General features: G+C 46.3%; 1 protein-coding gene across 1 annotated transcript; it reads right to left on the bottom strand.

The window, feature by feature from the left end:
• Positions 1-12,034: 12,034 nt before the first annotated feature.
• PSMD8 (proteasome 26S subunit, non-ATPase 8) lies at positions 12,035-24,505 on the bottom strand. Its single transcript, XM_040323290.1, has 7 exons — positions 24,322-24,505; positions 20,831-20,903; positions 20,267-20,369; positions 17,105-17,270; positions 16,899-16,999; positions 14,410-14,521; positions 12,035-12,466 (listed from the first exon to the last, which is right to left on the bottom strand). Exons 1-7 carry the CDS (start codon positions 24,448-24,450, stop codon positions 12,329-12,331), a joined length of 822 nt encoding a protein of 273 aa, XP_040179224.1. The 5' UTR covers positions 24,451-24,505; the 3' UTR covers positions 12,035-12,328.
• Positions 24,506-72,089: the final 47,584 nt, after the last annotated feature.

Here is a 72,089-nt window from a genome sequence, read left to right as displayed (position 1 = left end):
TATGAATAGTAACAGGTCATCTGCAAATAACGCACATTTATGATCTTTTTGCGTACAGTTAACCCCCCTGATATTCGAGTTACTTCGAATAGCTATTGCCAAAGATTCTATCACGATCGCGAATATCAGGGGAGACAAGGGACATCCCTGCCTTGTACCCCTTTTTATTTTAATAGATTCCGAAAATATACCTTGTAATCGTATTTTAGCCTCAGGAGAAGAATAAAGTGCAGATAAAATTCCCATAATTCTGGAACCAAATCCCCATCTCCTCAGTACTGCAAACATATATGGCCAAGAAACTGAGTCAAAGGCCTTCTGAAGGTCTAATGAAAGAAGCATACCCTCTTGCTTATGTTGCCCAGTCCATCTAGATTGCATTATAGAAATTAGATCGACAGCCCTCCTTATCTGGTCTGGACCTTGCCTCCCGGGAATAAAACCGACTTGATCCTTATGAATATATTGACCTATGAAAGATGACAATCTATTGGCCATTATTTTAGTCAAAATTTTAAGGTCATTGTTTATAAGGGATATTGGTCTATAATTCTCAACTTGACTGTGGTCCTTGTCAGGTTTCGGGATTACCGAAATATATGCCATATTGAGTTGTTTACCTATAGGGTTACCATCCGTTAAGTAATTATAAAACTGTGCGAGATAGGGCGACAGGACAACTGAAAATGTTTTGTAGTAAGGAGAAGAAAAACCATCCGGACCGGGAGCCTTATCCGTTTTCAAATTATTGATCACTGTCTGAACTTCCTCGGCCGATATGGGAGCCTCCAATACCTCTCTATGTTTAACAAGCATTTTGTTCACACCAGCAGCTGATGTATGTAAAGTAGGGATGAGCCGAACACCCCCCGCATCAGAACCCTCGAACGGACCGAACGTTAGAACCCCATTGAAGTCTATGGGACTTAAACGTTCGAAATCAAAAGTGCTAATTTTAAAGGCTAATATGCAAGTTATTGTCCTAAAACCGGTTTGGGGACCTGGGTCTTGCCCCGGGGGACATGTATCAATGCAAAAAAAAAGATTTAAAAACTGCCATTTTTTCGGGAGCAGTGATTTTAACCACTTAAAGCGGGGGTTCACCCATCAATTTAACAGTTTGAAAAAGCAGTTACATTCCTGGCATGCCGGGATTGCTAACTGTCACATTGGTTGTGCTCTCAACCAAACTGTCAAACCATCCAATGGCTGGTGTCATAACTGATCACATGTGCAGCATCATGGCAGTTGAAAATTAAACAGAGGCCAAGACACGCCTTAGCAGCCGTCAATCAACTCCTCTTTGCTTAGAAACGCCCATTCCCCGCAGGATTCCCCGCTCGGAGCCGGAAAACAAGGGCTCATATAACGATAAATACAAGTAAAACAAAACAAAAAACAGCATACTGCAGATGTTAGCAGTATGCTACAGCTAATGTCAAAGAGTGGATTTTTGGGTGAACCTCCGCTTTAAGAACTGCCACGACTATATACTTTGGCTGAATGGCACGGCTGGGCACATGGACGTATATATACGTCCCCTTTAAGAGCCCACTCGTCTTCTCTGTGGCAATGTCAGTGATCGTCTGTTCCCCGATATAGGGAACGACGATCACTGACATCACACGTCCAGCCCCGCCCTCCTACAATTAGAAACACACATGAGGTCACACTTAACCCCTACAGTGCCCCCTAGTGGTTAACCCCTTCACTGCCATTGTCATTTTCACAGTAATCAGTGCATTTTTATAGCACTTTTCGCTGTGAAAATGACAATGGTCCCAAAAATGTGTCAAAAGTATCCGATGTTTTCCGCAATAAGGTCACAGTCACAAAAAAAAAAAAAAACAGTGATCGCCACCATTACTAGTAAAAAAAAAATTATTAACCAGTTGCCGACCAGCCACGGGTTATACGTCGGCAGGTTGGTTCCCCTGCGCGAAATCACGTAGGTATACGTCACGCGCGTTCTTGACGATCAGATTAGTTTTAGAACTGATCAATCTCCAGGCCCAGGCCAATGAAATCTGGCCTGGACCTGGTGATCACTTCTAACCAATGACATCTTTCCCCTGTCTGTGTAACTGTAAACATTGACAGGGGAAGTGATGTTCTCTCCCTCGTGTCGGTCTTTTCGTTCCAGACCGAGAGGAGAGAACATCTAAAAGCGAGTTGCACAACACTACACTAACACCAGGTCACGTAGGCACACAATTCACCCCCCATCACCCCCTGAATTAACCCCTTCACTGCCTGTCACTGTGTCACCCAGTACAGCAATCAGATTTTATTTGATCGCTGTACTAGTGTCATTAGTGACTAAATTAAGTGTTAGGGTAATTAGTCTTAGGCCCTGATAGGTCTAGGGACCCCTCCTAACCCCCCCCCCCAAGAAAAGTTTAACCCCTGGGTTACCCCCTGTCACCAGTGATCACAGTATAAGTGTGACGCAGCTTAGCTAGTTTATTTTTTATAGCGCCACGGCACCCGCCATATTTTTCCCAATAAAGGTTTAACCCCCTGATCGCCCGGCGGGTGATCAAAGTTTGGTTTTAGAGCCAGATAGGGTCTGCGTCACCCCAGGCAGCGTCAGATTAGTGCCAGTAGCACTAACACCCACACACGCACCATACGCCTCCCTTAGTGGTATAGTATCTGAACGGATCGATACCTGATCTGATCAGATCTATACTAGCGTCCCCTGCAGTTTAGGGTTCCCAAAAACGCATTATTAGCGGGATCAGCCCAGATACCTGCTAGTACCTGCCTTTAGCCCCTCCGCCCAGCCCAACCCACCCAAGTGCAGTATCGATCGATCACTGTCACAAAACACAAAAACACAGAGTTCGCAGAATCAGGCCTGATCTCTGCGATCACTAACAGTTGACAGTCAGGTGCTTTAGAGCCCAAAATGGCAAATCGAAGGTACACTAGTGAAGAGGCCTACACGTTTCTGAGCCTGACAGATAGTGAAGAGGAGGTCACGCATCTGTCAGATTCTGGCTCAGAATACGATCCTGTAGAGTAGACGACAGCGGCTCCCTGACAGATAGCTCTGACGACGGAGTTGTGGTCCCTGCTAGGGTCAGGCGTACCAGACCCCGATCTTCTACTGTCGTTGAGGTGCAAGAACCGTAGGGCTCTTGTTTGGAGCAGAGAAGTACTAGCACCGCTATTCCTTCTGGTGAACTGGCAAGCACCAGCGGCCTAGTACATCCTGGTCGTACATCCAGCACTGCAGTATCACGTGGTGACATGGCGAGTCACATAAATGCAGTTCAAGCTGGCGAGGTGGCAAGCACAAGAAGTGTCCCGCTGCCACCAAGAAGAAGACAAAGACAGGCCTGTCGTGCCCATAGAGCCCTTCCTGCTGCATTCGCCAATCCTGATTGGGTACCCACCACTTCTGCAGCACCCGTACTTCCCCCATTCACTGGCCAACCCGGAATTCAGGTGGAAGCAGTTGATTTTACGTCACTTGATTTTTATTCGCTGTTTTTCACCGAAGATCTCTATTTATTTATTTATTTATTAAAATTCTTAAAAGTACAAAAAAGTACAAAACCCAGTCAGTTACCCATAGGCCTCGATGCGCCGATCTCTATAGATCTATTGTGGACCAAAGAAATTTGTATGCTGGTCAATACATTGCCGCTAATCCCAGCTGACCCTTGCCAGAGATTGGAAACCAATTACGGTTTCCAAATTTAAAACCTTCCTGGGCCTATCCCTCCTCATGGGCATTACTAAAAAGAGTGAGTTGCGGTCATATTGGTCCACTGACCCAATTCACCATATGCCCGTGTTCTCTGCCTCCATGACCAGGACACGATATGAGCAGATCTTGCGGTTCATGCATTTCAGTGACAATGAACTCTGTCGTCCTCGGGGAGACCCTGGATACGATCGGCTCTACAAAATTCGGCCCCTCGTAAACCACTTTAACCAACGTTTTGCAGCCTTGTTTACTCCCGATCAAGTTGTCTGCGTTGATGAGTCCATGATTACGTTTTCTGGCCGCTTGTCTATCAAGCAGTACCTTCCCAGCAAGCGTGCCAGATACAGGGTCAAGATATATAAGCTCTGTGACAAGGCAACAGGCTATACATCTAGTTTTATGGTTTACGAGGGACAGTCACGTAGAGCCGGACAACTGCCCAGATTACATAGGGAGCGCTGGTAAGATAGTGTGGGAATTGGTGTCACCCTTATTCGGAAAGGGGTACCACTTGTACGTGGACAATTTTTACACAAGTGTACCACTTTTTAGTTACCTTTTTGATTGTGGAATTGGCGCATATAGCACCATGCGACCTAATCGCTGGGGGTTCCCCCCAACGGCTTGTAGAATCCCGTCTTAGTCAGGGGGAGGGAGCCTGCTTGCAGTGTAATAATTTGTTAGCAGTGAAGTGGAGGGATTCACGGAATGTTTTCGTTCTGTCCTCGCTTCACGCATACACGGCAGTCCAAATTCCTACGGCAACTGGTTTTGTGGAGAAACCCCTCTGTATCCACGAGTACAACCTTAACATGGGAGGGGTGGACCTTAATGATCAGTTGTTGGCGCCGTACCTAATTGCCCGTAAGGCCAGACACTGGTACAAAAAAGTGTCTGTATATTTGTTTCAATTGGCTTTGCTGAACGCTCATGTGCTATACAGAGCTTCAGGACGGACTGGATCCTTCCTTAAATTCCAGGATACGCGGTGACGTGGCCGTGCGGCGATGTGCGCGACCCTGGAAGGTCAATGCTTCCACGCATGCGTCGAATCACTTTGACGCATGCGAGGGCTTTCGGCCGAGCGGACATGTCCTGTGAGTCGTACAGACGACCGAACATGTCCGACGGACAGGCTTCCAGCGGACATGTTTCTTAGCATGCTAAGAAACATTTGTCCGCTGGAAACCTGTCCGATCTGCCGGAAAATTGTCCGGTCGGCCGTACACACGACCGAACATGTCAAGGGGATGTGTCCTCAACGCTTTGCCAGTATTCAATCACCTGAAGGTACCAGTTTATAACCTTTTTGCCCAACCCTATTAGATTGTAAGCTCTTCTGAGCAGAGCCCTCTTATATTCTATTATAACTGTATTGTCTCCCTTTTATATTGTAAAGCACTGCGTAAACTGTTGGCGCTATATAATAACCCAGGGTCTATAAATATCAAGTCTGTGTCCTGCATAATGACTTTAGTTACACTTTAGACAGAATTTGTTGCCTTGTCTAACCAATGCTCCATTTTCCAACTTGAGCTTAAAGCGGAGATTCACCCTAAAAACATTTTTCTAACATTACATTGTGCCCACTTCCAACATTGATAGTATGCTTATTTTGTTATCTTTTCTTGCTGTACATACCATACAGCCAAATGTTTAGCAGTGTAGGGCTGACGGATTCTCTTTAACCACTTAAGACCCGGACCAAAATGCAGGTAAAGGACCTGACCAGTTTTTGCGAATCGGCACTGCGTCGATTTAACCGACAATTGCGACGTGACTCCCAAATAAAATTGGCGTCCTTTTTTTCCACACATAGAGCTTTCTTTTGGTGGTTTTTATTTTTTGCGCTATAAACAAATATAGAGCGACAATTTTGAAAAAAAATGCAATATTTTTTCCTTTTTGCTATAATAAATATCCCCCAAAAAAAAAAAAATATATATATATATATATATATATATATATAAAAAAACATTTTTTTCCCCCCTCAGTTTAGGCCGATACGTATTCTGCTACCTATTTTTAAGCGTTTATCGATTGGTTTGCGCAAAATGTATAGCGTTTACAAAATAGGGTATAGTTTTATTGCATTTTTATTAATCATTTTTTTTACTACTAATGGTGGCGATCAGCGATTTTTTCATGACCGCAACATTATGGTGGACACATCGGACAATTTTGACACATTTTTGGGACAACTGTCATTTTCACAGCAAAAAATGCTATAAAAATGCATTGTTTACTGTGAAAATGACAATTGCAGTTTGGGAGTTAACCACTAGGGGGTGCTGAAGGGGTTAAGTGTGAACTCATATGTGTTGCTAACTGTAGGGGGCGGGGCTGGACGTGTGATGTTATTGATCGTGCTTCCCTATATCAGGGAACACACAATCAATGACAGTGCCACAGTGTAGAACGGGGAAGCTGCGTTTACACACAGCTCTCCTCGTTCTTCAGCTCCGGAGAACCGATCGCGGGACTCCAGCAGCATCGGGTCCCACGGTCACGGAGCTTCGGACCGGGTTGCGGGCGCCCCACGGCTGGGCACTTAAAGAGGACGTACAGGTACGTGCTTGTGCCCAGCCGTGCCATTCTGCAGACGTATATGTGCAAGAGGCAGTCCTTAAGTGGTTAAAACTGGGGAGTACAGAGACCTTGAGCCCTGGTTCACACTGGGTACGATTTGGAACGATTTGAGATGCGATTTGACATGTCAAATCGCATCTCAAATCGGCGGCAATTGTCGGCAATGGCACTGTCCTAATCAGTGCTGCGCCGCATCTGCGATTTCAAAAAGTAGTTCCTGTACTACTTTTTGCAATTTCGGGCCGCGATTTACATTAAATTGCGGCCGAAATCGCAGCCGCAAAATCGTGGTAAAATCGCGCATTTTACCGCGATTTTGAATTCACAGCAGTGTGAACCTAGGCTCAGTGACACTTATGTAAATAAGTAAGTAAAAGACTGCGCTGATTTACAAAGACCATCAGAGAACAGGAAACAGCAAATGGGTCTGAATGTGACATGTAAAGAGCAAACTAATTTGCAACCTGTGGGGTGAATCTAATTTTGCACATGTGGAACATTATTTGCATATTTCATAGACCATGCATGTGAAGATTTGCCAGGAAATACAAATAGTGTAAAATCACGTCACATTGCAGAAATCATCACTTGTACAATTAAAACATACATAAAGTTTTGACTGTTCAAAGAGGTTCTCAAACCAGTTGGTAAAGGCAAACCCCAAAATGTATTTGATTACCTCTAGGAAAAATATTTCAGTGGAGAGAAAGTTCCTATGTCATGATGTATGGAATTCTGACATTTCTGTAGATCACAATGGGTTTTAATATTTTTCCCAAATTTGTATAGAATCACACCAAGGCCAGCTCAGAATAGAGAAGGGAAGAAGGAAAAGAAAAAAAAAAAAAAAAAAAAAAAGGGCTGCAATTGTAAGCCCTATCCCGAAAATAAGGCCCTAGTTTAACCACTAAAGCCCCGGACCATTTTGCTGGCCAAAGACCAGGCTACTTTTTGCATCGCTTTAACTGACAATTGCGCGTTCATGCGACGTGGCTCCCAAACAAAATTTGCACCTTTGTTTTCCCCCCCACAAATGGAGATTTCTTTTGGTGGTATTTGATCACCTCTGCAGTTTTTATGCTATAAACAAAAGAGCACCAAATTCAATATTTTTTACTATAATAAATCTCCCCCAAAAAATATAATTTTTTTTTCTTTCCTCGGTTTAGGCCAAAACATTCTACATAATTTTGGTTAAAAAAATAAAAAATAAATAAAAAAATCGCAATAACTGTTTGATTGGTTTGGTGTCTACAAAAATAGGGGATAGGTTTTATGGCATTTTTATTAAAAATAATGCCATACTAGTAATGGCGAACGATCAGCGATTTTTATCGTGACTGCAACATTATGGCGGACATATTGGACACTTAACACCATTGTCATTTTTACAGCGATCAGTGCTAAAAAAAATGCACCGATTACTGTATAAATGACACTGGCAGTGAAGGGGTTAGCCTGTAGGGGGCGCTGAAGGGGTTAAGTGTGCCCTAGTGAGTGATTCTTACTGTGTGGGGGCGTGGCTTGGCACGTGACATCACTGATTGTTCCGTGTCCTAGGAAACTGATGATCAGTGACACTCGCTGAAGGGGGTTAAGTGTGACTTAGAATCACTCCCTAACGGTAAGGAGGCGTGGCTTGCTGTGACATGTCACTGATCGCTGCTCCCGATGACAGGGAATAGACGATCAGTGATATGTCAGGGGAAGGACGGGGAGAAGTGTTTACACTGACATCTCTACATTCTTCAGCTCTGTGACCCGATCGCGGGACACCGGCGGACATAGAGGCAGCGGGTCCCACGGAGCTTGCGAGCGCGACCACATGGCTCACAAATTAAAGGGGACGTGTTTATATATGCCCATTTGCGCAGCCGTGCCATTCTGTCGACGTATATCCTCATGCGGCGGTCGGGAAACGGTTAAAATGTTTTATAAAATCCTATAATATAATGTGCGTTTCTGCAATATAATTGTGGGGAAGAGAGCTCCGGCGGGTCACAGAAGAGCAGGGCAGCGCTATAATGAAGGTATTTGCCACAATTATATTACAGAAACACACATTGCACATTATATACTACAGTAGTCGATTATAGGATTTTACAAGCATTTTATCTCAGTTCACACTGGGGGATTACAGTCAGGCAGGGAAAGAAGACCGCACATTACATGGCAAGACCTACCCCAAAAATAAGCCCCACTATGTATTTTGTTGCCAAAATTAATATAAGACCCAGGCTTAATTTTCGGGGAAACACGGTAAGTTCTGAGAATTCAGCCTCATCCTTGCTAGACCATTTGAGATACTGACCCAGGAAAAGCATGTGGCCTTTGAAACCCAGACTACTGATAAGCATATTCAACTCAAGATCTGTAAAGACTAAACTACTGTAGGGGCAACAACCCATAATGTGCACTTTTGAAGGGACCTGGTCACAAAGCTTAACCACTTCCATACAGGGCATTTTCACCCCCTTCCTGCCCAGACCAATTGTTAGTTCAGCGCTGTCGCACTTTGAACGACAATTGCGCGGTCGTGCGACGTGGCTCCCAAACAAAATTGGTGTCCTTTTTTCCCACAAATAGAGCTTTCTTTTGGTGGTATTTGAGCACCTCTGCGGTTTTTATTTTTTGCGCTATAAACAAAAGAAGAGCGACAATTTTGGAAAAAAATATTTTTTTTTTACTTTTTGATTTAATAAATATCATTTAAAAAAAAAAAATCTCAGTTTAGACCGATACGTATTCATATTTTTGGAAAACGCAATAAGCGTATTTGATCGGTTTGCGCAAAAGTTCTAGCTCCTATAAACTAGGAAATCGAATTATGGCATTTTTATTTTTTACTAGTAATGGCGGCGATCTGCGGTTTTTATTTTTTTTTATTGTGACTGACATTGCGGCAGACATATCGGACACTTTTGACACATTTTTGGGGCCATTCACATTTACACAGCGATTAGTGCTATAAAATGCACTGATTACTGTATAAACGTCACTGGCAGAGAAGGGGTTAACACTAGGGGGCGCTGAAGGGGTTAAAAACGTTCCCTATAGTGTGTTCTAACTGTAGGGGGAGGGGACTCACAAGGGGAGGAGATCGATGTGTGTTCCTCTGTACTGGGAACACACATCAGTCTCCTCACCGCTGACAGGACATGGATCTGTGTGTTTACACACACACAGATCCATGGTCCTGCCGTGATTGCGGGTAATCGCGGGTGCCCGGCGGACATCGCGGCTGCCGGGCACGCGCACCGGGTCCCGAGCAATGCACGCCCCCTAACGGCCGGAAAAGCCAGGACGTCATATGATGTCCAGTCTGAAGGACGAGAGGTCCCCACCGATGTCATTTTACTATGGCTCGGTGGGGAAGTGGTTAAAGGAGTTGTAAAGGAAAAAAAATAAAAAAAATTTGCCTAAAATTAATGTCTGCAAGATAGACAGACTAGTGTAATGATTCTGTTAAAAAACGAGTAAATACCTATTAAATTCCTTCATCTATATCACCTCCGGCCTTCTAGTTTCTGTTCTCTCATTCACTTCCTGGTTTGCATCGCTCGTTCATGTAAGATCTACATTTCCCAGTATGAATTGCGGCTCGCCCATTCACACCTCCTTGAAGTCCAACACATAGAGAGCACCGCAGTAAAGCCTCCCTTCACAGTGGTGAGCAACAATCAGACAAGCAGGAAGTGAACAGAACAGAGAAGAAATAGAGCAACTTCTGAGCAAAAACGAACAATGAGGAAGTGAAAAGAGGAATGTCTGCAGGTAAAGGATGCTTATTATGGAAAAAAAAAAAAAAAAAAAAAATTCCTTTACAACCCCTTCAAGAAACAAGAATGCAGGTAAAAAAAAAAAAAAAACATGGAAAATCATTTTTTTTTTTTTAAAACACACACATTCAGCATTTTTCCTTTCAATAAAAATGATTATGTACTTGCCATGTGCCTTCGAACTTGCTAAGGAATTTAAACACTTCACTCCTGGCTCCTCCCACCCACCGAGTGCATGCTTGCTCCTGAACTCAGCTGTGTGTCCATAAGACATACAGAGCAAGGTCAGCCGCACTCCCTACTCACCGGCTCCGATTGACAGCAGATGGCCCTTACTGCTGTGTCTGAGCCAATGAGGAAAGAGAACCTTGGCTCTCGTGCACATTGCTGGATCCAGATTGGGCATAGTTATGCAATTGGGGGGGGGGGGGGGGGGGATCTGCATACAGAAGTTTTTTTAACCTTACTGCATTCTAACCTTCTGCGCTGGCCAAACTCCTATGTCTCATTCTTCCCTACATAAAATGTTCATGTAGCTGTCAGGGGAGAAGTGAAGGGGAATAATATAGGCCAGGGGTAGGCAACCTTGGCACTCTAGCTGCTGTGGATGTATAAGTCCCATGAGACATTGCAACATTGACTGGCAGAGATATAATAGGATTTGTAGTTTCACCACAGCTGGATTCCAAGGTTGCTTACCCCAGGTAAAGAATGTCACATGAGTGACAGCTTGGAGGCCAACGAGATTACATGGTGGTGCTCTGCAGAAGCCCAATGGCTTCTGGATGTCTACATAAGGGACGTAAAAAAATATGCAAAAAAAAAGTGGTCTGGCACCACTGTCTCTTGAAAAGCTATATTAAAGCGGATGTGCCACTAAAACAATATATTAAAAGCCAGCAGCTACAAATACTGCAGCTGCTGACTTTTAATATAAGGACACTTACCTGTCCTGGAGTCCAGCGCCGATCGCAGCAGATGACGAGCCGATCGCTCGTCACCCTGCTGCTCCCCCCTCCATCCACGGTGAGGGAACCAGGAAGTGAAGCGCTCCGGCTTCACTGCCCGGTTCCCTACGGCGCATGCGCGAGTCGCGCTGCGCCCGCCGATTGGCTCCCGCTGTGTGCTGGGAGCCGAGTGTTCCCAGCATACAACGGGGGACGGACGGGAAGCAAGGGAAAAACCCGTCTTTTTCCCGCATCGTAGAGCCGGAAGTGGGTGCAGATACCTGTCTGTAGACAGGTATCTGCACCCCCCTCCCCCCTGAAAGGTGTCAAATGTGACACCGGAGGGGGGGAGGGTGCCGATCAGCGGGACTCCACTTTAGAGTGGAGATCCGCTTTAAAGTGGAGGTTCACCCAAAAAATTAATTTTTAACATTACATTCAGCCGAGTTGTCCTAATGACAATCGGCTGTTTTTTTCCCCCCCGTACATACCGTATTTTCACCGCCGCTTCCGGGTATGTCTTCTGCGGGACTGGGAGTTCCTAATTGACAGGCTTCCGGCCGTCGCATACAGCGCGTCATGAGTTGCCGAAAGAAGCCGAACGTCGGTGCGCAGGCGCCGTATAGAGACGCACCGACGTTCGACTTCTTTCGGCAACTCATGACGCGCTGTATGCGACGGTCGGAAGCCTGTCAGATAGGAACTCCCAGTCCCGCAGAAGACATACCTGGAAGCGGCGGTGAAAATACGGTATGTACGGGGGAAAAAAAAAAGCCGATTGTCATTAGGACAACTCGGCTGAATGTAATGTTAAACATTTTTGGGTGAACCCCCGCTTTAACAAAAAACACTCATCTATAACCTACCAGCTCCCCTTTACACCAGTGTTATTTCTAATGACCACTAGATGGAGTAATGCATAAAACCTAAAATCCAGCACAGTCACCTACCTTTTTAACTACTTTAGCAACCTGCAAATTGAAAACAAATACTACAAAAGGTTTGTATTTTGGCTCCTTTACTGAGCAAAGTAACAAATACATTGTTATCACTTTAGAAACAGAATAATTCCTCCTGTGTGCACCAGGTTCCTCACAAATGAAGATTTGTTTTAAGTCACGGTGAAAAGGTAAGTTCTCCATCAGTCAGGCCTGTTGAAGGGGGTTTCCGCATTATTTTAGAAAAGATCTCCTGGCCCAACCTAAATTGTCTATAAAATACGAATAAAACCGGTGAGTGAGCAGAGAAGACCAGAAAAAGAGAACACAAGTGGGAAGTTGGCCGACTTCCTGTCTTTATACGATCATCTCCAGCTGGCGAGCGTATTCGATCACTTGCTTGGCTAGTTCTGTGGAAGGGATTGTGGCCTCCTCCGGATTCTGCTGTTGACTGCTGAAACTGTAGTAGTTGTTTGGGCCCAAAACCCAGCCGCGCTGTAGACCACAAGAAAAAAATAAAAATAAAATTACCATTGAGCTAAAACTGTTTTTGTTTAATATATCAAGCATTAGCCCTACACTAGCTGTATTCAAAGGAAACGGGATTGTAAAAACAAATTTCAGTCCACATCTATGGCTTTCTTATCTATGTAGTTACTGCAGAGAGATCTGTAAATTAGCCACTAGAGGGAGATCTGCATTTTACTGCAATAATTCAGCTTTCCCTATTAAAATAGCAAATGTATAGTATTTAAAGCAAAATGACATCAGTCTATGTCAATCAACGTGTGTTAAAAGCTTGGGGGGGGGGGGAATAAATAGAAATTAAAGCGGAGCTCCATCCTAAAGTGGAACTTCCGCTCATTGGAACCCTCCCCCAGGTATTTGCACCGACTTCCGGGAGTCCACTCTGCAGGGACCTGCGGGTAGTGCGTCACTTCCCCCGTCGTGTTCTGGGAAACACACGGCTCCCAGAACACAGCGGGGACCAGTGAGCACGGCGCAGAGCGACTCGCGCATGCGCCGTTGGGAACCGGGCAGTGAAGCCGCAGTACTTCACTTCCCGATTCCCTCAACGAGGATGGCAGGGGGCGCAGCAGAGTGACGAGTGATCGCTCATCTTCTGCTGCCGATGTTGCTGAACTCCAGGACAGGTAAGTGTCCCAATATTAAAAGTCAGCAGCTGCAGTATTTGTAGCCGCTGGCTTTTAATATTTTTTTGTACGGTGGAGATCCGCTTTAAATAAAATTCAGCCCCTGGCCTCTTGTATACAAAAAGGTCCAGTTTCTATGCCTCTGATACAGACCTCTACACTGCACTAGCAGTACTGTGCCACTATGCTTTTGAGTTGAATGACACACAGCATGATTGCACCCACTTAAAGCGGAGGTCCGCCTAAATTTTTTTTTTAATTAAAAGCCAGCAGCTACAAATACTGCAGCTGCTGACTTTTAATATTAGGACACTTACCTGTCCAGGGTGCCCACCGCCATCCTCAGTAAGGGAATCGGGAAATGCGGCTTCACTTCCTGGTTCCCTATTGTGCATGCGCGAGTCACGCTGCGTGTCCCGACTGGTCCCTGTCTTCTGGGACCTGTGTGTCTCCCCGAAGACAGCGGGGGAGGACAGTGTAGGCACCGGAAGTGGCATACGTCGCCTTGATCGCCGAGGCGACCTATGACCGGAAGTGGGAGCAAATACCTGTATTACACAGGTATCTGCTCCCTTCTCCCCCTGAAAAGGTGCCAAATGTGACACCGGGGGGTGCGTGGAGGATTCCAAAAAGTGGACGTTCCATTTTTGGGTGGAACTCCTTTAATATGAAGCCCAGGGTATAATATAAAGGCTCTCACTCTGGCAAAAAAATAAATAAACCACAGGACACACTTCCTATGTGGTCGATATTGTATCACAACGATCCTTTCAGTAGCCCATCTGCCCTGCTTCCAGTAGGTAATCTACATTAAAGGCCATATGTAAACTTGTGACACTTGTACATACTGTTTATCTGTCTAGCAATTTTGAGCTCTTAGAGCAGGGGATCTCCAAACATTCTAAACAAAAGGCCAGTTTACTGCCCAGACTTTAGGGAGGCCAGATTATGGCAATTGGATGTAAAAAAAAAAAAAAAAAAAAAAAAAAAGGGTCCTTGTATCAGTGGGAGGAATGGGGCCCAATCATTGGTGTCGCAGGGCGAAATTGGATCCGATTGTTGAGGTCAGTAGGAGGAAACGTGTCCCAAGGGCTGGATAAAGGCAAGCAAAGGGCCGCATATAGCCCCCGGGCCACAGTTTCGAGATCATTGCCCAAGATAATATTTTATGCATCATGCATGATCTCAATACTGCAAAATTCCCTGGCTCTAAGCAATTACATCTAGATATTTTCATCACCTAGAATTGAAATGATCCAGGAGGTCAAGTAATGTTATAAATACCTTCTTTGCATAATCTGTCATTTTCTTAGGAGTGTTGAAAAATAATATTCTGGTGGCTTCATTAAACAGGATCTTCTCATAGGCCTTCTCAATGCAGCCTGCAATCTCATCCCTGAAATATTAAAACACAGTCATCACATTACCGTACAAATGTGGGAGGAGGAGGATGAAATACTGACTTAATTTGATATATAAAAAAATAAATAAAAAAAAAAAGTGGTGGAAAAGCACAGGGGAGAATAATATCAAGGGGTGGGGGTATAAGAAGAAGATTAGAGAACTGGTCACTTTACCCCAAAATGAGCAATGAATCTTTTGTAGAGTCGATTTTAGAAGAAAACTTAAAGTAGAACTAAAAAAGGCAAAAAGAGGTTATAACCCCTGTGGGGTTTCTTTTGCCACCTGTGCCCCATTGGGGAAATTTCCCTTCACTTCCTATGCCATAGCCCAGCCCTCAAAAATTCCACTCGCCTGCTCGCATTTTGCAGGCTGGCAAATTGGGGCTGCCTGGGAGTGGGGCGAGCACCGGCGACAGCCGTTCTCCCAGCGATTGGAGGGGAGAGAGTACAGCCGATGCCTGTCTGATCAGAGCACGGGTAACATAACAGCTTTCATTTTAATAGCTGTGCGTTCCCCGCCACAAGCTGTCATACAGCCCCTTTTTGTTCCAAGCACTTTGATAGACAGATCACCTGTCCAATCGGTGATCTGTCCTTCAAAGTTCCCCAGACAAGGGGGGGGGGGGGGGGCTGTATATGACAGCACTAGGCGGGGAACACACAGTAATTAAATTGATTATGTTCCCCGCACTCTGATCAATCAGGCGGTGGCTCTCCTCTCTTCCCCTGCACTGGCGGACACAGATAAGTTGTAAATATTTATTTTTATAACTTAATTCTGCATAAAACATTTAAGTGTCATTTCATGAGATAATTAATGAGGGCGTGTTTAGGGGCGGGGCAACTGGTGGCGAGTAACCCTTGAGGGCTGGCTAGTAGCTCAGGACTTGAAATTGTGAGCCCTGCTTTAGCCAAAACAGGAACTCCCTTCAAAAATGAGGGACTCTCCCGGCTGGAATATTTCCCTGCTAATACTGTTATGGTGACAAATGAACATTTGGGATTTTCTCTTTCAATGGATAATAAAAATAAAACGGAACAAATAGAGGGTGAATCTGTTACCTCCAAGGTGCAGCATTACTTTTACTTCTATGCATTAAGGTGAAAAAACATCTGCGGATTAGCGGCCCCCAGCGCCCCCCCATATTTACTTACCTGACCCCTCGAAAGTCCCGCACTGTGAATGCGCTTGCTTCTCGGCCGGCTTCTCGGCTCATTCATTGGCTGGCGCTGCTGTCAATCACATCCAATGTCGCAGCGCGCCAGGAGCGGGGCCAAGTGATACAGTGAGCAGCTATGGTTGCCGGCTGTATCACAGGAGCACGCCCGCAAGAACTCATCACCATGCGAGCTCACATGAAGGAGGTGAGTTCTTGCGAGAGGGAGCCGAGACAGCTGCCGAAGAGGACCCCAGAAGACCAGGTTCGGGGCCACTCTGTGCAAAACGAGCTGCACAGTGAAGGCAAGTAGAACATGTTTGTTATACTTGCCACCAGTTGTCCCGCCCCCTAACCCCACCCTCATACATCTCATGAAGAGACACTTAAAATGTTTTATGCAGAAGTTATAAAAATAAATATTAACAACAACTTTATCCGTGCCCAAAAATGCAGCCTGCCCATGTCTACCAATGCAGCATGTGTCCCCAGTGCAGCAAAATACCTCCCACTTTGCAGCCAGAGTCCCCCCCCTCCCCACACACTATTGCAGTAGCCAGAGTCATCGTCCCCCCCCCCACTATTGCAGCAGCCGTCAGAGCCCCCCCCCACACTATTTCAGCAGCCAGAGCCCCCCCCCCCCCCCACACACACTATTGCAGCAGCAGCCACCAGAGTCTCCCCCCCCACACACACTATTGCAGCAGCCAGAGTCCCCCACACCAATATTGTAGCCAACATTTGCTGGGTAGGAGAGGAGCCGACGCGTTGTTCAAACCACAGAGAGCATGACAGCTTTCAATTCAATAGCTGTGTTCCCCGCAGCGCGCGTCATATACAGCCCCTCCCCCCCTTGTCCGGGAAACTTTGATAGACAGATCACCCATCCAATCCTGGGATGGGTGATAGCTATTGAATTGAAAGCTGTCATGTTCCCCACGGTTTGAACAACACGGTGGCTCCTCTCCTACCCAGCAAAGGTTGTCTGCAATAGTGTGGGGGAGACCAGGTGGCGGCGGCAGAGCCGACTCTCCTCTCCTTGCTCGCTCCCCCTGCTCCCAGGCGGCCCACACTCGCCAGCCCTCAAAATGCGAGCAGGCGAGTAAATTTTGAGGGCTGCTTTACATACCCTTTAAAGTTGCAGTAATTCTTTCAAATAAAGCAGACTGTATGTAGAAAAACTAGTACAGCGCAATCCAGATCGTCAACTAACCTTATGGTGTCCAGCAGGATGTCAATGAAGAATGTGTAGCTCTCTGCAGGAATGTTTCCCTTGGCCAGAAACACTTTGTTATAACTTCCCTCCATCAAGTACTGAAGAACAGGAAGAGACAGGTTAGAAGACGTGCGATGCTGCTGGGTACAAGGTACAGTCTCACAGTATTCGTTTATTAGGAGAGAGGGTAATGACAGGGATACCTGCTCTAGAGACACTGGGTGCTTTATGTACACATTGGCCTGGATATCTTTGGCAGGTAACCGTTCCAGCTCTGTGTGAAACTCGGCCACTCTGTTCTGCGATAATAGGAAGAGGAGGTTCAATCCGAGCAGCTGGTGTTTATATGCAGATTCTGGAAGCTCGTCTCTACAACAGCAAAAATAGAACAACATTAAAAAGATAAAAACATACTACTCTGGTCAGTATATAGCAACGGATAATTTAATTTAACAAGTAATGCGATTTATCGTATCAGGAGTCTGTTAAGAGAACGAAAGACAAAGCACTGGCAGTGAATTTTTCGTGGACATGAAGATTAAAGCCTTGAAGCACTACTAGTTTTTTTGGGCTGAACATGGCGGGGGGGGGGGGGGGGTCACTGTCAGAACACTCCAGTTAGCGCTCTCAGCTATTGGCTGAGAGCACTGATCGGGGAGCGGTCTGCAGATTTTTTTGGGTCATGACCCTTCGACAGAAACTGGTCAAAAGGACCGGCTGCTGTACACGTGCCAAATGTCGGTCGGCTTATAATAAACCGTCTGATTCTGCACGTGTGTACTAGGCTTTAGGGTTCATGTATACAGGCACAGAGGTCTTTCCACTAGGGCTGGAACAACTAATCGATTACGAAAATTGTAATCGATTAATCGGCCAGGAACATAATGGGGTTATAAAAAAAAATACAATAAAAAAAAAATTAGCCCCATTATAGTACAGAAAAGCTAATCGCTACTGTAAATATTACAGTCACTGTCCCACAGTAAAAAATAAAATTAACCCCTTACAGTAGCGATTATTTGCTCTTTTTGTACTTATTTTTGTTTTTTTAACCCCATTATGTTAAACATCTCAGGCCTGTTTTTTGGTGCTTTTTTCAGAATCACACTACAGTTCATTTACATGTTTTCCTATGGGACACGTTCACATCCATGATTTTTTTTTTCAGCTGCTGTATTTGGAAAGGGCAAGGACTTTTTAAACGCAAAACGGTGCCATTTTTTATTTTTTTTGTTCAATATACTTCCATGGAGAAGCTGCAGAAAAGCATGTAATGTGTTTTTGCGTCAATTTGTGTTTTGTAATCTGCCCAACAACAAATTGGCCCAAAAAATAATTAAAAATTCAATTTTTTTTTTAAGGCTATTATCCGATTAATCGAAAAAACTAATCGGCCAACTAATCGATTATTAAAAGAATCGGTAGTTGCAGCCCTAGTTTCCACTGCCAGCAGATTACTGCACTCAGAAGTTAAGCCAGCCATAAACAGTTCAAATCTTGGCTGGTTCAGCAGGAATCGGCCAAGATTCAAACCATGTATGGACAGGCTGAATGTACCCAAGTTGATCGATGGTAGCCGCTAGCAACAATCCTTGTCTTCTCTCTGCGGAGACGGCTTCCCCACAGGAAGAACACAATTGCCCTGCGAGGGGAATTACCATCAACACAGTCTGTTGTGAGAAAAATTTGCTCCGTCTATGGCCAGGCTTACGGATGCTTGCATACAGCCAGCATCCCAGATAAATCAGTGACAGGTGCCATGTCACACATACGTGTAGTCACAGGATATGACCTGTATGTCCAGGGACACTCATTCATTCCTGTGCAGATATATCTGCTCGGATGTGCAGTTACATCTGTGGCATCTCTTATGCTGTTGATTTAAACTGTCTGCTGGCCGCAGCTGTACACAATCATCTGCAACTCCCTGGTGCAGAAATACGCTGAATTCTATGCGCCCATTTGCCTGAGCTCTAAAATTTGACTTTGCTTTGGGTATGGGTTTATGCACAGACTTTTTTTTTATTTATTTATTTTTTTAAGTAAACCTGTCAAAGACTACCTATGCAGGCAGTCGTTTCTGACCTTCTGTAGAAAATGCTAATGCAGCCGTGGTAGCCAAGGCTGTCTGGTGTTGCCAAACTGACTGCATCTGAAAGGATACAGTCACTGTTTGGCCACCAATTTTACCACCAGCTTGTCAAACCAGCTTGAAGGGCCACTTATGGCTAAAATTTCAGATAATTCAGCCAGAATCATCTGGAATTTGAGCCATCTATGCCAGCCTTTTTGAGGCAATATCTTGAAGAATCAACACGGGTGAGGACATTGGGATGGATCCCTGGACAGGAAAGTGTCCTTATATTAACTGCTTGCCGACCAGCCGCTGTCATACCGCGGCAGGTTGGCACAGCTGCGCAAATTGTGGTCGGTGTACGTCAGACGCCTTAAGAGCAAAAGGAGGCATGCGGCGCAACGCCGGAGCCAATCCGCGTGGCCGGCGGTGGTGATGTCTGCTGGCCACCTGCGATCAATCCACAGAGAGCCAGAACAGGGATCTGTCAATGTAAACAAATAGATCCTCATTTTGACAGGGGAGAGCGGAGAGATCAGGAACAGCCATCTCTATTCCCAGTCAGTCCACTCCCCCCCCCCTCACAGTTAGAAACATCTCCCTAGCAAACTCTTAACCCCCTTGATCACGCCCTATCGTAAACCCCTTCCCCGCCAGTGTCATTTATACAGTAACGAGTGGTTATTTTTAGCACTGATCGCTGTATAAGTTTCACCAGTTCCATATAAAGTGTCAAAAGTGTCCGTTCTGTCCGACGCCGTGTCGCAGTCCCGAAAAAAAAAAAAAAAAGTTACATGCCATAAAATGTAACCCCTATTTTGAAGACGCTATTACTTTTGCGCAAACCAATCAATATACACTTGTGATTTTTTTTTTCTCAAAAAAATATGTAGACGAATACATATTGGCCTAAACTGTTGAATAAATGTTTTTTAAATTTTGTTTTTTGGGGTAGGGGATATTACAGCTAAAAGTTGAAAAAAATATTTTTTTTTCTTCTTCAAAACACTTTTTTGTTTATAGTGCAAAAAATAAACTGCAGTAGATGATCAAATACCAGCAAAAGAAAACCATTCGTGGGGGGGGGGAAAGGACGTCAATTTTGTTGGGTACAGCGTTGCACGACCGCGCGATCAGTTAGAGCGACGCAGTGCCGCAACGCAAAAAAAAAAAATGGCCTGGTCATTAAGTGGGCAAATCCTTCTGGTCCTCAAGTGGTTAAGGTGCCTGCTGTACAGAGTCAGACTTGATTTTTGTGTTTTTTATGCAGCACGTGGCAACCTATTCTTACTTGTAATCAAAGTAGTAACACTTCAGCTGTGCCATGTATCTTTCAAATGATGGGATGTCCTTCTTTAGAATACTCCACTGTGCGCCAATCTCCAAAACATCCCCTGTAAACAAAATGGTAGAACCAAGCATAAAAATGGCATGAATAATCTCAACTGATTATGGCAATAATTTGCGAAAATAAGATCTCCGAAGAGAGCAACAACTCCAATTGTCAAACATCAGATTGGCAGGGTTCGGCCCCTTTCACACGTGTGGACCGTTCAGATCCGCCTGTCAGTTTATTTCAGGCGGACCTGAACGGGCGCTCATGTACCTCTGGAGCATCGGATGTCAGCAGTGACATGTCCTCCGACACCCGATCAGCCCCGGGGGGTTATAAAAATAAATAAATTATATAATATGCTTTGAGAAGGAAAAAAAAACACCATCAATTGTGGATTATGTTATTTGCATCAGATATAAGAAAACAATTGCTTTAATTCTGCTTTAAAGAAGCAGCCACAGCTTAATTAGAAAACCTATCCCCTGCCAGAATGCTGAAAAGAAGGATGAGTGTACTTACTAGCCAAGACAAGCTGCTGTTTGGTCAACTTGGCGTCTGTAGTCGGTAAGAAATTTTGCTCCAGGAGAGCCAGCTGTAACAAGAGGAAATTAAACACATTAGAGGTCTGTATACCGAAGTATAGAACTGGATACATTCAGTTTTCTGGTGATGCGCTTATTTCTTAAAGCGGAGTTCCACCAATTTATTTTTTTAAAGTCAGCAGCTGCAGTATTTGTAGCTGCTGGCTTTAAAAAAAAATTTTTTTAAAGCAAGGACACTTACCTGTCCAGGGCGCCTGCAATGTTGGCACCTGAAGCTAATCTGTCCCTCGCCTTGCGGCTTCACTTCCTGGTTCCCTAATGCGCATGTGCGACTCGCGCTGCGCGATCGCATTTGTCTCTGCCAGAAGACAGCAGGGGGGACAGAGGAGGCCCAGGTCATGGCGTAGATGGCTGCAGGTGGCTCGGCTATCTATGCCTAAACATGGGAGCAAAATACCTGTATTAGGCATCTACTACCCCCTGAAAAGGTGCCAAATGTGACACCGGAGGGGGGGGGGGGGGGGGGGGGGGGAACGCCACATTTTTGGGTGGAACGCCACTTTAAAGTGGTTCTAAAGGCAACAAGGCTGCCCTGCAGCAGTAAATCAGTTATGGGGAGGTGGGGAAGTGATTAATATGCCTTTACTGCACGTCAAACAACTTGCATTAATGCTTTAGGCACGTTTGTTAAGCGTCAGTATTTTGAACAAGGTCTTAGAGCAGGGATCCTCAAACTACGGCCCTCCAGCTGTTATAGAACTACACATCCCATGGAGGCATTGCAACTGACATTCACAGACATGACTAGGCATGATGGGAATTGTATTTCCTGAACAACTGGAGGGCCGTAGTTTAAAGACCCCTGCCTTAGAGGGTTATAACCCATCAGCTTTTTATTTTTTTTACCATCTGTGTCTCACTGGAGATATTTCCCCTCACTTCCTGTCCCATAGCCAAAACAGGAAATGAAAGCAATGAATCCCTGGTTGCCACCAGAACTAGTGTCTCCGTTGGAAGATTCCCCCTCTATTTCTGTTCTGGTGATTTTCTTGTACTCTGTGATAACAGCCAACAAGAAAAATTGAGAGAGTGAATCTCTCTAACAGAGGGAAAGATCTATACAGTATAGGGAGGCAACACTTTAACCCACTTCCCGCCCGCCGTATGCAGAATGACGGCGGGGAAGTGGTTCTGTTATAGTGACTGGGCGTCATATGACGTCCAGCAGGATAACATGCCGGGGGGGGGGGGTTCTGTGCTGATAATCAGCACAGCCCCTTCAAATGTACCAATCACCTGAAAACCAGTGCCCAGCAATGTACAAACAAACAATTCTGCCAGTGCCCACCACAGCACCAATCACTGCCAAGCCCACAGCACCAATCACTGCCAAGCAGTAACATCTGTCAGTACTTATCAGTGAAGGGGAAAACATTTTGTGACAGAAACCAAAATATACAGCCTCTGGAGCCTATGAGAGGAGACCCAACCACTGGAAGGGTGGCCTCCACCAATAGGAGTCGTCTACATCATGCAGGCAGTGATGTGGACACCCAAAGGAGGGCCCCCAGGAAGTAAACAGAAGAGAGAATTGTCACATGACTGGCTTCAGATATGTAAAATTGGCATTTAAAGTATTTTAAACAGCGGTTACTTGGTGGGGTGGGGGAGGGGGGCGGACTTTGCTCATATCCTGGTGTTGGGCTTTAACCTGTTGCCATCCAAGTAACACACACTCACCGGCCACTTTATTAGGTACACCTTGCTAGTACCGGGTTGGACCCCCTTTTGCCTTCATTCTTCATGGCATAGATTCACCAAGGTGTTGGAAACATTCCTCAGAGATTTTGGTCCATAGTGACGTCATAGCATCACACAGTTTCTGCAGATTTGTCGGCTGCACATCCATGATGTGAATCTCCCATTCCGCCACATCCCAAAGGTGTTCTATTGGATGAGATCTGGTGACTGTGGAGGTCATTGGAGTGCAGGGACCTCATTGTCCAGTGGTGAGATGATTGGTGCTTTGTGACATGGGGCATTATCCTGGAAGGAGCCATCAGAAGATGGGGACACTGGAGTCATAAAGGGATGGACATGGTCAGCAACTTTACTCAGGTGGGCCGTGGGGTTTAAATGATGCTCAATTGGTACTAAGGGGTCCAAAGTGTGCCAAGAAAATGCCCCCCCCCCCCCCCCACACACCATCAGCCTGAAGCGCTGATACGAGGCGGGATGGATCCATGTTTTCGTGTTGCTTTTTCGCCATATTCTGACCCATCTGAATGTCGCAGCTGAAATCGAGACTCGCACCAGGCAAAGTTTTTCCAATCTTCTATTGTCCAATTTTGGTTTTCCTGTGCCAATTGTAGCCTCAGTTTCCTGTTCTTAGCTGACAGGAGTGGCACCCGGTGTGGTCTTCTGTTGCTGTAGCCCATCTGCTTCAAGATTCAATGTGTTGTGCGTTCAGAGATGGTATTCTGCATACTTTGCTTGTAACGAGTGCTTATTTGAGTCACTGTTGCCTTTCTATCATCTCAAACCAGTCTGTCCATTCTCAGACATCAATGAGGCATTTTCATCCACACAACTGCCGCTCGCTGGATATTTTCTCTTTTTCTGACCATTCTCTGTAAATCCCAGAGATGGTTGTGTGTGAAAATCTTAGTTTTTGAAATACTCAGACCAGCCCGTCTGGCACCAACAACCATGTCACGTTCAAAGTCACTTAAATCCTCTTTTCTCCACCATTCTGATGCTCAGGTTGAACTTCAACAAGTCGTCTTCACCGTGTCTAGATGCCTAAACAAAATGGAGCTGCTGCCATGTGATTGGCCGATTAGCAATTTGTGTTACCAAGCAATTGAACAGGTGTACCTAATAAAGTGGCTGGTGAGTGTATATAATGGTAAACAGGATGAGCTCCGAGACCCACACACTATACAGAAACATGGACGGGGAGCGGAGGGGGTCTGTACTGAAGGCGGTTGGTGACCAGGCTGTCAAGGTGTCGGTAGGCCCGATCATGTGACCATTATGACAGCCTGTGGTCATGTGATCGGGCCCCAGGTGTAAGAGCTCAGGTAAAGGGACAGGGGTCTGAGCAGGAAGAAACCCCGATCAGGTGAGCAGCACCATCCAATCCCCTTTACAGGAATGACAGCAATCCTGAGCCTCCCGTTTGATGTTCCATATTATTAGGAAGGATGGGGGGGGGGGGGGCAGGGGTGCTGAGGTCACAGTACAACCCAGCTGATAAGTGTCCCTTCAGGTCTATAAGCCCCTTAGGGTGAGGTTTTAGTTTAATAGACATACAATGCCTTGTTTACATGTGTAATAGGCCCCTCCCCCATCATACTACACAAGTGTTCGGTGGGATCTGAGTATGTGTGATCGCCACACAACTACTGAGCTGCTCACCCCCCACCCATCCTGAGCTGTGCCCCCCTTACCCTCCTCTATGCTCACCTTCAGCTTGCCCAGCACATCTCCGCACTTGCCCAGGTTGGGGCTCTTCTTATTCCACTCCGTCTTCAGCTGTTCATACATGGCGGCCACTTGCCTGATCCCTGCTCCGTCCGCCCCGTTCACCGCCATCACTACAATGAATCGGCAACTGCAAGACAAGGCATGCCGCAACCGTGCGTCATCCCGTAACTCGCTCTACGTCCTGGCGTCACGTCCGCCCGGCTCGGCGCGGCCATTTTAAGAAAGGGCAGCTGAGGAAAAACCCGCCTCAATTCTTCACAAGTGCGCCTACAGAGTGCAAAAACAGTATAACGAAGCATTTATGAGCCCGCACAGAATAGACCCTCGCTCGCTTTTTCAGCCACTTAGGTTGCCGTCAGTTATCAGCTCATAGGTTGGTGGTGCTGACGGTTTCCTCAACAAAGATGGCCGCCTTGTTTGTTTATAAGAGACGGAGTTTCGTCAGATATGGCGACCCGTCAGAATTGGTAACAGAAGTGACGTACCGTCGCCGCCATCTTGCTACACCCCGCATTCCTTCATAGTAATGATACACTGAGAAGGGGAAAGCGGATATCATGTTACACCCACCGGAGTTTTGCGTTTTACACTTATTTTTAACAGTAAGTGACTTTATATAGTGAAATACAGGACTTAGAACTCCGTAAGACTGGTTAGATGTTGAATTTTAAAAGCAGAAAACTTCTGTCAGATTAGCAAACCTGTTAGCTTTCCCCCTTCTCAGTGTATCGTTACTTTGGAGGAGTGTCTGAGGGGTGTAGCAAGATGGCGGCAACGGCACGTCACTTCCGTTACCAATTCTGACGGGGCGCCTAATCTGACAGAACACTAAAAAAGTTTGCCGACCAGAAGTGGTGTGACGTTCTGCTTACTCTGCTCTACCGGTTTCGTCTGTCTGACGTCCAGATTTTTTTCCCCAGCACTTTTTGCTAGTTTGCACGTCTAATATTCATTTTATATCATTTATTTCTGGACTATTGTATATTTGCAGCACCTTTTGCTAGTTTGCACATATTGATAAGCAACTTTATGCTTTAGGTTTTGCACATAAGATAATCACTAATTTAACGCACAGGCACGCATGCACTTTGGAAAGGCATTTAGTGTCATATTTATTCATTTAATTCATTTTTAATTTATATCATTTTTCTCTACTGCACTTTAGGTAAGGGATTTTTTGAGAACCAAACAGGAATTTGTTTATTAGGGATTTTAATAAAATAGCGCCACTCCTACTATCCAACCCTATTTGCAGCCTAGCCTATACCTAAGCACGGACTCATTGATATACCGTATATACTCGAGTATAAGCTGACCCGAATATAAGCCAAGGCACCTAATTTTACCACAAAAAAATGGTAAAACTTATTGACTCGAGTATAAGCCTAGGGTGTCCATCTGCATGCCTCCCTGTGCCTCACTTTGCCTCACTGTGTCCAGGTGCATGCCTCACTGTGCCCATGCCTCACTGTGCCCATGCCTCACTTAGCCTCACTGAGTCCATGCCTCACTGTGCCCATGCCTCACTTAGCCTCACTGAGTCCATGCCTCACTGTGCCCATGCCTCACTGTGTCCATGACTAGACTTACGTTTAACATGGGAGTATATAGAAGGGGTGCTCGGCTTTGAAAATCTGTACTATCTGTACCATGTGATTAGCTTTGGCTAATCACAATAGTAAACACGTAATGAATAGATTTCATTCAGCAAAAATGGTTGCTTATACCAGTGAAATATAAGCATAGTGTGTAAAAAAATAAATAAAACCCTAATCACCTCCCCAGAGTAGTATAGTGTTACTATGTATAGGAACACTGTATTGCTTTGGTCACAATAAGTTTTTTAAAAAATCATAAAAACAAAAAAGAAAATCATTAAAAAAAGTAATAAAAAAAGAAAAATATATAAATAAATGTTTTTTTTTTTTTTGCATACTGTCACCAGTCAGTGCTCCTGATCACTACCACACCATGTATATGATGACACTGAACTGCACTGGTGACAGTATGTAAAAAAAAAAGAAAATGGTTAAACTGTGAGAGACGGAATCTAAAACAAAAATCCAGAAAATCACTTTGTATGATTTTTAAGTAATTAATTTGCATTTTGTTGCATGACATAATTATTTGATACATCAGAAAAGCAGAACTTAATATTTGGTACAGAAACCTTTGGGGCAGATCCACAAAGAAAGTACGCCGGCGTATCTACTGATACGCCGGCGTAATTTCAAATTTCCTGCGTCGTATCTTTGTTTTGAATCCTCAAAACAAGATACGACGGCATCTGGGTTAGATCCGACAGGCGTACGTCTTTGTACGCCTTCGGATCTTAGATGCAATTCTTCGGGCGTCCGCTGGGTGGCATTCCCGTCGTATTCCGCGTTGAGTATGCAAATTAGCTATTTCCGACGATCCACGAACGTACGAGCGTCCGTCGCATTCCTTTACGTCGTTTCTGGTCGGCTTTTTTCGGCGTATAGTTAAAGCTGCTATCTGGTGGCGTACGCAATGTTAAGTATGGCCGTCATTCCCGCGTCAAATTTTAAAAATGTTATTTCCGTTTGCGTAAGTCGTCCGTGAATGGGGCTGGACGCCATTTACGTTCACGTCAAAACCAATGACGTCCTTGCGACGTCATTTAGCGCAATGCAAGGCGGGAAATTTAGGGACGGCGCATGCGCTGTTCGTTCGGCGCGGGGACGCGCTTCATTTAAATGAAACATGCCCCCTACTCTTCGCATTTGAATTCCGCGCCGTAACGCCGCAAGAGATACACTACGCCGCCGTAACTTACGGCGCAAATTCTTTCTGGATTCAAAGCCTTACAAAGTAAGTTACAGCGGTGTAGCGTATCTCACATACGCTGCGCCCATGCAATTGTACGTGAATCTGCCCCTATGTTTTTTAATTACAGAGATCATACGTTTCCTGTAGTTCTTGACCAGGTTTGCACACACTGCAGCTGGGATTTTGGCCCACTCCTCCATACAGAGCTTCTCCAGAAAAAATCTATTTTTTTTTTTTTGCCTTCCTGGATCAGCTGTGGGTATAGATCAGTAATGGCGAACCTTGGCATCCCAGATGTTTTGGAACTACATTGTCCATGAAGCTCATGCACTCGGCAGTGTAATTGAGCATCATGGGATATATAGTTCCAAAACATGTGGGGTGCCATCACTGGTATAGATTGTGTATATGGGATTGTATGTGTAGCACTACCCCCGGAGGAGCTGCTGGTTTGTTTTGGGTGGCACATTTACCTTGCGGCTCTCCGAATTCCTAGGGATGAATGGTGCATATTGCAGAAGTAAAGGAATGTCCGCGACAGGTGTCTTTTGCTGTGCTCTTTATTACCCAGCTGGGTAAAAACAATAAAACTTGTGGTGAAGAAGGTAGAGTTGAAAGGAGAAGAAGAATAGCAAATTCAGGCGTAGTAATAGGGAAACAGTCCTGCTCCCACGTGTAACACTTCTTGCGCTACTCCTACTTGAGTGGGAATAGCATACCTGGACAGGCCTCTCTCACTGACCTGGCAGCCAGAGTATTGCTTAAACCTTTAAGGATAAGTCTTTGCCACAGACCCTCCTGGAATGAACTGGAACCTTTTGGGAGAAGTCTCTGCCACAGACCCTCCTGTAATGGATTCAGAGAGAAACCTCTGCCACAGGCCCTCCTGATTGTGGTAGCAGAGATGAACCTCCTTGGTAGAATTACGCCTGGATCTCCTTCAATTTGCTTTCAGGTACCGACTGACAGCTGACCAGCCTCCCAGTGTCTGGATACCTCGATCCCTGGTGGATTGTCGAGACCCTATTGGATCGCCAGCCTCTCATTGGCTCTCCTCAGATGGACTCCCCACCGAACAGCTATACCACTTAGGATCTTCAGGATTGGGAACCCAGTCGACCACTGGGCTCCCTGCCACGGCTCAAATGTTCCGGTCCAACATGGTCCCAAAACTAGGAACTCTGTGTGGCACGCATTCCCCGGCCCGGTAGGCCATAACGCCGGGGGGGCCATGGTGCAGACACTCTAAAGGTGAATGCCGCACTTGAAGAAGAAGACCCAGAACTAATGGCGTCTGCCCCATAAATACCCTCCCCCAGCATGCACAGCAAGGCTCAACCCTCCTGATCGGCTGCTGGGGAAGATCACCCAAACCTTGACTCCACTGCTGCCATCTACTGCCCTGGGGTGGGAAGAACACCCCAGCACAACAGAATGAGCCCACAGCACAGCCAAGCTGAGACAGAGACCCAATTTGAACATATTAACCACATCAGAGTTTAACTAACACTCTAATCTCCCTCTAAATTTAAATAGCACCGGTACTTTGAAGTAACCAAGCGCTACATACGGATTCTTATTTTTTTCCTTTTATTGGTTGAACTAGATCAGTGGTTCTCAACCTGGAGGTCGGGACCCCCTCGGGGGTCGAATGAGGATTTGCCAGGGGTCACCGAATCCTGGTCTGTTCCTGAAGCCTGCATCACTCTTCCAACCCTTTTGCTATCCCTGGAGCCTGTGGCCACCCAGCTGGGCTGTTCCTGGAACACGCAGCCGCCCACTCAGCCTCTTCGCAGGTGTCCATTTAGTTCACGGCTTGGCTGGGGGGCAAAGACTAGAGGTCATCTGACTGATGAGGAATGTGAAGTGGGAGGGGCTGGAGGAGACCTTATCTCCTGATTTCGGCATAGGTGTCACTGCTACGAGACACCACAAAGTCGGAAACACGGTGAAGCCGGAGGCACAGTGAGTGACACTACCTGTGATTATAGTTGCTATTAAAAGGACTCAGGGAGCGCTAAATATCTGTGGGTTAGGGGCGCAAATGACTTGCCTTGCCTTGGGTGCCGACAACCCATGCTATGAAAATAATTTTACTGTTAAGGGGTCCCCACAACTTGGGAAATTTTATCAAGGGGTCGCGACACTAGAAGGTTGAGAACCACTGAACCAGATGGACTTTGTCTTTTTTTCATCCTGACTATCTATGTAACTTTAAAATGTTGTGTGAATTGTTTTAATTATGTTCTCTGTCCTGGAGAACACATGAGTTACTAGTTTTCAGGCAACTGGTTCTAATTATTTTTTGTTCATGGTTTCATTGTTCTTTTCTTTTGTCTTGTTTTGTTTTTTGTGAGAACGGTCACTATTCACCGAGCTTGGCCAGCCTGGAGGACCACCAGGACATACACTGGCACCAAGCTGCAACAGGATGGTTAGGAAAACAACCCACATGAAAGCAGGAGACCTCATTTGCACACCAAAGTCTTCCCACAGCAACCCAAAAAAAAGTCAGCTTTGATCCGGCACACCCTTAAGCTGGTGCCCACAGCCTTAAATAGAATGTTCAGTGCCATCATTTCTATTTAAAGTGGAGTTCCACTCATAAATATAACATTACATCAGTAGTTTTAAAAAAATGTCATTAGTCCTTTAATTATTTTTTTTTTTTCTTAGATGCCTTCAAAGTGTTGTTGCTAGGCAGAATAGTTAATCTTCCCTCTTCCTGCACCCAGGTGCTTAAGCTTCCTAACCTACACCGCACAGACTCCTGGGAATGGAGTGGGTGTAACTTTCCAGGAGTCTGTGCACTCCCCAGTCTCGAAGAATCATGTGACTTGGACAGTACAGGTGCTGAAACCTGATCTGAAACCTATTACACTGTTTGTGCAGCACTGAGCATGTGCGAGATCTGCAAGGCTGAAATCCAGGAAGTCATAGTCTGGCTTCATGATGCCCAAACTTAAGATGGCCCCAGTCAATTTCTATTTTATAAAGTGTCTAAATGCTGTAACAACCTAACAAAACGGACCTTAGTTTACAGACTAACTTTACTAGAATACATTAAGCTTGTGTATTACAGGGGTATTTATATTTAAAAAGTGAAATTGTGGCCGGAACTCCGCTTTAAATCCCCACAAGGGGACATTGTTCTCTTTTGCTGCACTTGCATAACCTGTTTTCTGAAACTGTTCTATCAGAAAACCACAAATCGGATCTCTCTGGTATCTGCTTATCTCTGCAAGCGCAGCCAAAATTCCTAGACCTGGATGAAGTGGGAATCTGGCCCCTGAAATTGATTTATTTTCTACTATGAACCATCATTAAAATCTTTGGGTACTTGGATAATCATTTGGCAGGGGTGTAGATAAGGGGGGAATAGGGGGTCCAACCCTTTCCCAGAGCATTCGTGGCACAGTGCGTGCTGACAGCTGCACCGGGTACCCAAAGCAGGAGCCGCTCCTGCAGCCTGTCAGTTCAGAGCAAGGGTCGGCTGCTCCTCCCTGTCTCCATCCACATGGTCTGGTATGTGTGTTTTATGAAAGGGGGGGCTGTACTGAGTGGGAGAACTGTACTGAGGAAATGGGTGGAAGGCGAGGACACCACCTTATATTTTCCCTGTAAGTGCCCAAAGCTGAAACCCCCAGAAATAAAAGATCTTTTTCCCAGTTGTTTGGCACTCTCATTGGATTGTATATGTGTGGATTCTCAACCCTGCCCCCCCCCCCCATGTTTCAAGGTATGTTCCCATTTTGCTGAAATGGAGTGAGTGACCTTTGTGTCACATTGGGGAGATTTCCCTTCACTTCCTGTCCCATAGCCAAAACAAGAAGTGATAGGAAATCCCTCCAAAGTCAGGGAATCCATTGTTGTCACAAGAACTAGTGTCCCCATTGGAAGATTTCCCCTATTCCTGTTCTGGTGACAATCCAGAATTCGGGATTTTCTTTTACTTTTGGTGATAACAGTAAACAGGACAAATATAGAAGGGGAATCATCCTAACAAGAGTACAGACAGCAATAAAAACCTGACAGGGGTCTAATCCCTCTCTACTCTATTTACCATGTTGTTTTTGTTTTGGTTTGGTATACTGTTTATTCCTATTTTAACCACTTGACCGCCGGAAGATTTACCTTCCTTCATGACCAGGCCATTTTTTGCTTTTTGGAACTGCGTCACTTTAACTGATAATTGCACGGTCATGCATCACTGTACATAAATGACATTTATATATATTTTTTCCCATAAATATAGCTTTCTTTTGGTGGCATTTGATCACCTCCTTTTTTGTGCTATAAATGAAAAAAGACAGACAATTAAAAAAAAAAAAAAAAAAAACTAATATTATTTACTTTCTGCTATAAAACATATCCAATAATTAAAAAATAAAAATACAGTAAAACCTTGGATTGCGAGCATAATTCGTTCCGGAAGCATGCTTGTAATCCAAAGCAAATTTTTCCATAAGAAATAATGGAAACTTAAATGATTGGTTCCACAATCATTTATTCAAAAATCCTTCAGTTTATAGTCCATATATAAAAATTATAGCAATGTGATAGGTTGTGTAACCATAAAATGTCCATCCACAAATGGAAGCCTCCACAAGGGGATTAGAAGCAAAATCCAGCAGGAGCTGCGGAGTATAAAAGAGAAGAGAGGAGCCTCCTAAGGATGGGTGTAGGAACCCTTACAAATCTGGGGGGGACAGCATTTTTACTCGCCAGGTATATTCTTATTCAGTAAACTGGGAGTTGTTTATAACGTAATATCAGAGACTGCAGACATGGTACAAGAGATGGTCAGAGACTGCAGACATGAAACAAGAGATGGTCAGAGACTGCAGACATGATACCAGAGATGGTCACAGACTGCAGACATGATACCAGAGATGGTCACAGACTGCAGACATGATACCAGAGATGGTCACAGACTGCAGACATGATACCAGAGATGGTCACAGACTGCAGACATGATACCAGAGATGGTCACAGACTGCAGACATGATACCAGAGATGGTCACAGACTGCAGACATGATACAAGAGATGGTCAGAGACTGCAGACATGATACCAGAGATGGTCACAGACTGCAGACATGATACAAGAGATGGTCAGAGACTGCAGACATGATACCAGAGATGGTCACAGACTGCAGAAATGATACCAGAGATGGTCACAGACTGCAGACATGATACCAGAGATGGTCACAGACTGCAGACATGATACCAGAGATGGTCACAGACTGCAGACATGATACCAGAGATGGTCACAGACTGCAGACATAATACAAGAGATGGTCAGAGACTGCAGACATGATACCAGAGATGGTCACAGACTGCAGACATGATACCAGAGATGATCAGAGACTGCAGACATGATACAGGAGATGGTCAGAGACTGCAAACATACTACAGGAGATGGCCAGAGACTGCAAACATACTACAGGAGATGGCCAATGACTTTAGACATAATACAAATCGAGGTTGGTCAGAGACTGCAGACATGATACCAGAGATGGTCACAGACTGCAGACATGATACCAGAGATGGTCAGAGACTGCAAACATACTACAGGAGATGGCCAGAGACTGCAAACATACTACAGGAGATGGCCAATGACTTTAGACATAATACAAATCGAGGTTGGTCAGAGACTGCAGACATGATACCAGAGATGGTCACAGACGGCAGACATGATACCAGAGATGGTCACAGACTGCAGACATGATACCAGAGATGGTCACAGACTGCAGACATGATACCACAGATGGTCACAGACTGCAGACATGATACCACAGATGGTCACAGACTGCAGACATGATACAAGAGATGGTCACAGACTGCAGACATGATACAAGAGATGGTCACAGACTGCAGACATGATACCAGAGATGGTCACAGACTGCAGACATGATACAAGAGATGGTCAGAGACTGCAAACATACTACAGGAGATGGCCAGAGACTGCAAACATACTACAGGAGATGGCCAATGACTTTAGACATAATACAAATCGAGGTTGGTCAGAGACTGCAGACATGATACCAGAGATGGTCACAGACTGCAAACATACTACAGGAGATGGCCAGAGACTGCAAACATACTACAGGAGATTGCCAATGACTTTAGACATAATACAAATCGAGGTTGGTCAGAGACTGCAGACATGATACCAGAGATGGTCACAGACTGCAGACATGATACCAGAGATGGTCACAGACTGCAGACATGATACCAGAGATGGTCACAGACTGCAGACATGATACCAGAGATGGTCACAGACTGCAGACATGATACCAGAGATGGTCACAGACTGCAGACATGATACCAGAGATGGTCACAGACTGCAGACATGATACCAGAGATGGTCACAGACTGCAGACATGATACAAGAGATGGTCAGAGACTGCAACCATACTACAGGAGATGGCCAGAGACTGCAAACATACTACAGGAGATGGCCAATGACTTTAGACATAATACAAATCGAGGTTGGTCAGAGACTGCAGACATGATACCAGAGATGGTCATAGACTGCAGACATGATACCAGAGATGGTCATAGACTGCAGACATGATACCACAGATGGTCACAGACTGCAGACATGATACAAGAGATGGTCACAGACTGCAGACATGATACAAGAGATGGTCACAGACTGCAGACATGATACCAGAGATGGTCACAGACTGCAGACATGATACAAGAGATGGTCAGAGACTGCAAACATACTACAGGAGATGGCCAGAGACTGCAAACATACTACAGGAGATGGCCAATGACTTTAGACATAATACAAATCGAGGTTGGTCAGAGACTGCAGACATGATACCAGAGATGGTCACAGACTGCAAACATACTACAGGAGATGGCCAGAGACTGCAAACATACTACAGGAGATTGCCAATGACTTTAGACATAATACAAATCGAGGTTGGTCAGAGACTGCAGACATGATACCAGAGATGGTCACAGACTGCAGACATGATACCAGAGATGGTCACAGACTGCAGACATGATACCAGAGATGGTCACAGACTGCAGACATGATACCAGAGATGGTCACAGACTGCAGACATGATACCAGAGATGGTCACAGACTGCAGACATGATACCAGAGATGGTCACAGACTGCAGACATGATACCAGAGATGGTCACAGACTGCAGACATGATACAAGAGATGGTCAGAGACTGCAACCATACTACAGGAGATGGCCAGAGACTGCAAACATACTACAGGAGATGGCCAATGACTTTAGACATAATACAAATCGAGGTTGGTCAGAGACTGCAGACATGATACCAGAGATGGTCATAGACTGCAGACATGATACCAGAGATGGTCATAGACTGCAGACATGATACCAGAGATGGTCAGAGACTGCAGACATGATACAAGAGATGTTCAGAGACTGCGGAAATCATACTAATATTAATATTATAAAGATATCAATGCATCAAATACAGCCTACCAGTGCCCATCAATTGCAGCCCCATCTGTGCCCATCAAATGCAACCAAACAGTTTCCACCAAATCCAGCTCATCAGTGCCCACTCCAGTGGCCAGCAGGATCCATAGGTCTGTGGTCAGTTCCCAGCAAGACCTACAGCCTGTGGATCCTGCTGGAAGCTGGCTGTGGATCCTGCTGAGAGCTAGCTGCGGATCTGTGGGTCCTCCTGGGAGCTGACTACAGACATGTGGGTCCTGCTGGGAGCGGACTGCGGACCTGTGGGTCCTACTGGAAGCTGACTGCAGACCTGTGGGTCCTGCTGGGAGCTGACTGCGGATCTGTGGGTCCTCCTGGGAGCTGACTGCAGACATGTGGGTCCTGCTGGGAGCGGACTGCGGACCTGTGGGTCCTACTGGAAGCTGACTGCAGACCTGTGGGTCCTGCTGGGAGCTGACTGCGGATCTGTGGGTCCTGCTGGGAGCTGGTCATGGCCTATGGGCCATGGCTAGCTTCCAGCAGGACCCACAGGTCATGAGCAGCCCCCAGCAGGAGGGAAAATAGATAGGATGATCATGTGGGGGGTCAGCTGGGGGGGGGGGGGGGGTCAGGGTCTCTCACCTCAGCGATGGGCCTATGGCAGCTGCCAGCTCAGCAGGACAATATTGTATTATGATTTTATATGCTGTCCCTGCCCAGGAACTAATACAGACCTTTGATTCAGAGTGGTTGCTTTATTTAGAGGCTTCTGATTGGTGTCTACCCTCATGGCAGATGTTCTTTAAAGGGAACATTGAAATTTGGAACCTGAACAACTGACTTGCTTTAGGGTGCATTCTCCAGGGATGTTATCTTTACAATTGCTTCACTACTGAGTCCCCCATGTCACACAAAACCTGCCATTAGCAAGAAATCATAATTTACAGGATCACTTGGACACATCTGCTTTGTATGTGTTGCTTCGTTAGCGAGATGTTTCCTTGCTGACGAAAATGCTACAAAACCTGATTCACCAGTGAAGGAATACTGCAAGCATGAGTTTTCTCACTCCCTGCTGTGTCCTTCAAAGCTATCCCTGCTGCTGGCAAGTTTTTACCAGTTATTAGATCCCCAGTGTGAGATGGCTCTTAGTGATTCACTTGCCTATGGTAGCTACCAGCTCAGGACAGGTCCTCCTCCTAGGCTTGCTAGCTGCGCTGCTCTCCAGACTCACTATATCCACCGGGAGCAGAGAGCTTGTGTGCGCAGTTGCGGACTACAATTCCCAGAAGCGTTGGCGGTGGCCGTGACGTCACTGACGTCAGCTAGCCCAGACTGACTCTGAATTGTAAGCAGGCGGCCGTGGCTCCTGGCGCCGTCACCAAACCCCCCCCCCCCCGTGACGTTATTGCTTGTGTTCATTGGCGGTCTGCACCAAATCCTCCTAATCTGGGGGGGATTTTTCCATACCTGTCCCCCCCGCATTATTTCCTGGGGGGGATGCGTCCCCCCCGTCCCCCCCGGTTCCTACGCCCATGCCTCTAAGTGTAGCAATATGTTTACATTTAATGAAGGTACAATATTTAGCAACTCACATGGTTGATGATTAAAAGAGGCACATCTAAGTATGCAGGGATCCGGGGTAAAGCTGTCCACATAGACCGCCCTCCTCACCGCCGGCTCTTACCGCTGTCAGTCAGCCATTGTGACCAGGAAGACTATCCTGCAGTAGAGCGATCTGAAAGCGAGGCTTGAACCGCTCGTGGAAGGGACGACATCAATGGTGGTGCAGAGGACGGTCTATGTGGACAGCTTTACCCCGGATACCTGCATACTTAGATGTGCCCCTTTTAATCATCAACCATGTGAGTTTCTAAATGTTGTACCTTCATTAAATGTAACCATATTGCTACACTTAGAGGCGCCTCTTCTTTTTTATACTCAGTTGTGACATGACGCTACTTTTATATCAAGACATCGCTTGTATATCAAGTCAAAATTTATAAAAAAAAATTAGCTTGTCTTGTAAAACGCTCTCAAACCAAGTTACTCTCAAACCACGGTTTTACTACATTGGTATTCCTTATTTATTTCTATATACTGTAAATGGATTTTCTTTTTTCAAATGAAATAAAAAAATATATTTTCTACTTTCTGTTATAAAACATATCCAATGAAATCAAATTTCTTCATAAATTTAGGCTAAAATGTATTCTACTATGTTTCTATAACACTACCCTTGAGGCGATTCAGTTCGCATTTGTAGCGCTATACAAGTTACTCACTCACTCACTCTTACCCCTGAAGGAGCTGCTGGTTTGATTTGGGTGGCATGTTGTGATGGAAGTTACTAAAATGAATATTTTGTGTTTTGTTACTTTTCTCCTAAACCATTAAAATGTTGCCTTTCTTTCATTATATATATATATTTATATATATAGATAGATAGATAGATAGATATATTTATATCTATATATATATACATGTGTATGTGAGTGTATTAGAAAATTACTTTCCTTAAGAGACATTATAGAGTTAATCAACCCCCCTGAAGTGATAAATGAAGAACAGCTGTTATTTCCCACTCCAAAGCCCCTCCATCGACGAAAGCCCCTGTGAGCTTGAGTGGTGGGCCCTGTGCTTCTGGATATGCCACAAGGACTTTTTGTGCCAAGAATAAACGTCGCAAGGAGAAGACTTTATATGGACTGAGCCAATCACATGTGCTCATGTAAATGATGTCATTTTGTCTATAAATCTGCAGTAGCAATACAAGTTCCTCCTCTTTGCACTGGGACAAGCAAGAACATAGTCTGTTATTTCTTGCTCTCACAATTTGGGCCAGCAGGCAGAATAGTTGTGCCCTGAAGTTGTGTCAGGGGTTATCAATCCTTATCAATGTTACCTCTAATTATCCGCCGTCTAGGGTACTGGATGAGAGCTGTAAGAAAGTCAATGTCCACACTGTAGGTATCCTTTTCTGTGCTCTATTACGAGGTAAACATGGTAAAAGTAGTAGTAGGTGAGAAGATAGAAGAAGAAGTGGTAGGTAATGGATTCAGGCGTATAACTGGATTTCGGAAACAGTCCTGCTTCCAACGTCGCCACTCTAGCCAGAGTGGGTATAGTGCATGCGGATAGGTCGCTCTCACCAGCCTAGCAGCCAGAGTGTCACTTGGAACTTTAGCAAAGCCTCTGCCACAGACCTTCCCAAAGGTGGAGATATTCTCGGTCCAAAATCCTTCCCAACACTGGATTAAGCACCTGGATCTCCCTTGAACAGCTTTTTTTATTTCAGGACTGATAGACGACCATCATTCAGCCTCTCAGAAACGCTGTGTCCTTCGATGAAGCAGTAGGCCTCTCCTGAGATACCAGCCTCGTGCTCGGTATTCCCCCAGACAGGTTCTTCATCAGTCGGCTTCCTCCCTCGGGACGGAAAGCACAGGACAACTCTGCAACCGCAGATTTAGTCATCCCACTGAGCCCACAAAGCAGATTATTTGCTCCGGACCAACGTGGTCCTGGGGGGGCCAGGAACACTGAAACACACACCCCGGCCAGGAGGGTCACACACAGGGGTGGTGGGACGACTGCCTAGGCGGATGTCGGCGACAACGAACCCAGAACCAATGGCGTCTGCCCCCTAAATACCCCTCCCCAGCATGCACAGCGAGGCGACCAACCCCCACTGATTGGCCGCCGGGGGAAGAATATCCACAATACCTTAACCCTACTACTGCCACCTGTCGGTCCGGGGTGGGCCAGCTCCCCAGACAACGACAGTGAACACATACAGTACAGCCAAAGCTGGAACAGAGGCCCTGAATTTAGCCAAATAAACACGGTCAGAGGCAACTAACTCTCTGACCACCCTCTAAATTTACAGCAGCACCAGCTATGAACAGTAGCAGGGTGCTACATGTATTTTCACGTAAATACAAAAAAATACTTTTTCAAAATGTAAAGGCAAATAGTAGAAGCATCATGCGAAAGTGCAGGAAGTGGGAATGAATAACTGGACTCAGAGGTCCAAGACATGGTAAGACTAACAGACAAATCAAAATCAGCAAACAAACAAAACCAAAAAAAGGGGGGTGGGGTGGAGGGGTGGCATAGGGAAGGACAGAGTGGGGGAGGGTGCAGTGGGGAGAGCAAAAGTGAAAGAAATGAGATGTAGAATAAGGCTAGAAGGGAGAAGGGGAAACAGGCAAGACAAGAATGGAAAAGGAGTAGGTGCTAGTAGTAGACTTATGCCACGTACACACGATCGGTCAAACCGATGAGAACGGTCTGATGGACCGTTTTCATCGGTTAACCGATGAAGCTAACGAAGTTCAATGCTTCCAAGCATGCGTCGACTTGATTCTGAGCATGCCTGGATTTTTAACCGATGGACGTGCCTACAAACGATCGGTTTTGTTCTATCGGTTAGGTATCCATCGGTTAAATTTAAAACAAGATTGCTTTTTTTTAACCTATGAATAAACAACCGATTGGGGCCCACACACGATCAGTTTGGTCCGATGAAAACGGTCCATCAGACCGTTCTCATCGGTTTGACCGATCGAGTGTATGCGGCATCAGACAAGGAAAGAGCCTGCGGGTTGGGTGGAATACCTAAGCTGGCTGGAGGCAGGGCAGGGAGAGCATAACTTCCACACTTTGAAGAACTTAACATGGGAGTCATGAAGTACACTGGTCATCTTCTCATGTAGCATGAGGGTTGTCAAAACGCTCTTCGTCTCTGCAATACCAAACGAGGGCTTTCGCGAAAGAAGAGGTAGGTGGCCAGCTTTTGTTGGTGGGAGAAGAGGCCCGAGAGTGGGCAGTGGAGTAGGGCATGGCCAACGGCCATTTTTTGTGAATTTGAGTGATCAGGCATGTTGGAAATTTTCTGAAAAACTAATGGTTTTATAATCAGTTGTGGGAGAATCGTGCGAGAAATATAATCGAAAAAAGAAATGCGCAAGAAAAGAAAATTCATGGAAATAAAAAAAGATTCCGGTCACAAAATTTTTTTTCTGTCGCAACATGAGGTAAAATTGAAGGTTTGGTTGGTCAAATTTCTAAATTCTAAGAAAATTAATTTGGAATTAGACCCATGTATGGCCTGCATAAGAGCCAGCCGCAGTTTCAGTGCGATTTTTAAAAGGAGTCCTGTGCGGTTTTGTTCACAGGTTCAGCTGCAAATTTCTACTTGAAATTGCACCTGAACCGGACTAAATAGTGTACTGGACTATTTTTAAAAACGGACTGCGGCTGGCCCGGACATATACGAATCGGCTCTATTAGCCAGATTCAGATAGCTTTACGCCGGCGTATCAGTAGATACGCCGTCGTAACTCTGAATCTACGCCGTCCTAAATTTAAGCGTATTCTGGAAACCAGATATGCTTAAATTAGGCTAAGATACGAGCGGCGTAAGTCTCCTACGCCGTCGTATCTTAGGGTGCATATTTACGCTGGCCGCTAGGTGGCGCTTCCGTTAAGTTCGGCGTAGAATATGTAAATGACTAGATACGCCGATTCAGAAACGTACGTGCGCCCGGCGCATTTTTTTACGTTGTTTACGTGCGGCTTTTTCCGGCGTAAAGTTAGTCGAACAAATAGCTGGCCTAGTCAATGTTAAGTATGGCCGTCGTTCCCGCATCGAAATTTGAAAATTTTACGTCCATGAATGGGGCTGGACGTAATTTACGTTCACGTCGAAACCAATACGTCCTTGCGGCGTACTTTGGAGCAATGCACACTGGGATATGTACACGGACGGCGCATGCGCCGTTCGTAAAAAACATCAATCACGTTGGGTCACCAATCATTTACATAAAACACGCCCCCTCATCCTCATTTGAATTAGGCGCGCTTACGCCGGCCCCTTTTACGCTACGCCGCCGTAACTTAGGAGGCATGTGCTTTGTGAATACAGCACTTGCCTCTCTGACTTACGGCGGCGTAGCGTAAATACGATACGATGCGCCGCCCTACCTGAATCTAGCTATATATGTCAAACAGATGTGGTTGAAAACGCATCCAATTCCCATGTATGTGAACTGAGCCTTATAGAGGTAGAGGAAAAATTATTCAACTTTATAGAAAGAATATGAATAATAGGAAGGCATTTGGATTGTGCCGTGAACTCTCTTCAGAACGGCTACCTTTGTTTTGTTTTTAGAGCTCTGAAGAAGGCTAAATCAATTTTTACACAAACTAAGAGCTACAGATGCCTGGAGAACGAATAATCCATGTAAGTAAGACTGCTCTACTCTTACTATACAGCCAGACATAATTCTAGAATAGATTATTTATTCATCTTTCAAGCTTTGATTAAATTAATTGCAGAGATAAAATGGTACAATTCACTCGCCAATTTACTTGAAAATTAATTGCAATAAAGGAAACTGCTCACCATACAAATGTGATTTGAATGAAATTTTATTAGAAAATGAAAGAAATTACAGAAGAAATAAGATTAACAATATCGGACTATTTGGATAATAATAAAAATTCAGAGGGTTGAATTACTAATGACAAATGCACTGTTCACTTTGCAAGGGGATTTTTAAATTGTGGCAAAATGTCACTTTTTACAGAATACACAATTACCTTTTTTTTTTTTTAAACAGCAGTTTCGCTTGTACAAGATTAGATGATAGAAGTCAGCAGCACTTCACCTCAATTACTACGTTCTGGGGAAAATTCCCTTGCAAAGTAGAACTTATCTTAAAATGTGAACCGTCTCATCGTCTTTAGCAAATCAAACCCCCTTTATATCTTCTCTTTATGTCTTCTCCAGCCATGGGGGGGCTCATAAAGCCTTTACATGAGGCAAACTGATAGAACTAGCATCCAGAACTAATAAAACAACAAAATAAATACATTTACTACTAGAATAAAAAAGCAAAACTGGAATAGATACAGTTGTGCACATAAGTTTACATACCCTGGCAGCATTTATGATTTCTTGGCCATTTTTCAGAGAATATGAACGATAACACAAAAACTTTTCTTTCACTCATGGTTAGTGTTTGGCTGAAGCCATTTTTATCAATCAACTGTGTTTTCTCTTTTTTAATCATAATGACAACAGAAACTACCCAAATGATCCTGATCAAAAGTTTACATACCCCAGTTCTTAATACCGTGCATTGCCCCCTTTAACATCAATGACAGCTTGAAGTCTTTTGTGGTATTTGTGGATGAGGCTCTTTATCTTCTCAGATGGTAAAGCTGCCCATTCCTCTTGGCAAAAAGCCTCCAGTTCCTGTAAGTTCTTGGGCTGTCTTGCATGAACTTCACGTTTGAGATCTCCCCAAAGTGGCTCAATGATATTGAGGTCAGGAGACTGACATGGCCACTCAAGAACCTTCACTTTATTCTGCTGTAGCCAATGACAGGTCAACTTGGCCTTGTCTTTTGAATCATTATCATGTTGGAATGTCAAAGTACGTCCTACAGTATGCGCAGCTTCCTGGCTGATGAATGCAAATGTTCCTCCAGTATGTTTTGATCACATACTGCATTCATCTGGCCATCAATTTTGACCAAATGTCCTGTGATTTTGTGGCTCACACATTCCAAAAACATCAGCGATCCACCTCTGTGTTTCACAGTAGGAATGGTGTACCTTTCATCATAGGCCTTGTTGACTCTCCAAATATAGGGCCAGATTCACGTATAATAGCGTAAATCTGCGGCGGCGTAACGTATCACATTTACGTTACACCGTCGCAAGTTTTACGGGCAAGTGCTTGATTCACAAAGCACTTGCCTGTAAACTTGCGGCGGCGTAGCGTAAATCCGTCCGGCGCAAGCCCGCCTAATTCAAATGGGGCGTGTATCATTTAAATTAGGAGCGTTCCCGCGCCGAACGTACTGCGCATGCTCCGTTTTGAAATTTCCCGCCGTGCTTTGCGCGAAATGATGTCGCACCGACGTCATTTTTTGAAATGACAACTTACGCAAAAAATAAAAAATTAAAATTCGACGCGGGAACGACGGCCATACTTTAACATGGCAAGTCTAAATATAAGCCATGAAATAGCAGCCTTAACTATACGCCGGGAAAAGCCGACTAGCGGCAAAGTAAGAGAATGCGACGACCGCGCGTATCTTCGTGGATCACCGTAAACAACTAATTAGCATACCCGACGCGGAAAACAACGCAAACTCCACCCAGTGGGCGCCGAAGTATTGCATCCTAAGATCCGAAGGCGTACGAAGCCGTACGTCTGTCGGATCTTACCCAAATGCTGTCGTATCTTGGTTTGAGAATTCAAACTAAAGATACGACGCGGGAAATTTGAAAGTACGCCGGAGTATCAGTAGATACTCCGGCGTACTTCTTCTGAGAATCTGGCCCGTAGTGTTTATGGTTGTGGCCAAAAAGCTAAATTTTGGTCTCATCACTTCAAATGACTTTGTGCCAGAAAGGTTTGAGGCTTGTCTCTGTGCTGTTTGGCGTATGGTATGCAGGATACTTTGTGGAATTTGTGTAGTAATGGGTTTCTTCTGGCGACTCGACCATGCAGCCCATCTTTCTTCAAGTGCCTCCTTATTGTGCATCTTGAAACAGCCACACCACATGTTTTCAGAGAGTCCTGTATTTCACCTGAAGTTATTTGTGGGTTTTTCTTTACAATCCGAACAATTTTCCTGGCAGTTGTGGCAGACCGTGGTTTGGTTTCAACAGAACCCCTAATTTTCCACTTCTTGATTAGAGTTTGAACACTGCTGATTTGTATCCTCAATTCCTTGGATATCTTTTTATATCCCTTTCCTGTTTTATACAGTTCAACTATCTTTTCCCGCAGATCCTTTGATAATTCTTTTGCTTTCCCCATGACTCAGAATCCAGAAATGTCAGTGCAGCACTGGATGATAGATGCAAGGGTCTGCCAGGAGTCCAGAAACTTGTTGACCTTTGATACACACACGCTAATTACTAGCAAACAGATCACAGGTGAGGATGGTTATTTTTAAAAGCCATTCAAACCCCTTTGTGTCAACTTGTGTGCGTGTTATCAGGACAAAATCACCAGGATATGTAAGCTTTTGATCGGGGTCATTTGGGTAGTTTCTGTTGTCATTATGGTTTAAAAAGAGTAAACACAGTTGATCGATAAAAAATGGCTTCAGCCAAACACTAACCATGAGTGGAAGAAATGTTTTTGTGTATTCCTACATATTCTCTGAAAAACGGCCAAGAAATCATAAATTCTACCAGCGGATGTTCCCCTATAGGGTGGAGCTCCGCTTTAACCACTTACCCACTGGGCACTTTAACCACTTAACCACTGGGCACGAAAACCCCCTTAATCACCAGACCAATTTTCAGCTTTCGGTGCTCTCACAATTTGAATGACAATTACTCAGTCATACAACATTGTACCCATCTGAAATTTTTGTCCTTTTTTTCACACAAATAGAGCTTTCTTTTGGTGGTATTTGATCACCTCTGCGGTTTTTATTTTTTGCGCTATAAAAGAAGAAAGACTGAAAATTCTGTAAAAAAAAAAAAAAAATCTAGTTTCTGTCATATTAGCAGGTTATTTCTCACACACAGCATATGCATACTACAAATTACACCCCAAAACACATTCTGCTATTCCTCCCGAGTATAGCGATACCACATGTGTGCGACTTTTACACAGCGTGGCCACATAGAGAGGCCCAACATGCAGGGAGCACCATCAGGCGTTCTGGAGCACCCAGGCCAATTTTGACATTTCTCTCCTACATGTAAAAATCATCATTTATTTGCTAAAAAATTACATAGAAACCCAAAACATTATATATGCTTTTTTTCAAAGACCCTAGAGAATACAATGGCGGTTGTTGCAACTTTTTATCTTGCACGGTATTTTCGCAGCAATTTTTTGAACGCGTGTTTTTAAAAAAAACGTTTTGTGCTTAAAAAAAAACAAAACAGTAAAGTTAGCTCAATGTTTTTGCATAATATGAAAGATGAAGTTACGCCGAGTAAATAGATACCCAACATGTCACCCTTCAAAATTGCACACGCTCGTGAAATTGCGCCAAACGTTGCTACTTAAAAATCCCCATAGGCGACGTATTGCAAGGTATTGGAGTATTGAGGGTATTGCAGAGTATGGCGGGGGGGTATTGCAGAGTATGGCGGGGGGGTATTGCAGAGTATGGGGGGGGGGGTATTGCAGAGTATGGGGGGGGGGGGTATTGCAGAGTATGGCGGGGGGGTATTGCAGAGTATGGGGGGGGGGGTATTGCAGAGTATGGGGGGGGGGTATTGCAGAGTATGGGGGGGGGGGGGGTATTGCAGAGTATGGGGGGGTGGGTATTGCAGAGTATTGCACTCATACTTTAGCGCTTATTATTTTTATATTGCAGAGTATTGCGCAGGGATGGCTGGATCTGTGACTGCAATTGTCACAGATCCAGCCCACAGCTGCTGCCGCCCGCTCCCCCCCCTCCCTCTCCTCTCACACTGTACCGAACGGTACAGAGAGGAGAGGGAGGAACCGGCGTCATTACATGACGCCGGTTTGTTTACAAGTGATCGCGCCGTCATTGGACGGCGCGATCACGTGGTAAGGAGCCGCTTCCATTGGCTCCTTACCGCGATCCGTGTAGCTGCGGGTCCCGTGGACCCGCCGAGCGCCGGTGATAGCGTGTGCGCGCCCGCTCGGGCGCGCAATTCTGACTCTCTGGGAGGACGTATATTGACGCCCTCCTAGAGTTAGGGAACCGCCTTGTAGCCGTATTTCGGCTATAGGGCGGTTACCAAGTGGTTAATCCCCTTCCTAACCAGACCAATTTTCAGCTTTCAGTGCTCTTACATTTTGAACGACATTTACTCTGACATGCAACACTGTATCCATATGAAATTGTTGTCCTTTTTTCCACACAAATAGAGCTTTATTTTGGTGGTACTTGATCACCTCTGTGTTTTTTTTTTAGTAATTTTTCTTTATACATTTTGGCCAAAATTTATACTGTTACATATCTTTGTTGAAAAATAACCCAAAACAGTGTAAATTATTTAGACTTTGTGAAAGTTATAGAGTCCACAAGCTATGGTGCCAATCATTGAAAATTGACCACACCTGATGTACTGACTAATTTCTTGAGACCCTAAAAAGCCAGGACAGTTCAAATACCCCCCAAATGACCCATTTTTGGAAAGTAGAGATTCCAAGGTATTTAGTAAGAGGCATGGCAAACTTTTTGACGTTGGAATTTTTTCCCACAATTCTTTGCAAAATGAAGATTTTATTTTTATTTGTTTTCCACAAAATTGTCATACTAACAAGTTATTTCTCTAACACAGCATATGCATACCACAAATTACACCCCAAAACACATTCTGCTACACAAAGTTGTCCATTTATAAGATATTTCTAACACATAGCAGGTATATAGAAATAATTACACCCCAAAATACATTCTGCTACTCTTTGAGTATAGCATTACGACATGTGTGAGACTTTTACACAACCTCGCCGAGGCCCAACATGCAGAGAGAACCGTCAGGTGTTCTAACGGCATACATTTCAAACCTAATTTGACTACTTACAGTATTACAGTTTTGTGAGGCACTGATGGGCGCTGTAGTGGCATGTATGTGGCACAGATGAGCACTGATGTGGCACAGATGAGCACTGATGTGGCATGGATGTGGCACTGATGTGGGATGGATGTGGCACAGATGAGCACTTATGTGGCATGGATGTATCACGTATGAGAACTGAAGTGGCATGGATTTGGCACTGAAGTGGCATGGATGTGGCACAGATGAGCACTGATGTGGCATGGATGTGGCACGGATGAGAACTGATGTGGCATGGATTTGGCACGGATGAAAAAACGTATGTGTCACGGATGAGTACTGATGTGGCATGAATGTGGCACTGATGTGGCATGGATGTGGCACAGATGAGCACTTATGTGGCACAGATGAGCACTGATGTGGCATGTATGTGGCACGGATGAGCACTGATGTGGTATGGATGTGGCATGGGGGGGAACTGATGTGGCATGGATGAGCACTGATGTGGCATGGATTTGGCACATATGAGCACTTATGTGGCATGGATGTGGTACGGATGAGTACTGATGTGGCACGGATGAGTACTGATGTGGCACGGATGAGTACTGATGTGGCACGGATGAGCACTGATGTGGCACGGATGAGCACTGATGTGGTAAGGGTGTGGCATGGATGTGGCGTAAACTGTTGAGACTGAGTACCAGCGGTTGGGCGCCCTAGGCGGCAGTGCGCCCTAAGCTGCTGCCTAGTTTGCCTAGTGGTGGCGTATGGATGTGGCACGGATAGCAACAGTTGAGCACTCATGTGGCATGGATGTGGCACGGATGAGCACTGATGTGGCACGGATGAGAACTGATGTGGCATGGATGAGGCACAGACGAGCACTTATGTGGCATGGATAAGAACTGATGTTACACCCTGTGTAAATGTTTGCATACATTATTTTATGATCTAATACATTTAAAAAAAAAAGTAAAACAAACAAACAAGATTTTTGCTAACACACAATTGGTTGATTGAAGTAAACACAGTCTCGTTGTATTTACTAAGATCAGTAAACAAGGTGAATAGTCTCCACTACATTTGTAAATTAACCATCAACTTATTGCCAGCTCTAAGGAGAAGAAGCTTTAATCCTATATGTTGTCTGAAATACTATTTTTTGTATGGTAGCTTTCTAAGTAAAATGCCACAACTACATAGGATACAGTGGAGAAACAAACAAATGCTCATCGTTATAATCAAGATGAAATTTTTCATAACATTTGATGACAGCATTTGTAATTAAAAGCATTTACTATCTGTTACTTTGCTCTTGTATTATAATTAGCGACTCTAATAAAGTTAATTTGTAGGAGTTGTAACACTATCCAAAAAGCTTGTATTCTGAAATACATTTATGTTTTTGTACCAACTTTTTCCTGTAAAACTGTACATACACGCCGCTTCTAGCAATATTAATAACAATCTGCTAGCAATACTGAAAAATGGCCACAAGAGGGCAAGTAGCCTTTTATCTTACAGTTTTTGTTTTCCACGCAGTGACAAAGAATCACCACAAGAGGGTGGCAAAGGCTTTTCTTTTGAGCATTTCAACAGCAGAGACTTGTACTGTTAGCCATTAATGAAGAAAGTTTATAGATAAGTGATACCCTTTATTGGCTACTCTCAGTAGATATAAAATACATAAATTAATGTTGATTTGTAATTATTGATACCTTGTTCAATATATTTTTTACAAAAGCAAGCTGTGTAAGTACCTGAATTTGATCTAGTATGAACAACTTAAAGCGGTAGTAAACCACTGGCTTTTTTATTAACCTGCCAGGCAATATCATAATGTGCTAGCCTAGTATGCATCGCATACTAGCACATTATGTGAAATTTACCTTATAACGAAGCCCTCCAGCAGTGTGCTGTCACCGCTGAAGGTGCTTCCATCTTCACCCGGTCTTCCTTCTGGATTTGCGGACTTCGGCTGTGTGAAAGGCCGGAGCTGCAATGACGTCACTACCGCGCATGCACGCAGGAGCCGTCGTTTATGGCACAGAAATCTGAAGGAACGGCACAGATATGCAGTTCTTTCAGGAGTGCATGGGCCGGTGACACAGTGTTGCCAACCGCTCGTTAATTTACAGATGCGCCGTTCGGAAGCCGGCCAGGTTCGGGAAAGCTCCACACGCTCAGCCGGGCAGCACATGCGCAGTAACGTAATGGCGCCGTTTTTGAATAGAAGCCAGTCCTCTTGGCAGCGCCGGCCTAGTGCATTCGCCACAGCACAGAAGTCAGCAGAGGAGGACTGGAGCCAAGGAGGGGTGAGGAAACAGTAGTGTGACACTGACTGTGTGTGCAGTCAGCAGAGGAGGGGTGAGAAGACAGGAGTGCAAGACACTGACTGTGTGTGGGGGATAGCAAAAAGGGGGCAGAGGAGGATGATATTACTGGTGGGGGATGAAGCCGTGCAGGGGACAGAGGAAGACACTGATGTGGAGAGGTAAAGGTGGACAGAGGAGAAAGCTACTGTGAGGGGGTGAGGAGGACACTATCATCAGCCTCTGTCCACCACCTCCTGTACCATGTCCACAGCCTCTGTCCACCTCATGTATCACGTCTGCAGCCTCTGTCCACCTCCTGTATACTGTCCGCAGCCTCTGTCCACCTCCTGTATCCTTTCTGCAAGCTCTGCCCACCTCCTGTATCATGTGAGCAGCATCTGTCCACCTCCTGTATCATGTCCACAGTCTCTGTCCCCCTCCTGTATCACATCTGCAGCCTCTGTCCACCTCCTGTATTATGTCCGCAGCCTCTGTCCCCCTCCATTATACTGTCCGCAGCCTCCGTCCACCTCCTGTATCCTGTCTGCAAGCTCTGTTCACCTCCTGTATCATGTCTATAGCCTCTGTTCACCTCCTGTATCATGTCCTTAGCCTTTGTCCACCTCCTGTACCATGTCCGCAGCCTCTGTTCAACTCCTGTATCACGTCTGCAGCCTCTGTTCACCTCCTGTATCATGTCCGCAGCCTCTGTTTACCTCCTGTATCATGTCCATAGCCTCTGTTCAGGTAGAGTTAGACATGTGTGGACTGTGGAGAGAACACTATAGGATAAAACCAGAACCGCCAAGCTGGAGACATCTGACTGAGCCCTGCACGGTGCACCTGAGAGGAGGTCAGTTGATTACTATTGACTACGTAAGCTCTTATTAGATCTTAGGCCCCTTTCAGACGTGCGGACCATATGTCCGCTTTTTCATTCATCTGTTTGCGGATGAAAAAGGGACATACAATTGTGATTGCGGGTGTCAGCTTATAAACATCCGCTGACACCCGTAATCACCCGCCTCCGCAAAGATCCGATTTTGCAGACGGAGCCTCTGGCTCTAATCAGGCACTTCCAAAACACACCCACCGCTGTTATTCAGATGTCCAGCGCTCAACAGGAGGCCGGATACCTGAATAGTGGGCGGCGGCGGCGGCGACAATAGATAATTTCATGCAATGCATGAATCTATGTATTGTTGAGTGACGGGTGCAGGAGAGAGGGGGCGGCGCTCCTGCGCCCACTATGGATGCACCGCTACTGGTAACACTGCTATTTTTATTCGCTAGTGAAATTATACTTTTTAGATAGTAAGCTCTTGTGAGCAGGGCCTGCCTAGCCTCTGGTCTTGAATTGTATTTAACTGTTCTGTCTTGCCCTTTTTTGTAAAGAAATGCTCAAACTGTTTGCACAATATAAATTCCGTATAATAATACTAATAAGGGAGCCCAGGTGACCCGTGTCTATCAGTCTGCGCAGAGCTCTGCTCACCCACACATGTGCACCCTGCATGTGAAGAGATTTCTGGCTCAGTCTGTGTCCAATTGCTGTGCTAAACACTCCAGTATGTAAGAGAGAGCGTTATTAGTGTTAATGTCCCTTGTTATTAGCAATTATGGGTGGGAGGAGCAGCAGGGGCTCCACTTAATGACAGCTGGACAGATTAACCTCTTATTTGCTGGCATGCTGTAGGGAGGGGGCATTGTAAGGTTGCCCTTACACAGCAGATGTCTCATTGAAAAGGAAGTGTGAGGAGACTTTGCCCATCTTTCATCGCCATGGCACCCTGTAGGTACCCATATTTGGTGGATGGCTGAAAGTGGCTCACCCACAGTGAGACTCTTGTTCCCTTTTCCCCATCTTTACCTTTTTTTCTGTTAAATACTTTGGCGCGGATTTTACAAAGTACTTGCGCCGACGTATCTCGAGATACGCAGCGTAAGTGTAAATGTGCGCCGTCGTATCTATGCGCCGTGCCCATAGAACTAGATACGCCTGAAAATAGGCTTCCTCCGACCGACGTAACTTTCCTACGCCGGCGTATCTTGGGATATATTTATGCTGGCCGCCTCATTGCAAATGAGTGAGATACGCCGATTCACAAAGTACTTGGGCCCGGCGCATTAATATACGCGGTTTACGTAAGTCGTACGTCCGGCGTAAAATTAAAGCGGAGGTTCACCCAAAAATCAACTTTCTGTCACTAGATCCAGCATACTGCTGACATCTGCAGTATGGTGTATTTTTTTATTTTTTTTTGTACTTATCGTTTTAGCTGTCTTTCTTCTCCGGCTCCAAGCGGGGAATCCTGCGGGGAGTAGGCATTCCTAAATCAAGCACAGTTGATTGATGGGCTTGGATAGTGCGTCACGCCATCCGAAAATAGCCGGCGTGACTCTCAGCTGCTTATGGCGCTATACGGCGCCTGCGCCTGCCGTGTAGAGCTGACTGCGCAGGCGCCGTAAATTGCCGAGAGTCACGTCGGCTATTTTCGGAAGGCGTGATGCGCTATCCAAGCCCGTCAATCAACTGCGCTTGATTTAGGAACGCCTATACCCGGAAGGATACGCCGCTCGGTGCCGGAGAAGAAAGACCGCTAAAATGATAAGTACAAAATAATAAAATAAAATCCAGCATACTGCAGATGTCAGCAGTATGCTGGATCTAGTGACAGAAAGTTGATTTTTGGGTGAACCCCCGCTTTAAGCCTCATAAAGCAGGTGTAAGTCATGTTAAGGTATGGACCAGGGAACAGCCGTCGTATTTTACGTTGTTTACGTAGTAGTACGTGAATAGGGCTGGGCGTAGGTTACGTTAACGTCGTAGGCAGTGATTCAACGTATCTTAGGGAGGATTTCCGACGTGATTCTGAGCATGCACACTGGGATGCCTCCACGGGACGGCGTATGCGCCGTTCGTTCGGCCCATCATTTGCATGGGGTCACGCTTCATTTAAATGGATCACACCCACTTCCACCTACTTTGAATTAGGCCGGCTTACACCTACGAATTTACATTACGCCGGCGCAACGTTGGGAGCTAGTGCTTCGTGAATACTGTGCTCGCCGCTCTGCGCTACATGGGCGTAGCGTATATTCGATACACTACGCCGGCATAACTGTGCGCCAGGGTATGTGAATCCCGGCCTTTATGCTTAGTCAGGCCAGTTAGGTGCTATTTGCAGTTTCAATTAATTCTGGTGTAATACGAGTGGGCTGTGTTTAAAATACTAATTTGCACTGCTTATCCACTGAAGTTTATGTAGCCTGAAATCCCTCTTGCTATCCAGGCAAATGAACGTTGCCCAATCGGACATGACAAATGAAGATTTGCGAGAAAAGAGGACCGATAATATTCCCTCTGTTATATGCCAGTGCTCAGCAATCATGGTAGGCTAAACTAAAAAATAATACCACTCCAATAACCCAGAAAGTGAGTGCCGTGGTTGTTAACATTGTATGCTGGTGCTGGTTGGGATGTAAGGTTTGCCAGGCTCAGCCTGGCCCCGCACAGGATAGCCACCCATAGAAGAGGCCCCCTTAATAGAAGCCCTGGTAAGTGAGTGTAATGTGATCCTGAGCCCCATCTAGTTTCAGTGATGTTGCTTGAGAGACTCAGCTGTCCGGGACGCCCCTCCTCATTGGCTGAGACAGCAGCACCGTGCCATTGGCTTCCACTGCTGTCATCAAAGTCAATGAGCCAATGAGGAGTGAGAGAGGGCGTGGCTCCAGATGAATGGACACAGGGAGTGGCAGCTCGGCTCGGGTGCCCCCATAGCAAGCTGCTATGGGGGCACCAGATTCAGAGCTGACACATAGACACTGTGTCAGGGTACTGTCTGCGGCAGAGGTGTCTGAAGACCTGCCAGTACTTTGCATGGCCACAGGAATGCGCACTGGCGCACAAGGACGTGCATTGGTGCACACATGCACCCCTGGAATGCACTGTCCCATAGTTACACACGCTCTCAGCACAGTTTGGCGCCAAACGGCCTTTATAAAGAAGTCAGTCACTTTCTGCAATTGCTGGTTGATCTGCTGCTCTCTAGTGCATTTGTTGCTTCTGTGAACTCCTGTTGCCCTGGAACTGCCTTCTGCCTGACCCCAGCTTCTTTTATGGATCTTTTCTCTCTGCTGTCCTGTGTATGACCTCAGCTATCCTCCTGACTACGCTTGCTCTGATTCCCACCTGGCACCTGACCTTGGCGTTGAACGACTTCTCTCCTGTTCTCTTTGCTACCAAAGAGCTGCTTCTTCTCACGGGTGCCACCTGTCTGCAGACACCACTCCAGTGCATCAGCTGTACTCCTGGGTGTTCCTCTGACGAGCATTCTAATCAGAACATCTCTGCATTCCAGCAGGCGACCCGTGATACTTTGGGCCTGACTCCTCCTGTTTCACCTTCAGATGAGTCTGGAACTTAGCTCTCTCTATTGGCCTCCAGCACCAGGTACGTGATAAACTGTCACTGTGACAGTCTGTTATGGTGCCCCATGGCAGGTAACGCAGACTCACCTGAGACAAGGGTTCTAAGCGACGGGGCCCAGAGTCAGGAACTCCGCGTAGCACGTGCGCCCCAGCCTGGTAGGCCATAACGCCGGGGCCCGTAATGTGCGTGCACCCTAAAGGTGGGTGCCGCACCTGGAACCAGGAACCCGCGAAGAACCCTAAGTAACGGCCTCCGCCACAAAAAATACCCCTCCCCAGCGAGGTAAAACTCCTCCAATTGGCTGCTGGGAAGAAGCGGCTCCGCCTGGACCCCTCTGGCGCCACCTGCTGTCCAGAGATGAAACCGCACCTCTAGACGCACAGACTGACCCACAGGACAGTCCAGAATTGGCGACAGCCAAATTTAACAGATCACTGAATGAGAGCAAGTAACTCTCTCTCATTCCCCACTAAATTTAGTATAGCACCTGTACTGAAAAGTACACACGCGCTACAGGTAGATGGAGATAAGACACAACACTAACCCAGGGCCGGTGCTAGACTATCAGGGTCCCCATAGTACCCCTTACATCAGGGTCCGCATAGCTCCCCCTTACATCAGAGTCCCCCTGCTGCACCCTAGGCAGCAGTGCGCCCTAGGCGGCTGCCTAGTTTGCCCAGTGGTAGCACCGGCCCTGCACTTACCACTTTAAGGGTTGAAACTGTCCAGTCTCATTATAGGTGTAGCACTACCCTCGGAGGAGCTGCTGGTTGTTTTGGGTGGCACATTTACCTCATGGCTCCCCCATGCCTCCATGCCATGCCCGCATTCTGCAACCAGGAGTCTCCAGCTTCTTCTTTGTCCTGCAGTTTTGTCAAGTTTCTCTGTATTGACCATTGAGGCCATCCATTGGCTAATGAGACATTGTCGGGTCTTGCCAAATTTACCGAAGTCAGAGAACTTCACGGCACATGTGATTTCTGTATTTTACTATTAACCAGTTCCCAACCGGCTCATGCACATATACTGCGGCACAATGGCAATGCTGCACAAAGGGTACAGGGTTCCCTTTAAGAGCTGCCAGAGGGCGCACGTGCCCGTTGCACAGTGTGCATGGCCGGGAGTCGTGATCACCGGCGGCCACGCGCAATCGTGTGCACGAGAGCCAGCTCAGGGATTTGTGTGTGTAAACACACAAATCCATGTTCCGTCAAGGGAGAGGAGACATATCGTTTGTTCCTACTAAGTAGGAACAATGCAATGTCTCCTCCCCTAGACGATATGTCTTCTCTCCTAGTCAGTCCTATCCCCTCACAGTTAGAACACATCTAGGGAACACACATTTAACCCCTTGATTGTCCCCTAGTGTTAACCCCTTCCCTGCCAGTGACATTTATACAGTAATCAGTGCATATTTATAGCACCGATCGCTGTATAAATGTCAGTGGTCCCAAAAATGTGTCAAAAGTGTTCGATTTGTCTGTTGCAATGTCGCAGTTCCGCTAAAAATCGCAGATCCCTGCCATTACTAGTAAAAAAATTATAATAATAAAAATGCCATAAATCTTTCCCATAGTTTGTAGACGTTATAACTCTTGCGCAAACCAATCAATTGTCGCTATTTTTTTGTTTATAGTGCAAAAAATAAAAACCGCAGAGGTGATCAAATACCACCAAAAGAAAGCTCTATTTGTGGGAAAAAAAGGACGCCAATTTTGTTTGGGTACAACGTCACACGACTGCACAATTGTCAGTTAAAGCGACGCAGTGCCAAATTGTAAAAAGTGCTCTGATCAGGAAGTGGGTAAAATCTTCCGGGGCTGAAGTGGTTAATGTTACTTTGTTTTTTTTTCCAAAAAATCTGTGCCAAGTTAACTTTTTATACATTTCAGTGGTTGTTGAAGGATCAGGGCAATTCCCTAGAGTAGAAAGCACATATTGGTTTTGCAAGACAAGCAACATTTTTTAATACATTTTGGGCCAGATTCACAAAGAGATACGACGGTGTATCTCCTGATACGCCGTCGTATCTCTGAGTTCCGTCGGTCGGATCTATGCGCCTGATTCATAGAATCAGGTTCCTCATAGATCTCCCTAAGATCCGACAGGTGTAATGACTTACACCGTCGGATCTTAGGCTGCAATCTCACGCTGTCCGCTAGGTGGCGCTTCCGTTTGTATACGCAAGGAATATGCAAATGAGGAGTTACGCCGATTCAGAAACGAACGACCGCCCGGCGCTTTTTCTTTACGACATTTGCGTTCGGCTTTTTCCGGCGTATAGTTACCCCTGGGTCTATGAGGCACAGCCAATGTTAAGTATGGCCGTCGTTCCCGCGACTAAATTTGAATTTTTTACGTTGTTTGCGTAAGTCGTTCGCGAATACGGATGGACGTAATTTGCGTAAATGTCTAAACCAATGACGTCCTTGCGACGTCATTTGGAGCAATGCACGCTGGGAAAATTTCCGGACGGCGCATGCGCTGTTCGATCAGCGCGGGGACGCGCCTGATTTGAATAGTACACTCCCCCTAGCCGCGGAATTTGAATTCCGCCGGGGGATTTACGATATGCCGCCGCAAGTTTTGAGGCAAGTGCTTTCTGAATTAAGCACTCGCCTCAAAAACTTGCGGCGGCGGATCGTAAATCACATAGGTTACGCGGATCTAAAGATCCGCTAACCTATCTGAATCTGGCCCATAGACTTGATATACAAGCGATGTCTTGATATATAAGTAGTGTTATGTCACAACTGAGTATAAAAGAGAAGAGAGTCGCCTCTAATGCCCCGTACACATGATCAGAAATTCCAACAGCAAAAGTCTGATGTGAGCTTTTGAACGGAAATTCCGACCGTGTGTATACTCCATCGGACTTTTTGCTGTCGGAATTTACGCCAGCAAAAGATTGATGGCGCGTACACACAATCATTTTTCGGCATTAAAAAAAAACGAAATTTTTCAGCATGTAGAAAAAACAAAGTTTTTCCAACTTCATCATTAAAACGACGTTGCCCACACACCATCGTTTAAAAAAAAAATGCTGGAGCAAAGCGCGGTGACGTACAACACGTACGACGGCACTATAAAGGGGAAGTTCCATGCGGATGATGCCACCCTTGGGGCTGCTTTAGCTGATTCCGTGTTAGTAAAAGACGATTCGCGCTTTTCTGTCTGTTACAGCTTGATTAATGTGCTTACTCCATTACTAATGGTAGTTTTACCAGAACGAGCACTCCCGTCTCATAACTTGCTTCTGAGCATGCGCAGGTTTTTAACCACTTCCATACCAAGCCAATTTTCAGCTTTCAGTGCTGTCGCACTTTGAATGACAATTGCGCGGTCATGCTACACTGTACCCAATTTTTTTTTTATCATTTTGTTCCCACAAATAGAGCTTTCTTTTGGTGGTATTTGATCACCTCTGCGATTTAAATTTTTTTTGCGCAACAACTAAAAAAAGACTGACAATTTTGAAAGAAAATACGTTTTTATTTTTTTCTGTAATTTTTTTTGTAAATAAGTAAGTTTTCTTTTTAAATTACGGGCACTGATATGGCGGCACTGATGGGCACCGATGAGGTGGCACTGATGGGCACTGATGAGGTAGCACCGATGAGGCGGCACTGATAGGCGGCACTGATGGGCACTGATAGGTGGCGCAGATATGCGGCACTGATGGGCGCTCATAGGTGGCACTGATGGGCACTCATAGGCGGCACTGATGGGCACTGAGAGGCGGCACTGGGCACTCATAGGCAGCACTGAAGGGCACTCATAGGCAGCACTGATGGGCACTCATGGGCGGCACTTATGGGTGGCACTGATGGGTACTTATGGGTGGCACAGATGGGCACTGATAGGTGGGCACTGGGCATAGATGGGCACTGAGAGGTGGCACTGATGGACACTGAGGGGTGTCACTGATGGAATTGCTGGGCATCACTCCAGTCAGTGCCCATGTTGCCAGTCAGTGCCCATTTGTGGGCACTGATTGGCATTTATTGTGCGCTTTTTTTTTTATTGTTTTTATGGTGCCATGGTGGCTTCCCTGGTGGTCCAGTGTGGGGATCCGAGGGGGGGGCTGCGCTGATAAACAATCAGAGCGAACCCCCCCTGTCAGGAGAGCCGCCGACCGGCTCTCCTCTACTCGCGTCTGTCAGACTCTTCCTGTTTATATCGTGATCAGCCGTGATTGGACACGGCTGATCACGTGGTAAAGAGCCTCCGCCGGAGGCTCTTTACCGAGATCGGAGATGCAGGGTGTCAGACTGACACCCCGCATCACCGATCGCCGCGTTGGCTGTTATCCTGCAGGACGTCAATAGACGTCCAGTCAGGATTTCAGAACCACTTCCTGGACGTCAATATACTATTGACCGGGCGGGAAGTGGTTAACGTAGTTTTAGCCCACACACGATCATTTTTTACAACATGAAAAACGACATTGTTTAAAACGTCGTTAAAAAATGCAGCATATGCGGATTTTTTTTTGTCGTTTTTCAGAACCCGAAAAATGATGTGAAGCCCACACACGATCATTTTAAATTACATTTTTTAAAAACGATGTTTTTTTCATGCCGAAAAATGATCGTGTGTGCGCGGCATTAGAACTAGTTCTCAAATTTTCAGACGAAAAAAATTAAATCGTCTGTAGCAATTCCGACGCGCAAAATTCCGACACATGCTCGGAAGCATTGAACTTAATTTTCTCGGCTTGTCGTAGTGTTGTCCGTCACCGCGTTCTTGATGGTCGAAAGTTCAGAGAACTTTTGTGTGACCGTGTGTATGCAAGCCAAGCTTGAGCGGAATTCCACCAGAAAAAACATCCAAGATTTTTCCCGACGGAAAATCCGATCGTGTGTACAAGGCATTAGTGTAGCAATATGATTACATTTAATGAAGGTGCAACATTTAGCAACATATTGCTACACTTCGAGATGCCTCTCTTCTCTTTAAAGCGGGGGTTCACCCGTACATAACACTTTTTCCCCTTAGATTGATGCTCGTTTTGTCTAGGGGAATCGGCTAGTTGTTTTAAAATATGAGCAGTACTTACCGTTTACGAGATGCATCCTCTCCGTCGCTTCCGGGTATGGGCTGCGGGACTGGGCGTTCCTATTTTGATTGACAGTCTTCCGAGAGGCTTCCGACGGTCACATCCATCGCGTCACGATTTTCCGAAAGAAGCCGAACGTCGGTGCGTAGGCGCAGTATAGAGCCGCACCGACGTTCGGCTTCTTTCGGCTACGAGTGACGCGATGGATGCGACCGTCGGAAGCCTCTCGGAAGACTGTCAATCAAGAAGGAACGCCCGCTCCCGAAGACCCATACCCGGAAGCGACGGAGAAGATGCATCTCGAAAACGGTAAGTAATGCTCATATTTTAAAACAACTAGCCGATTCCCCTAGACCAAACGAGCAGGAATCTAAGGGGAAAAGAGAATAAAAAACATCATTGGGTGAACTCCTGCTTTAAGTCCCCTTTCACACTGAGGAGTATTTCAGGCGTTTAAGTGCTAAAAATAGCGCATAAATAACGCCTGAAATAATCCTGCCCCAGCATTCTCAATGTGAAAGCCTGAGTCACGACAAAGGATGGCCACCTTGGTCCCTGTTGTAACTTTGCCAGTTCGACATAGGATAAGGTGACCAGATTTTTAAAATGAAATCCGGAGACATATTTATTAAGTAATGACGCCAATTAGCGACTCTGCCCATCGCTGCCCGCCTCACAGCCTGTCAAGTCTAAAACACGGTCGAATTTCAAATGAATTTTCTTTTCGAAATCAGAAAGTTTTTTTTTTGTGATCCGATGATGCCACCATTGATTTAAAAAATTCGGCCAACCAAGCCTTCATGTTGCTACAGAAAATAATTTTCGTGGCCGGGAATCTTCTTTTCTTGCACATGCGCATTTTTTTTCTATTACATTTCTCGCACGATTCTCTTATCACTGATTAGAAAATCGTTTGTTTTTCCAAAAATTTGTTGTCCGAACTTCTCAAATTTGATTGCCGCACAAAAATTGGCTGTTGCTGCAGCCCACTAATGGTGCGAAATAGGAACGGAAATTCTTAGATATGATTTTCAAAAAGAAAATTATTTCGAAATTCAAACCGTGTATGGCCGGCATTACTCTCTGGGCCCCCGGCTACTACTGGGTGGGGAGCGGAGGAAGATCACTCCACTAGGGAAGGCAAGGAGATAAACAGGCAGGCGGCTGGCCGGGACTTGAGCCAAGGCAGAAGAACAGCGAGTGGAGCTGAATGAGCATGCACCCGAAACTGAAGAAATATTACCTCTGCTCCGACCAGCACATGATCATCAGAAAGGGACACAGATAATGGAAAAAATACACCCCCCTAAGCTAATAGGAGCGGCGGAGTGGGGGGGTGTAATTCAGATTTTTTTTTTATTCTGCACTGACTGTCTTTGAAATTGCCCCAACCCCTGTTCAAATCCAATCCAGGGACAAAACTGGGGACAAACTTGGTCTGGGGACAATGGGCCAGATTCACAAATGAGATACGACGGCGTTTCTCCTGATAAGCCGTCGTATCTCTGTTTCTATCTATGCGACTGATTCATAGAATCAGTTACGCATAGATATCCCTAAGATCCGACAGGTGTAATTGTTTTACACTGTCGGATCTTAGGATGCAGTACCGCGGCCGCTGCTGGGGGGAGTTTGCGTCGTAAACCAGCGTCGGGTATGCAAATTAGGAGTTGCGGCGGATCCACGACGGATTTTCGCGTTCGCTACGTCGCCGCTAGTCTAGTTTCCCGTCGCAAAGTTAGTATTTTTTTTTGGTGCCCTAACTTTAGTCAGCAAGCGTATTGCTGTCTAAAGTATGACCATCGTTCCCGCGTCGAAATTCAAAATTTAACATCGTTTGCGTAAGCCGTCCGGGAATACGGAAGTACACTACGCGCGTCGCCGTTCAAAAAAATGACGTCACGGCGCGCAAAGCACGGCGGGAGTTAAGAAATGGAGCATGTGCAGTAGGTCCGGCGCGGAGCGCGCCTAATTTAAATGGCACACGGCGGCCGCCGGCGTAGTTTTCATCGCAAGTGCTTGGTGAATCAGGCACTTGCGATGAAAAATTGCGGCGGTGCAACGTATCGAGGATACGTTACGCTGCCGCGATTCTACGTGAATCTGGCCCAGTGTTCTCAATCCGGGGACTGTCCTCTGAAACCGGGGATGTCTGGTCACCCTAACATAGGAGAGATTCCTTCATATTGGACTATAATCAGTAAAGCCCAGCACCTCCTGTAACTGTCTGCCCTTGTTCCATATTTTTTGGATTAAAGTGAAAGTGGGTGTCTGTTTATTAGATTTATGAAACATCTGTGCCTCCAGGCCCATCGTAACAGTCTCCGCCCCAGAGCCCAGCAGCATCAATCTTGCCGAGGAGCTCACTGGGTCATGGGCCATGGATCCAATCAGATGCTGCAATTGGGCTGCAATGTAGCACAGAAAGTCGTATAAAAAGTATAAAAGCTGTGGCATCAGTATCATTTTTATTAAGTTAGCTTTACCTGCCAGCATGTGATCGACTTTCTAAGTGTATGCTCACAGAAGTCATTTGCAGGAATCCACTGTAATTTGTGTCATTAAAACAGACTTACACTGAGCTTAACATAATCCCCAAATTAACCATTAACACTTACCCTCCTACATAACAATTAACATATAACCCTTAACCCAATGCTAAAACATAACCCTTTAACACATAACTTGACCCTTATACTTAACCACACCCTGACCTTAAAAGTCCCCACAGACATTGCAGAAGGTTCTCTAATTAGACCGTAAACGTTCATATATTTGTAGGCACCTCTATGAGGTTTGGTGTTGCTCACTGCTCAAGTCGGCCATGAGGAAGGTTGATTGACTGGGAGGGATTCTGCCAGCCAATTCATACTGTTCCCCTTTACTCAGGCTAAAGCCACCCTAAGATGGTGCAATTTTCATTTCTGCAACCATGCTCGATTCTCCCATCAACACAACAAGTGTTGATGGGGGAATCCCTCCCTCTGAGCTATTGTGTTCTCCCAGCAAGGATGGAGAGGGGAGACATCCCTGCCGGGAGAACACATAGGGCTAGATTCAGATAGATTTGGGCGGGCGTAGCGTATCTCAGATACACTACGCCGCCGTAAGTTAAAGCAACAGGTCCTGTATTCACAAAGTTGCGCTGTAACTTACGGCGGCGCAGTGTAACTGGGCCGGCGTAAGCCCGCCTAATTCAAAATAGGCTGGTTGGGGGCGTGTTCTATGCAAAATACTAGTGACCCCACGTATTTGACGTTTCTAACGAACGGCGCATGCGCCGTCCATGGACGTATCCCAGTACGCATGCTCCAAATGACGTCGGCAATTAGCCATGCTTTCGACTTGAACGTAAATTACGGCCAGCCCCATTCACGGACGAGTTACGCAAACGACGTCAAATTTGAAAAATTTTACGCGGTTCCGACGTCCAAACCCCTTACGTAAACGGCGTATCTTTACTGCGACGGCCGGGCGTACGTTCGTGAATAGGCGTATCTAGCTGATTTACATATTCTAGGCGTAAATCAGCGTACACGCCCCTAGCGACCAGCGTAAATATGCAGTTAAGATATGATGGCGTAGGAGACTTACGCCGGTCGTATCTTAGCAACATTTAAGCGTATCTCAGTTTGAGCATACGCTTAAAGTTGCGACGGCACGGATTCGGACTTACGACGGCGTATCTACTGATACGCCCATCGTAAGTCTTTATGAATCTGGCCCATTGTGATAATTGCTAGAGGTGTTTCGTCACAAATGGCTACCCATCACATTTGGCTACCCGCTGGAGTGCACATGCGCGACGCCGCCATATGCGTTCCAACACTTTTCTGGATGACTAACCCCCAACCAGCACGGCTCGGATGATGGGGGCAAGCTTACTGAGGAGGAACAGGAAGTGAGAAATTCAGACAAAGAAAAAAAACATTTAGAAGGGAAATTGAAGAAAAAAGAAAATGAACCAACAACAATGCACTAGCTTAAAGGAACCTATTTAGAAAATAAAAAACAAACCTTTACAACCCCTTTAAGTTCTATATATTGGCATGGCAAATCGAACAACATTTTTAGGGCCTTTCAAACTTCATTTATTGACTCTGTAAAGACATCATTGAATGCTGTGACGAGCGATTTTGAGAATTTTGTATGAACGTTCAAATGCAAATCTTAGGCCTCGTACACACGATAGGTTAACCAGAGGACAACGGTCTGATGGACCGTTTTTATCGGTCAAAACCGATCGTGTGTGGGCCCCATAGGTTATTTAACCATCGGTTAAAAATCCACGCATGCTCAGAATCAAGTCCACGCATGCTTGGAAGCATTGAACTTCTTTTTTTTTCAGCACGTCGTTGAGTTTTACATCACCGCGTTCTGACACGATCGTTTTTTTAACTGATGGTGTGTAGGCGCGACGGACCATCAGTCAGCTTCATCGGTTAACCGAAGACAACGGTCCTTCAGACCGTTCTCATCAGATGGACTGATCGTGTGTACGAGGCTTTACAGTTGCTATTTCTAGTGCTAAAAGCCTGAAAACTGCCTCAGTGTGAAAGGGATCTAACTGCTGAGCGGAGATGCTGAATATATGGCCCAGATTCTCGTAGAATCGCGCAAAACTGCGGCGGCATAACGTATGTCATTTACGTTACGCCGCCGCAAGTTTTACAGGCAAGTGCTTTATTCACAAAGAACTTGCCTGTAAAGTTGCGGCGGCGTAGCGTAAATCCCCCGGCGCAAGCCCGCCTAATTCAAATTTGCCGGGTAGGGGGCGTGGAGCATTTAAATTAGGCACGTTCCCGCGCCGAACGTACTGCGCATGCGCCGTCCCTAAAATGTCCCAAAGTGCATTGCGCTAAATGACGTCGCAAGGACGTCATTGGTTTCGACGTGAACGTAAATGGCGTCCAGCCCCATTTACGGACGACTTACGCAAACAAAGTAAATTTTGAAATTTCGACGCGGGAACGACGGCCATACTTAACATTGGTTGCCCCTCATATAGCAGGGGCAACTTTACGCGTCGCAAATCTAATGTAAACGTATCTTCACTGTGTCGACCGCGCGTACGTTCGGGAATTCGCGTATTTTGCTAATTTGCATACTCGACGGGGAAAACGACGGAGGCGACACCTAGCGGCGAAAAAAAAAATTGCATTTAAGATCCGACAGCGTAAGAGCCTTACGCCTGTCGGATCTAATGGTTATCTATGCGTAACTGATTCTAAGAATCAGTCGCATAGATACGACGGCCCAGATTAGGACTTACGACGGCGTACATTGCGTTGCGCCATCGTAAGCCCTTTCAGAATCTGGGCCATAGCCACTACATAGAGCATGTGATTATGATATGCCATCATAGAAACACAGAACACAATACATGTTATGCCGTGTACACACGGTCGGACTTTTGACAGCACAAAACTATTTTAACCCGTGCAAAATAGAGAACCAGCTCTCTATCTAAAGTCAGTCGGAAATTCCGATGTAAAAAGTCAGGTGGGGCATACACAAGGTCGGAATATCCAATAGGAAGCTACCCATAAGACTTTTTCCATCAGAAATTCCAACCGCGTGTACGCGGCATTAGAAATAAATGTTAGGTTGCAACAGTTATTTACTAAATAAAATGCACTTCCAGAAATATGAATACTTTTTAGGGGAAAAAATTCCAGTTATTTTTTTAAAATAAATTCTTAGTCTTTTTTTTTTTTTACTAAAATGATGTCTGACATTTCTGGTTAGACGATTTATACAGTATGTTGTCAGGATTAGATTTTGCCCTATGATCCACAGAATGACAGCAATTTCTGAATTTGCAATAGTTCTGCCCTAATAACCGTTCCCAGATTGCTATTTATAGTGAGGTATTGACCTGTGACCCCGTCATTCCTGAGCCCAGCTCTCAGATGGCTGGAAGTGGGAACCATTTGCCTTAATTGAGGAGAATTTATCTAGAAATGGCCTTGTTAAAGGGGCGTGGAATTCTTTTTCGCTCAGACTTCACGCTGTGCTGGGAGGTGAGGGGCATCCTTGTGTACCAACATCAGAGGTCATTTTGGTTCTGAGGGTAATTTATTCAGCACAGGAGAGACAAACTCCATGGACATCCTACAGAACCACTGAAGCGTTTAGAGTTTGAGTATTTCTATGTATGGTGGCTCTGTGGTTAGTAGGCAAAACTCGCTAGATGGATCACAAAAACTGCAAGGTGTGTGCAAAACGTAGTAGATTACCAATGGCTTGTGGGGTCCACAAACTTGGCAGCTCACATGCTCAAGGATCAGATGAGAAAACAACCAAAAGACTAAATCATGATACACAGCCTATGCTGTGTATCAGGGCAGCCATCACAAATTTTGGGGCACCTTACACTGCTTTAGGCAGGGCTCCCCTGGAGCTGACAAAAAAAAACAAGTGTAATCTCTTTTTTTCCTGACATGAGATAATAAGCAGGGGGGGGGGGGGGGGGGGGGGATGGGCCTGGGGACCATCGTGCCCCTTACAGGTCTAATGCGAAAAAAAAACGGGGAGGGGGGCCGGCCGGGCCCGTAAGGGACCCTGGGACCATTGGGCCCCTTACAGGTGTACTGTAAAAAATAAATAAATATATATTTTTTTTAACCACTTCAATGCAGGACATTTTCACCCCCTTCCTGCCCAGACCAATTTTTAGTTTTCAGCACTGTCGCACTTTGAATGACAAGTGCGGTCGTGCGACTTGACTCCCAAACAAAATTGACGCCCTTTTTTCCCCACAAATAGAGCTTTCTTTTGGTGGTATTTGATCACCTCTGCGTTTTTTATTTTTTGCGCTATAAACAAAAGAAGAGCGACAATTTTGAAAAAAACACAATGGGTCAGATTCAGGTAGATCGGCGCATCTTTGTTCATATGCGCTACGCAGACGTATCCCAGAGAGGCAAGCAGAGTATTCACAAAGCACTCGCTCCCTACGTTGCGCCAGCGTCACGTAAATCATTCGGCGTAAGCCTGCCTAATTCAAAGTAGGTGGACAGTGGGCGTGATCCATTTAAATGAACCGTGACCCCATGCAAATGATGGTCCGAACGAACGGCGCATGCGTGCGCATGCTCAGAATCACGTCGAAGATACTCCCTAAATACGACGGCTCAATGCCTACGACGTTAACGTAACCTACGCCCAGCCCCATTCACGTACTACAACGTAAACTACGTAAAATACGACGGCTGTTCCGTTGTCCATACCTTTGCATGGGATGCGCCTCCTATAGGTGGAAAAAAAAAATTTCCTCAGTTTAGACCGATTCGTATTCTTCTACATATTTTTGGCAAAAAAAAATAAACGCAATAAGCGTATTTGATCGGTTTGCGCAAAAGTTCTAGCATGTACAAAATAGGGAATAGAATTATGGCATATTTTTTTTGTTTTTTTACTAGTAATGGCGGCGATCTGCAATTTTTTTTTTTATTGTGACCGTGACACATCGGACACTTTTGACACGTTTTTGGGACCATTCACATTTACACAGCGATTAGTGCTATAAAACTGCACTGATTACTGTGTAAATGTGACTGGCAGGGAAGGGGTTAACACTAGGGGGGGGCTGAAGGGGTTAAATATGTTCTCTAAAGTGTGTTCTAACTGTAGGGGGAGGGGGACTCACAAGGGGAGGAGACCGATGTGTGTTCCTCTGTACTGGAAACACACATCTGTCTCCTCACCGCTGACAGGACATGGATCTGTGTGTTTACACACACAGATACATGGTCCTGCCGTGATTGCGGGCAATCGCGGATGCCCGGTGGACATCGCGGCCGCCGGGCACGTGCACCGGGTCCCAGGCAATGCGACGGGAGCGCGCGGCCTCTAGCCGCCCGAGAAGGCTAAGACGTAATTTTTTTTTTTTTTTAAAGTGTATTTTGTGCGTGTACTCGAGAGAGGAGCCGGACTGCAGGAGTTGGGAGTAGGCAGGCCTCCCCCGGTGGCAATCTGCCACCTTTCTCCATCCCCCGGGTGGCAATGGTGGGTGTGTGAGGGGGTCCTACCACACAGCCCGCCCTACCTGCTCCGCTTTGAAGCCCAACGGGGCAGAGGGACTTCCTATAAGGGAGTGAGAGGATCTAGCCTGCTCAACCAGCCCCGTTAGTCATTTGCCTCTCTTTTTAGAGACCGCGTGGTCAAAGTGCGTGCATGTTAACCCAATTTCAAATGCGTGTAAGTGTGGTGGTTTATGTGGGAGGGGGGTGGGCATACTAAGCGCAGGTATACCTCGCATAGCACACCCACCGGGAGCCGGGCTGAGACCACCAAACTCAATTCACATGTAGCTGAGACCGGAATCCGAACCCCTAGCTGCAGAGGTGAATGGCTTGTCAGCGCCGTGCCAATCGCGTTGAGCCACCGCAGCTCCCCGCTAAGACGTCATATGACGTCCAGTCTGAGAGACGGAGGGTTCCCGCCGACGTCATTTTACAATGACTCGGTAGGGAACAGGTTAAAGAAATTTTAAAAAATGGAAGGGGGGCCAGCCGGGCCCCTGGGGACCATCGGGCCCCTTTCAGGTGTAATGCCTGTACCCCCCTGATGGCGGCCCTGCTGTGTATTGAAGACCAGTGAGAGGCGTGATTATAACCAAATCGGTATAAATCCATAGTTTATTCATTCATTCAAGATGAGTCAAACATTAAAACAGGCTGGATCCAAACTCCATGATGAAGGCCTCTGTGGAGGAAACCCAGAACCCCAATACAGTTCCTAGGACAGGTGTGCTAAACATAAAAAAAGTACAAAAGACTAAATCATGGAACGTGTGATTATAACCAAATTGGTAACGTTTAAATCGATAGTTTACTCATAAGATCAAACATTAAAACAGGCTGGATCCAAATCTAGGGTATACGTGCATGCCCGGGTGAGGATAGGCAGGTGATGGGTGACTCACAGACCGTGTTCCGAAGGGAGAACCCCAGGCTGGTGTTAAATGTCTGTCCAATACCAAGGCGGTCGACGAAAGATAGGAGGAAGCTGCTTGGGGACACGGGAGGTGTAAGCAACTGTGGGACCAGAAGATGTCACAGACTGCTGGGGTACACGTGGCTGTAACACAGGGGGGCTGTGCCTGCAGACCAGAAGTGACAAATTATCCTCGTCCAAAGCTGTGGATGTATTCTGTGTACCCACAAGCCAGGGAGTGAAGCATAGACCCACACAGGGAGTCGGCTAAGCCAGAAGTTATGACAACATGTTTCGGGGCACGCTCCCTCCTCAGGTCATCTTGAAACATGTTGTTGCAACTTCAGAGCGGCTTCCTTCTCACTTCCGGTGGGCACTATATTCATTGGACAAGCATTTAACACCAGCCGGGGGTTTGCCCCTTGAAGCACCGTCTGTGAATCACTCATCACCTGCCTATCCGCGCCCAGGCATACAAGTACACCCTACATTTTGGATCCAGCCTGTTTTAATGTTTACAGAGGAAAAGAGAAGAGAGGGTGCACCAACCTTGTGTATTATCTTTAAGTATGCAAAAGGAAAATACCGCGCTAACCTAATATAGTGCCACATTTTTTTTTAAGAAAAAACACAGCAGCAGCTCAAACGTGAGATACCACATCAAGAAATGCAAATATTGTAAATAAAAAAGGCCAGGTCTGGTTCTGTGCTATAGTATTTAATGCAATGAGTCAGTGCGTCGCCCATTACCCAAGACGACATCATTCTGTGACGAAACGTACGTTGGTGTCATGGTCTTACCTCTTGCTGGCTTCTTTCATCTGACATGTGCTGGCGGCCATGTTGGTTTCTGGGCTTCTTATAACTTACCACACCCTGCGGCTCCTCCTTCCCACTGGGAGGAGCTGGATGCCTTGCATATATATAGGAGGTCTGTTGCTTCAGTTCCCTGCTTGGTCCTCTTGTATTCACATGCTCCTGAGATTGTGCTGCTGCTTTTGGTTACCGACCCGGCTTCCACGGACTACCCTTCTGGCTCCTGATCCCTGGCTTCGTTCGGACTACCCTTTTGGCTCCTGATCCCTGGCTTCGTTCGGACTATCCTTCTGGCTCCTGATCCCTGGCTCCGGTGGAAGACTCTGTACTGTTTGATCATCCGTTTGGACTTTTACCTTGCTGTTTGGTTTTCAATAAAGCCATCCTATTTCATTTATCTATTGTTGTACGTCTGATTCATGCTTCCGTGACATTAGGACCAAGCCATGAATTCTGACGGTACAGGGCCACCTTCGCTACCCATGCTGGTTGCCAGACTTGATCAGCAGGATCACCTGCTGGGTCAGTTCGCTCAGGCGTTGCAAACCCTGCTTGCACGTACGGCTCACCTCGCTCCCATTGCCGATAGGCCGGTTGTCGCTCCTGGGTCCGCTCCTACTGCCGCTCCGGTTGTTGCGCCAGAGTCTACCCCGACACCTGTTGCGCCTGCGGTGTCTCGGGGTATGACCGGTTCTGCCCCCCTTCTGCAGCGCTTTGGGGGAGAGCCAACTCAGTGCCGAGGTTTCCTTAACCAAGTGGGCATTTATTACGAGTTGCTGCCACATGCCTTTCCTACTGAGAGATCTAAGGTGGGCTTCTTGATCTCGCTGCTCTCGGACAAGGCCTTGGCCTGGGCCAGCCCTTTATGGGAGAACAACAATCCGGTGGTTGCCGAGTTTTCCGGTTTTGTTGCTTCTCTTCGGAAGGTATTCGATGTACCGGCTCGCTCTGCCTCTGCTGCGAAGCTCCTTATGTCCGTCAGCCAGGGTTCACGATCGGTAGCCGAATACGCCATTGAGTTTCGTACCCTGGCAGCAGAGGTGGGCTGGAATAATGAGGCTCTGGTCGCTGCTTTCTCCCATGGTCTCTCGGATGCCTTGAAGGATGAGGTTGCAGCTAAGGACCTACCAGTGAAGCTCGAGGCTCTTATTTCTTTCCTGACATTGATTGACACCAGACTCAGGGAGAGACCTTCCTTTAAGGAGAGCCTGCGGAGGCCTCCTAACAGATTGGCGCCTACGTTTGCTGTCCCACCCGTGCCTCCCTCTCCTCCCACGCCTCCTGGAGTTGACATGTCTGGGGGTGAACCCATGCAGCTGGGGTTTGCTCGCCTGTCCGAGGGGGAGAGGGCACTCAGGAGACGCGAGGGCCGATGCATGTACTGTGGTCTCGGTGGGCATTTTCGGTTGGCATGTCCGAACCGTCCGGGAAACGCTCGCACCTGAGATCCTGTCGGGGGCAGATCTTGGGTGGAGTCTCTTCGTCCCCGGTTTCCCGTGCTGATAAACCACTGGTCACCGTTGTTCTCTCCTGGGTCGGGGGCTCGGTGACGACCCAGGCGTTGGTGGACTCTGGTGCTGGTGGATTTTTCATTGATAGTAAGTTCGCTGCCGCCAACTCCATTCCTCTGCAGGCTCGAGTTTCCCCGCTGGTTCTCGAGGCGATAGACGGCAGACCCCTCCAGCCGTCACACGTGACTCATGAGACCCTTCCAGTGGGGATAGCCATTGGGGCCGTTCACAGGGAGTCGGCCTGCCTTCAGGTCATTTCGTCTCCACACTACTCGGTGGTCTTGGGGTACCCCTGGCTCCAGAAGCATAATCCGACTTTCGATTGGAGATCGGCCGAGATCCTCTCGTGGTCACCACAGTGTGGGGCTAGTAGCATCCATGGGCCTGTCAAGTTGTTGTGTACCTCCTCGGACTCTGTGTTGCCTCCTGAATACGAGGGGTATTGGGATGTATTCGATAAGGTGCGCGCTGTTGCCCTGCCTCCGCACCGCCCATACGATTGTGCAATAGAGTTACAACCTGGTGCCGTTCCTCCTCGTGGCAGGGTCTATCCACTGTCGGTTGCGGAGAATGAGGCCATGGAGGAGTACGTGAAGGAGGCGCTTTCCCGTGGTCACATTCGCAAATCCTCGTCCCCGGCAGGGGCTGGATTTTTCTTTGTGAAAAAGAAGGGCGGAGAGTTGAGGCCTTGCATCGACTATAGAGGCCTTAATCGCATCACGATCAAGAATGCATACCCGATACCCTTGATTTCCGAGTTGTTTGATCGCCTGAAAGGGGCCACGGTCTTTACTAAACTCGACCTGAGGGCGGCATATAACCTGGTAAGGATCAAGGCTGGTGACGAGTGGAAGACCGCGTTCAACACCAGGACCGGTCATTATGAATCCTTGGTTATGCCCTTTGGGTTGTGCAATGCGCCCGCAGTCTTTCAGGAATTCATCAACGATGTTTTCCGTGACCTGTTGCAGCAGTGTGTGGTGGTCTATTTGGATGACATCCTGGTATATTCTGAATCCATGGAGGCCCACATTCTGGATGTCAAGCGAGTGTTGCAACGGCTACGAGAGAACAAGCTGTTCGGTAAGCTTGAGAAATGCAAATTTCACCGGTCCCAGGTAACCTTCTTAGGTTACCTCATTTCCGCTGAGGGGTTCTCCATGGACCCTGAGAAGGTTTCGGCTGTCTTACAGTGGCCCCAGCCCAGTGGTCTTCGTTCCCTGCAGCGCTTTTTGGGCTTCGCCAATTATTATCGGAAGTTCATCAGGGACTTCTCCATGCTGGCCAAGCCTCTCACGGATCTGACCAGGAAGGGCAGTAATTCCCAGGTCTGGCCGCCCGAGGCCATCCGGGCTTTTGAGGCTCTAAAATCTGCCTTTGTGTCGGCTCCAATACTGTCTCATCCCAACCCTGGGTTGCCCTTTGTTCTCGAGGTGGACGCGTCTGAGACGGGAGTAGGCGCCCTTCTGTCTCAGCGTCGAACACCAGAGGGTCCTCTGCTTCCCTGTGGGTTTTACTCCCGGAAACTGTCTCCCGTGGAGTGCAACTACCAGATTGGTGACAGAGAGTTGTTGGCCATCGTGCAGGCTCTTAAGGAGTGGAGGCATTTGCTTGAGGGTTCGGTGGTTCCGGTTCTCATCCTGACGGACCACAAGAATCTGACTTACCTTTCTGAGGCCAAGAGATTGACACCACGTCAGGCCAGATGGGCTCTGTTCCTGTCACGTTTTAATTACGTGGTCTCTTACCTACCCGGTTCCAAGAACGTCAGGGCGGATGCCTTATCACGTCAATACTCCGAGCTGTCCAGGGAGGAATCGATACAGACTTCGGTCATACCTCCTAATCAGATCCTGGCCGCCATTCGCACCAGCCTGACCTCCCCCTTGGAGAGCAGATTTTGGCGGCCCAATCTGGGGCTCCCTCTGGGAGACCCAACGGCAGATGTTTTGTGCCTGAGGAGTTGCGCACTCGGTTGTTGCTAACCTACCATAACTCCAAGACCGCGGGGCATCCTGGAAAGAATCAGCTGTCCTGGGCTGTTTCACGTTTGTTCTGGTGGCCTTCTCTACGTTCTGACATCGCCGCATATGTAGCGGCATGCTCTGTTTGTGCCCAGAGTAAATCCCCTCGGCACCTTCCGTTGGGCCTTCTGCAACCCATCGCTACCGGGGAGCGCCCATGGTCACACCTTGGGATGGACTTCATTGTGGACCTTCCTGCATCCCGAGGCCATACGGTCATTCTCATGATTGTGGATCGGTTTTCCAAAATGTGCCACTGTGTTCCTCTCAAGAAATTACCCTCTGCACAAGAGTTGGCCACGGTTTTCGCCAGGGAGGTCTTCCGGTTGCACGGTTTGCCCAAGGAGATAGTGTTGTGGATCGGGGGAGTCAGTTTGTGTCCAGGTATTGGCGCGCCTTTTGCTCCCAGTTGGGAATTCATCTCTCCTTCTCCTCGGCCTACCACCCTCAGTCCAATGGGGCCGCAGAACGATCCAATCAGGCCCTGGAGCAATTCCTTCGTTGCTATGTCTCCGATCATCAAGACAATTGGGTTGACCTTCTGCCTTGGGTTGAGTTTGCCAGGAACACGGCGGTGAACTCTTCATCTGGGACGTCTCCCTTCATGGCCAATTATGGGTTCCAACCTGCCGTGTTACCGGAGTCATTCTCTCCCCAAGATATTCCGGCTGTGGAGGATCACCTTTCCGCTCTACGTGTTTCTTGGATACAGATCCAGAGGTCCCTTGAGGTCTCTGCGCAGCGCCAGAAACTCCAGGCTGATCGCAGACGGGCGCCTGCTCCTTCCTACCAGGTCGGAGACCGTGTATGGTTGTCCACTCGCAACCTCAACCTTCGAGTGCCCACTCCCAAGCTGGCTCCTCGCTTTGTTGGCCCCTTCCGAGTGCTTCGCAGGGTAAACCC

Source organism: Rana temporaria, chromosome 9 (genome assembly GCF_905171775.1).
Source record: "Rana temporaria chromosome 9, aRanTem1.1, whole genome shotgun sequence".
Taxonomy (NCBI): Eukaryota; Metazoa; Chordata; class Amphibia; order Anura; family Ranidae; genus Rana; species Rana temporaria.
This window is presented reverse-complemented; position numbering and strand designations above follow the sequence as displayed.

What these genes read in the sequence shown, in the direction of transcription:
- PSMD8 (XM_040323290.1), bottom strand. Translation starts at nt 24,450, where the DNA reads ATGGCGGTGAACGGGGCGGACGGAGCAGGGATCAGGCAAGTGGCCGCC. An exon ending in ACCCAGTGTCTCTAGAGCAG is followed by an intron (nt 17,000 to 17,104) that starts GTATCCCTGTCA and finishes CCTGTTCTTCAG; the next exon opens with TACTTGATGGAGGGAAGTTA. An exon ending in ATCCTGCTGGACACCATAAG is followed by an intron (nt 14,522 to 16,898) that starts GTTAGTTGACGA and finishes TTAATATTTCAG; the next exon opens with GGATGAGATTGCAGGCTGCA.